The sequence below is a fragment of the Nuphar pumila genome, chromosome 2 (genome assembly GCF_984573655.1).
Source record: "Nuphar pumila chromosome 2, dmNupPumi1.hap1.1, whole genome shotgun sequence".
NCBI classification, from domain to species: Eukaryota; Viridiplantae; Streptophyta; class Magnoliopsida; order Nymphaeales; family Nymphaeaceae; genus Nuphar; species Nuphar pumila.
This window is the reverse complement of record NC_143250.1, coordinates 119,294,130-119,363,338: the sequence shown is the minus strand read 5'-3', so window position 1 is coordinate 119,363,338 and position 69,209 is coordinate 119,294,130. Positions and strand designations below refer to the sequence as shown.

Here is a 69,209-nt window from a genome sequence, read left to right as displayed (position 1 = left end):
GCCCTTCCTAGCTATTGCAGATAATTCTTATTAGAAAACCTCTCATACAATGCACGACCACTTTGGTAATTATCTTATAAATAAAGTTGCATAGTGATATCGATTGATATTCTACAAGATTTCTAGTACCAAGAACTTTGAGAATGAAAATAAAGTAGTTGCATTAATACTCACAAATTTGTTTTCCCTTTACGAAGGAAATCTTGGACTGCCTTGGTTATATCCCTACCTTTTATGTTCCACTAATCTTGATAAAAGAATATGGATGGATCATTAGGCCTGGGGGGATTTATGTCCATCCTTGCTAAACCAGAGGTAGCAACATCTCATTTTTCTCCTTTGAAACCAGGGGTCTTCCTTCGATAGGGAGAACATATTGCCCCTAAGGTCCTCGTGTGTTAGGAGCAGCCGAAAATAATCACTACATAACTTTGAATACAGTCAAACTGTTGTATCAACTCTCTATCCTTCTCGCCCCCAAGGGGTTTGGTGTAATGGAAGGGGCCTTGGCCACTAGACAGGTTTGCATTAATGAGAGTAAGGGATAAGCCCTTGCTTAGCCAAAGCCGGGCGATTTCCTGGGAGCAAGGGGTTGAGCCACGGGTTTTGTTAAGGAATCAGACCAGCAAGGCAACAGGTCCAGACCCGATCCAAGTTCATCTCCAAACGAAGAAAGAGTTGGTGGCGCCAGAGAGATAGATGTTGAGGATTTTGATCCAGATTATAACAAATCAATCAAATGCAAGAAAGTCTTACAAAAATATCTCCAATATTCCTAAATGCAAGGAACAGGATAAGGAAAGGAGAGATTGTGATAGATTTGTGAATTGTACTCAATATATCTGCCATAAAGGAACCTCTCCTCTAAGGTCTACCATTTAGAGAGAGAGAAAGTTTGAGATATGTGGATGCAGGTCAAGAAGACCCAACCACGTTATATCGGTTTGCACCTCTTTCTGTCTTCTTGCCTTTGTTTACTTCTGTTTATGGAGAACATATATGGGCCCTATGCCTTTGCCCATCTTCTCTGTTTTTTTGCTGCATCTTCGTGCAACTGTATTTTGTTCAAGAGATCTACATCAGTTTTTTTTTGCTTATAGACACTTTGTGCAAGAGGTGTAGTTGATATCAGATTCTTATCCTATCCTAACTGTTAGAAATTTTTAACTTAGTGGGTCAAACAACTGAGATTCAACTAGTGAGTTCAGAGGCACTCGTAAATGCACTCTCTTTCAAGTGATAGTTGTCCTACTTGGGATCAAGTTCTCGGTGCAATGGGTATTTATACAACTATGCTCTCAGGATACAATCGAGTTTTCTCCTTCTCGCGAATGATCGGATTATACCCTGCACTAGGTGCTCCCACCAACATTGACACAGACCACCTTGAACAACCTCTTGATTAGGGTTGAATCAACTATGAATTCTAACCCTAACTGTTAGGATCCAACTACAACGGGATATGGCCAGCCATAAAGGCCAAAATGGCTAGCCAGGGAGGGGTACCTAAAAATGAACTAAAAAGACAAGAACAAGACTATCTAAGACAGGATCAGAAGGTTTTAAAGCAAAGTCAAAGTCCATTTAATGAAAATATACTTGAGGATTAAAATTGTCCTAAGTATTAAAAAAAGTCAAAGACCAGAACAAACCGGTCTTGGTTTGAAAACCCAAACCCAAACCCAAATTCAAATTCAAATTCAAATATAAATATAGATATTTATATTATTTGTAATCCAAGAACCAATATTTGTTTAAGCTCAAAATCTAATGTCCTTAAGGGTCATGCCCTCTAAAGGTACCACCCTCCTGTAAGGACAAAGAAAGTTCTTACAACTTTCAATATGGGACTAAAATTTTTGTAAGGAACCCTATACCCACATACTTAGGAAAATTTGGAAAGACAGAAATTATACTTTAGTAGTTTTGAGCCAAAAATCCAACACTCACAAACATGGCTGCTAAGATCTTGTCAACTAGTTCATCAAACAACACTCAATCAAGCATGGGAGTTTCAGCTGTGAATCCTAATTTATCTGTTTTACCAATCCCTACTAATTTGCAATACTTTCTCACAACAAAATTGTTGGAACCATTGCTTAAAAGTTGTGATTTGTTGGGGTTCATCGATGGCACCTACACCAAGTCCAAGAAAGTTACTTTTAGAACCTTAGAAAGAGAATGTTATTAATCCTATCTATATTCAGTGGCATAGACAGGACCTGCTCTTACTGAGCTAGTGGTTGTCTTCTCTCAGTGACATCGTGCACAACCAAATGGTTGGTATGACTACCTCACACGAGGTTTGGACTTTATTAAAGAAAATATATGATGACTTTTCTCGATCACGCATCCAACATCTTAAAGCTCAACTTCAAAATTTAAAGATGGGATGATTCCATATCCATTTACTTTCTCAAGGAGAAGTCTCTTACACCTTATGGCTTCCAAACTATGTAGTCAAAAGCCCTGACTAGGCACTTCCTAGTCCACCTAGTCAGTCAGATGTAAGGAAAATGCCTAGGCTTTGCAATTCTTAGGTGGGTACCTTAAAAGGTATCAATTTTGCCAACTAGACATCGACTAAGGCGCCTAGTCGGCAACTAAGTTGCATCAGCCTAAGCACGACAATAGTTTAGCCATTTATTATTCTTATATACATTTATTTTTTTGTATATATAATTATATATATGTGTATGTGTGTTTGCGTGATTTGTTATGTGAAATCATGAAAACATGCTTAATTATTATATTTATATGTGTGTGTGTTACTTTGGTTTTGGGATTTTTTCTTTGAAACATTGAAAGCATCCATAGTTAATTTTAATTGATTATATTTTTTATATATGTGTGTGTTTGTTTTTGATGATTTTTTCTATAAAATCCCAAAAAAATGTTTAGTATTATGAATTATGCAATATGTTATTTATATATGTATGTGTTATTGTGCTTCTGTGAAAAGTTGAAAGCATATTTTGTTGATTATACTGAATATGTTATGAATAATTGATATATATATATATATATATATATATATATATATATATATATTGTATGTTTATTATTGCGAGTCTATCTGTTGTTGAGTATGGATCGCTTAGGATGTCCCTTAATACCCATGAAAAAACAGATGAACTAAATTGACTTTGTAAAACTCAAGATTTTCTTGATAATTAAAATGAATAAATGATGGATTATTGATGCAATTATGGCTACCATTGTGACTTCTTGATTTTCTTGATTTTTTTTATTTTGATTAATTATAAATTTTTGTCTTAAGCTATGAAGAATATTGCAAGAATAATTGAAAAAAACTTAAAGCATGAAGACTAAATGACTTAGAGTGGTTTTAGATCCTAGACTTCAACTTTGGATCTAATTTAAAATGTTAGTTGGGTCTAATCTCATCGGATTGGACTCATAGGGTCGGACGCTCTGAACAACATCATTATTGTTTCAACAGAAATTTTGGATTGAGTAGTGGCTCACCAATTAAATCGGATTCAACCTTGATGTTTCTTATTTTAAGGGCATCGAAATCGACTATCTGTATGCCAAATTGGTGTTGATTTGAGAGTTTTATCATCGATCGAAGTTCATGCCTAATTATATGTCAAAATTTAATATTTTTTGAAATCGACCAAATTGTTTTGCCAATCCAAGTACTTATGACTAAATTTAAGACCACCACGATGATCTATATTTTGAGGGTTATCAAATTGACTATTTAAATATCCAATTCTGATGAGCCTTTGGGTCTGTAGGCCTTTCGAAAGGTTAGCATATCATTAGAGCCTAAGTCAGAGTAAGAAGTTCAATTTTCTTCTCTACCTTAATTAATTTTAAAATTTAATGAATTAGGACCCATAATTTTACTTTCTTATTTTATTAATAAAAAAAATTAATAAATATTAACCTCTTATATTAGAGATGGAACTCTTACCTAAGTTCATTTATAAATAGAGGCCCTCGTGAGGAGGATTAACAAGGTTAGTTCTCCCTCTCTCTCTCTCTCTCTTTCTCTCTTCTTTTTTCTTTTATGCTTTCTACTTTCTCTCTTCTCCCAAAATATCTAGAAGGTCTAGAGAACTCTTGTGCAGCCATTAAATCTGCACATATCCGATTGGTAGTGGTGGAATAGAAGTCGGGTCACTTATTTTTCCCATTCTACCTTAAAAATTTATCGTTTGACAGGTAAGATTTATGTAGCCGATACTTTTTACATACTTAGAGAACACATAATTAGATTATTTTGTTTTCAACAGCATGTGATCATGTTCTTGATTTGTTTTACATGTTTTCTTGGTTGAAGAAATCATTTTTTGGGTTCAAAAAAGGTAAATCATGATTTTTCCTAAAAATAATTTTGAGAAACAAGCATAATTAAGGTTTCATTGTATTTATATATTAGATTCAGTCATAATGTGATTTTTCTGGTGTTATTTATGTATTAACTCATATGAAGTCTGATCAAATCGAAAATAATGAGATTCTAAAAGTTTTATGATCTTAAAAAAGGGTTTTACAAAAATGTTTTCTGAGAAACCAAAATCTGTGTTGTCTGATATTTTATTCTCGACCAGTTTCAAAAATAAATCAATATGTTTATGAATATCAGTCCAAAAAATCTAAATAAAATCACCACGGTGATCTACACCTCTTGATCTTGAATTTAGAATCTTGTTTCACCAGTTTTGTATATGTATTAATAAAGATATGCCCATTTTAATGGAGTCCTAGTTTCTAGCTCTAATTACAGTATGCTCTTGAGACACAAAGCCCAACTTGGTAAATATGACTCAACATCAATACAACTACAATAATCGTGGAAGTTGTTACTATAGTAACAAGAATCAATAATCAGGGAATAGTGGTCGCTACTACAATGCTGGTAGTAGAAATCAATACGATGGAAATGGTGGTGGTGGTAAGTGTAACACCCCAAAACTTTTAAGTTGGAATAAAAAAATTGTAAATGATAAATGATGATTTAATTCAAATCAAATCGATAGCACAACAAAAAAAATTGGTTGATCTAAGTTAGTAAATCTTGGGCGGGTTACATGTAAACTCACAACTGTAGCTGTTTGGATTTCAAACATATTGGACTTGGGTCCAACCCACAAATCGAGTCTAACAAAGAATCATGAATCCAAATATGATTCATTTCAAACCAAACTCAAACCACAATTGATTTGAAATTATTAAACATCAAAAGTTAACATTCCTAAAACATTGAAATAGTTTAGACATCAAAATAAGACCAAGAACGAAAAAGATAGTGTGGTTCTTGGACTCTGTTGCGCCATCCCGTCATCACCTGTAGCCTCTAGTCATTTCCTAAAAATGGTAAAATAGAAGGGGTCAGACTCATCAAGTATGATAGGTTAACTATAACCGCACATTGTTTATCGACAACTAAAACATACATAACACCATCTCTGTCATAGCATCTACATGTTTATGCAAACACAACATTCACTTACAAGAAAAATCATAGACAGGATATACAATTTCAGTTCCATAAGGATGACACCAATCATTCAGAAGGATATTAATAACATGTAGTATTCTAAAGATGTGCAAATAACAAATTTAAAGTGTTTGCATTATTAGGGCATGTTTTTAATTTAACAGAAAAAAACTGATCTTTGTATAAGGTCTTTGTTTCTCTTTATTACGTGTTACATCAGGTACTCATGGAATTACTCAAGACAGCAAAGACGAACATCGGGTGTTTATTATGTAATGTATTTTTTTGTTCCTGAGTGTCTAACTGAATTGAAAATCAAATGCGGGTAGCCAGTGACCAAAAAGAATCCTCGCATAGGTATCATACAAACTAAGATGCATCCTATACTAACTACAATAGTCGTGGGAATCTACCACCTAAGATAAAATTTGGCAGTTTCAAGCCCCCTATATCCCAAGGACTAGAGACCAAGTAAGTTGTGATTCATTAATATTGTCACTTAACATTTTGACAACGTTGTCACTCAGGGTTATACCGCCTACCTTTTTTAAGGTAGATCATAGATCTAAATGGGTTACTAGAATTTCTTTTTTATAGAGTTTATATGTGTTTAATCCTAATAGGCCACACACATACTATCATTCTAGGTAGATGCATTATTTATTAATTTGGCATGTTCCTAACCCATTTAGTGTACTATGGTGCCTCTAACCATTCGAGCATTTCATGCATGAAGGCGAATCAATTAATTTTATATGTGCATGTATCATTCAGAATGGTGCATTATTCACACTTCTTAGGTTCTCATCAACCCTAGCTCACTCAAGAGGAACATGTATAATTAAATCATATGTCACACATTCATATAACATTAAAGCACTGCATAAGCTCCAATATAAGCAATCAAATAGTGCAAGCATATATTTTGTGCCTTATAGCACTATGAGGCAATGTATAATTTCATTATACAATGTTTTAACATATCATTATAGCATATAAGATCATGCTCAATATCATAGACATGATTCAATTTCAAATCTGCATATAGTCAATATGCTTAATATACATTCATTTCAAGCATGATACTAAAATCAGATATTTTATCTTATATATAGTATAATATTCTTTTCACATGTAAATTTTAGTGCACATGAATATGGCACAATAATCATTCATCGAATTTGATTTTTAAGTGTTCATCCATAGCACATTACTTACCAAAAATCTGATTTCATAATATATCCAAATTTTCAAGAATTTTCTAAAAATTAACATAGGCATGTCTACAATCAATATAGGCATATTTGAACAATTTCTAGAGGCACATCTTGAACATTGACATGCCTACATGTACATTTCCATAATCCATACACATGCATTTCAGAGTATATATATAATTGTTTCAGATTTGAAAGATCATATGTATACGCATTTTCAGATTTTACAAATCTATAGTCATTTCATATTTGAAAGTTCATAAGCATAGGTATTTTCAGATTTTACAAATCTATAATCATTTCAAGTTTGAAAGATCATAAGCATAGGTATTTTCAGATTTTACAAATCATAGACTTGCATATAGTCATTTCATTTTTGAAATATCATAAGCATAAGCATTTTCAGATTTTATAAATCATAGGCATGCATATAGTCATTTCAGTTTTGAAAGATCATAAGCATAGGCATTCTCAGATCTTTTTTTACAAATCATAAGCATGCATTTAGGCATTTTAGTTTCAATATAATCATACTCTAAAAATTATATAAGCCAAACATATGCATAATCGAAATTCAATATGCATATGCATTCATATAGATTTTTCAAACCATAAGCACGCGTATAGGCATTTTAAAATCAACACAATCATACTCTAAAATTGACATAAGCCAAAACCGACATGTACATAATTAATATACATAAGCATTCATATAGGCATTTTAAAATCAACACAATCACACATTAAAATTGACATAAGCCAAAATCTACATGTGCATAATCCATATACATAAGCATGCATATAAGCATTTTAAATTCAACACAATCATACTATAAGCCAAAATCGATATACGCATAATCAATATACATAATCATGCATATAGGTATTTTAAATTCAACATAATCATACTATAAGCCTAAATTGACATGTGCATAATCAATATACATAATCATGCATATAGGCATTTTAAAATCAACATATGCAAAATCCAGTCACTTCATCAACATAGAAATTCATGCATAATTTATATAAAACAAACTATCATGCCTCTAGTTTCTACAACTATTATGGAGTAAAGTGTCACATACATTGTTTGAAGACTATTAAAACCCCCAAAAATGACAAACATCTTTAATAGTAAGCTCTCATACTTGAGAGCTACTTCAAATTTATAGATTTAGAGAGAGCCTAATTAGAGGTCACTCTCAAAATCTTGAGAAAATGAGCTCTTTTACTCTAAAAAAATTGACACCAAGGGAAAGAGAGGGAACTTGAGAGAAAGAGGAAAAATCCTCTTGTATAAAACCCGAGGAAGGGGAGGGAGAGAGAGATATATATAATGAAAAATGAGAGTAAGGAGTGAGGACCTATTTATAACCCCAAGCTAGTGGAAGAGGAATCTTTTAAAACCTTCTAGAAGATTCCTCCCAAAAATTGTGTAAGGGATTTTTCCCACTTACTCACTTGGCCACTTGCTTCCTAAACGTGGCCACTACCCTTCCCACATGACCAACAACTTGGCCACTTGGCCCACTAACAAGAATAATTTTTATTTTTCTTTCTTTATTTTCTTTCCTTTTCCACCTCACCATGGTCGACCCCCACTTGGGTTATCTTTTGGATCCAAACCCACATGGATCCAACAAATTCCAATTTGAGAAAATTTTAACCCCAATTCAAATTATACAATTTGCTAATTAATTTCTAACTATATTTAAATTGTTATCTTAATTAATTACATAATTATATGCTAATTAAAAATACTTAGCAATATAGTTAGCACTAAATGTTAATGAGATCAAATGAATAATTAAATACCTAATTAAATATAATTATTAATTATTAATTAATTACAACTAGCAAGCAAATATCAATTAACGCATAAATGCCAATTAAACTATAATTAGCAAGAAATGGCTAATTAAAATTATAATTTACACTTAATGTTAATTTGCATAAAATAATAATTGAACAATCAAAACTACCATAGTCAGAACCAAAACCAACCATTACAAAATTCATATATGAGTAACATGTTGTGTCAAGCATGTGATCAATAAGGGCATGGAGCTCTCCAATGCCGAGTTTATAAGTTTCACAAGAAGATCTCAAATGCTAAAGCCTATCATGTTGCACTTATTCAGTTCGACGATGGTGTTTGGTACCCCAATTCAAAAGCAACACACCACCTGACCTCTGATCTTAAGAATATCAGGGCAGCGATTAGGATAAAGTGAGAAATGGATCATATCTGAATATAAAGCATATTGGTAGTACTTTTATTACTTTTGATATGAATTTTGTATGCCTAATATTACTAGAAACTTAATGTCAGTACATCAATTCTCAAAGGAAAATGATGTCTTTTTTAATTTCAACCCCCCTTGCTATTATGTTAAGGATCACAAGACAAAGAACATCATTTTATAGGGAACAAGTAATTGAAGTCTTTGTCGGGTGCATATCAATAAAAGTGGGCATGATGATAAAAGTGTATATGTTGGTGAGAGAACATTAGTGGACCAATGGCATCAGAGGATGGGGCATCTGTCTTTTTGCATTGCTCAACATATTATTAATAAGTTTGGATTACCTTTTGTAAAAAGAACTAGAAATAAATTATGTGAAGCATGTAAGGCAAAAGTCACACTTTGCCCTTCGAAACATTAGTATATGAGGTTACTAGCCCTCTAGATCTTATCTTCTCATATGTGTGGGTCCCTATCCCTATCACATCCACAAGAGGTCACCGGTTTTATATTCATTTCATGGATGTTTATTCTCACTACACATGGATCTACATCATTACTCAAAAGTTTGAAGTTTTCTAAGTTTTCCAATATTTTAAAGCTTTGGTAGAAAATATTTTTGGACATCGAATTTAGACCTCTCAAAATGATTGGGGAGGAGAGTATAAGTCTTAATCTGAATTTCTAAAAAATATGGGATCCACCATCGTCTGTCATAAAAAATGGGTCAGTCAAGCATAAGCACAAACTCATTGTAACGCCCCCAAATTTCAACACAAAAATATGCAATTTTTTTTTAATATGAGGTCTCATCTATGACATTGCCTTAATGAATCAACCTCTAAAGAATCAGCCTGTGCAAGCACCCATGTTTAATAGCTACCTAGAACTGGATTTGAGAAAATATATATAATAAAAAATCCTTTTATCAAATAAGTTCAAAATCACAACGGAAACATTATTTTGAAATCGGTTAAACATTATGGGCAAGTTTCAAGTATGTAAAAACATCTTTAACAAATTATAAACAAATCTAAATTATTTATTCTATAAATCAATTGATTATGAGTCTAAATTAAATAAAATAAACAAGCATAAAAAAAAGTCTCCCAAGGATCTATAATTGGTTCTCATGACACCATGCTTCATATCAATTATTCTATATATATTTTAAAATATAAGGGTTAGACTTTCACAGTCTCAGTAGAAAAATACATCAACAACCATACATACATAACACGAAACATACATGCACAAGTAATCAACAATCATAAGCACTCAACTAAATAATTAAAATAGTTACGTTCAAAAAACATGATATCAAAAATAAGTCAGTTAAATAACAACATAATCAAGATTATGATTTTCATAAATATAATCATGATATGAATGCAATATTTGTAAAATGTCCCTACTCAACTAATGCATTGTCTCTTTTTAAAAGCTTTATTGGGTACACAAAGAGCAACTATAACCCAGTTCAGTCCGCCCAGAGTATATTATGCTATGTATTTTAATTTAACAGAGTGATTGACTGAGATAGGATCCCACTGGGAGAGGTCAAAGGATGAGAGAATCTTCCCCAGTGGCAGCAAATAGGATTGATCCTAACACTCTGTGGAGATAGAGACATACCACGTAGGACAAATTGGTAGTCCGCCCCCTAGCTATGTGGACTATGGATCAGTGAGACCTTTCGCCCACAAAGAAAAATAGGGTGAACTCAAGCTATATCACCAGCCCTCTCCAAGGCAGGCATGGAAACTCTGATCACACGAGTTTGGCAACCAATGCCTAAAATCGCTAAATATGAACCATGATCCCGTGATTTTGATAGCCAACGCCCAAAAAACACTAATTTTGGCAGCTGACGCCAAGAAAAAGTGTGGGGTTCTCTTTATTAAAGTCATAGGTCAGTGCAGTTGAGTAGACCACCCACAATGTGTGTCTTCGGTCCATCTTTCAGAACCAATATGCATACATAATATTTTTCATAATTTTATGCACCACATACACGATAAGTTTTATGGTTCTTCTATGCACAATCATGACATGTTGCACTTAATCATTATCACATGTATATTATCAAATTATATGCAAGCATCACATGGCCACATGCTAATTTTCACAACACTTTATGCATGTATAACTTCATATGCACATATATTATATGTCATAGCCCTATATGCATGAACTTGTATCAAATCCATATCATAACCATGTTATTCAATATAAATGCATGCAATATATCAATTAATGTTAATCATCATAACATAACAGCATGCATAACCAACAAAGTGCATATCATAAACAACAATAAGAACTCATACTAATCTCTAACAATTAATAATATTCATTTGGTTTCAGTTTAGAGACTAAACCATGTCTCACTGGTCCACTTTTGAAACTAAGACATCACAATAGTTTCAGGTCAAAACTATAGGGACAAAATTTTAAGTCACTGGAAATTCTGTCATGGCCAAACCACAGTGAGTAAACATCTAAAATTTTTATAGTAAATGCGTGGATGTGTTAGTCAAACATAGTCATACATTTTTTCTCAATCGAAGTTCGGAATAAGAAGATATAAATAATTTACCAAAACTGGTTTTTTGCTCTTAGAGTGACCTATTAGAATCAGTGCCTCCAAAAAACAATCAGTCCAAAATTTTATAAAAATAGAAAAATTATGTAAAAATTATTATAGATATTTGGACATGTCTGGAACAATCTTCTACAGTTATCAGGTCCAAACTCATCCCAGTTGTGAATTAAAATTCATGGGTTGTTCAGATTCTTAGAAAGTTGTGCTCTAGAAATTTTTAGGTTTGGGAGCCATCTTCCATGATTTTTAATTCACATACCGTGATGAATCTGTGCATTAAATTTTTATTAAAAGTTTTTCAACACATATTCTAACACATAAAATTTTCATCCATAACCATGAGCAGATTAAGAGAAATAAAATCTACAAATTAGAATAATCATATACAAAATTTTGGTCATGATAGAAATTTTATTCTGACTTTTGGAGGCCGTATTTTCACATTAAAATTTGAACGAAGCCAAAATTTCTTCAGAGACTTCCTCTCTGTGTCTGAACATCTTTCTAAAATTTAAAAGTTTTTTACCAAACCATTTGGGCATATGATAAAGTTCTTAAGAAGTGTCTTGGCTCATGAAAACAGAACAGCATGTCATTTCGCATAAAAAATCATATTTATTGCAAGTTTTTGATACAATAATCCACATAAACATGATTTAAATTGATTTGGTTTAATATAACATAATCCATAATTAATTAGGGATAAAACAACATAATTTCATGATGCATAAAATTTAATTGCAAGCATAGGATCTTCCTAAAGTACATTGAAATAGTTTTTCTCAAAACAGGCACTCGTACACCGAAATACGTATTGAAAAGATAAAATTTAATTATGATTAACATATGAGTATAAAATTTAATTATGAAAACGAGTATCAGATTTAACAATATTAACAAAATATTGGCTGATTATGAATTAATCAAATATAAAACCATAAATAAAGTCATATAATTTATTTTTCTCGAAAAAGACTCTTATATACCCTAATTGGTACAAACTATAGGATTTTATTTGTGATATTTAAAAATCAGTCATACATAAAATCATGAATCTAACATGAATATGGTTCATATCATACAATATATTAATCTCAACATGAAACATAATAGTCAACAACCTTTAAACCAGATTTTTCAAAAAGAAACCCTAAATCCTCAAAATTGATTTTCAATCTTTAGGGTTTTATTTTATTTTATTTTATTTTTTGAATTTTATTTTGATTAAATACCATAAATATCAATTTTAATATGATTTAAACATGTTGATCACATCAAATACATATTCAACATAATCTAAAATATTGAACATGTTTTAGACAAACTACAAACAAGATTTAGGGTTTTCTCAAAAAACTTTTGGTAAAAAACCTTTTCGAGGTCCCATAGACCTCCAAAACCCTGGATATCAATCCAAGAAAGAATCTAGGACTGATATCTCATCAAATACACATCTAAAACCTTATTTTATCATGTGGATGCACCCTTGGTGACATATATACACACACAAGTTGAAGGTTCTCTACCTAAAAAATCTGTAATGTGGAAAAATTATCCAAAATCGTTAGATGTTGGTGTGCAGCTTCACTACCAATGGATATACAACCCCACCTCCAATCTCTAATGGAGGTTTGGATCTAGAGCTTGAGAAAGAATAGGGTAGAGAAAAAGGAGGGTCAAAAATTTAACGTGGGGTCTTCTCTTCTCCTTTTATAGATTTTCTTATATACTCTCTCCTAAAGAGACTCATACCTTTATAAGAACCCTATTTTTATATGAGTCCTATAGACATGAAGACTCAACCAAATTTGATGTTTAAATAGTCTATTTAATAGTCTTTAAAATATAGATCATCGTAGTAGTCTTAGATTTAATAGTACGTACACAGATCATCCAAGAAAAATAGTCGATGCTGAAAAATACTGATTTATAGCCTGCAATTAAGCATTGATTTCAACTGATGATAAAATATCCAATTCAACGCCAATTTTGGTGTGTCGATAGTCAAATTTGATGCCCTTGAAATGAGGAACATCAAGGTTAACTCTAATTTAATTAATGAGCTATAGATCGGCCAAAATGTTTGTCAAAACAATAATGATGATGTTCAAGGCATCCAACACTTGGGTCTCCACTGGGTCCAAATACCATATTAGACCCAATTAAGTTTCAAATAGGTATTTAAACCTAAATTAAAATTAAATATCAATTTAAAAACCTAATACAATTTCAATTTAAGATCAACTTGACCCTGTTAGCCCAATCGGGTGTTCCAAACAAATATTGGGACTATGCCTTCATTAGTGATGTTTATATCATTAATAAGTTACCATCTGATGTCACCAATGTGTGATCGCCCTTCCAAATTTTGTTTAAAACTACTCATTATATGTTTCTATGTGTTTTTGTTTGTGTGTGCTATCCTTGTTTGAGACCATTCAACGCCCAAAAACTCCAATTCAGAAGCCAAAAATGTGTGTTTTTGAGGTATAGTAACTAGCATAAAGGTTAAAAAAATATTATATCCAAAAATGTGATATTCGATTAAATGAATTTTCTTTTCAAATCGAATTCTCCATGTCCAAATCACTCTTTAATTGCCAATCTTGAACCACACATCATGTTGCCTATTAGTACATCTAAACCCATAGACTCACCTGCGTTGTCCTCAACTTCACCATCCTCTCCCATGCAATCTCTTAGTAATGACTTCTCCCATGCAACTCAACAAGTCCTCACTTAGTGACGCGCCAAAAATTCCATCACCCCCTTCACCAAATCAACAACTGAAGCCTCTTCCTATTGTCCTAATTTAGACCCATACACATGGTGACAAGGTCTCAAACTCGTTCCCTCAAATCCAAAGTTTTCAATTCCATTAAGTATCCCCTACCCATAGCCATCCTCATTGAACTTCATTGAGATGTTGAACCCGCTTGTTTTACCCAGGCCTAGAAGGATCCACATTAGAGACAAACTATGTACACTCAATCTCATCAAAATATCATTGGTTGCAAGTGGATCTTTAAGATTAAGAGATGAGCAGATGGTTCTCTTGAACGTTTTAAGGATCACTTGGTTGCCAAAGGGTGTACTCAAGAAGCATGAATTGATTATTTTGACACTTTGAGCTCAGATGTCAAACCAACCACCATTGACACTGAGTTGACCATCATTGTTAGTTCTGAGAGGATGGTAAAGTAGCTTGATGTCCAAAATGCGTTCATTCATAGGTTTTTGTATGAAGAAGTGTGGATCCCCAAATTTTGAAAACCAAAAAGAGGGTTTTACTCAAAAAATATTTAGATTCGAAGAGTTGGTTCTGAATATAAAATGAGAGACAGTTATGAGGTTTGCTCTTTGTTATCATCGCAAAATTTTTCTCGTCTTCCCTTCCTTGCGAAAGAGAGAGAGGGAAACGCTTTCGCGCTTCAAACTTGACCGGATTTTGGAAATTGTTTTTGAAATACTCGCCTCCGTTTTGAAAATTGTGGGAAAATCCATGGGATGGGGCTCGACCTGTCGGTACGAGGTTCGACCGTTCCTGTCGCCTTTAACAGGGGTAATCGAACCAAGGACCAAAATTGTGCTTGACTTAGTTAAATCATCAAAATCGTGTTCTATCCTATATGCACAGAGAATTCAGGCATGTGCTATGAGATTTGGAAGATGTAAGTTGGAAAACATGATGTATGCTTGGAAAATGCTTTGGGATTGGAAAATATTTCTAAGGAGAAAGATGGAAATTGATTTCTCAGGAAACTCTGATGAAAAGACTTGAAATCTTGAGAAAGTTTATAAAGACTTGGGAAAATCATGAATGGTTGAAAATCCTGGGAAAATAGAAGTGATTCTTGAGAAAAAGGTGAACACTTGAAAGAAAATTGCTTGTCAGGAAAAGCTTCAAGTTTTGAAAAGTTTCTTTGGAAAATGATTGAAATTCATTGGAAAACCCTTGTGGAGAAGAAAAATTGAAACTTGGGAAATTAAAATCCTGGGAATCTTACCCTTGAAATACTTGGAAATCGATTTTGATCTTTGGGGAAGATTGGAAAACTCTTTTTGAAAATCTTAAGAAAATAACATTTTCCAGGGAAAATCGAGGGAAACTTTGATCTTGGAAATCCAACTTAGAAGTTTCTTGAGAGACTGGTTTCCATGGAAAACTGTGAAAACTTGACTTGGGAAAACCGATGTTGACAAATTCTTAGAGTTTCTTGAGAAATTGATTTCTTGAGGATGAAGTTCTTTTTGAGAAAATCATGAGAAACCAATGATTTGATGATGCAAATGACATGAATGAATACACTTTTAAAGATTTTCTAAGAAATTTGTTGGAAAAATGTGTATTAAGTCAGAATAAATCCTTCACATATTCTGACTGTGGCCATGAATATGTTCAGAGTTTAATTGATTTAATGCACAATACTTTGAAAATATTAGAAATATGATGTGCATTTTAAGATAGCCTAAGAGTGTAGGCTCAATGTGACTAGTAGAAAGATGATGGATCTGGGTCTCGTCCATATTCCGACTAGGGCCGTAAATATAGATTCCACCGAGTTCATCAACTCCCTAAGAGTTGGTGCACGTGTCATTCGTGGACATCCATAGTGCTTTTGAAATAGAATGCATGGATCATATAAGCATGATATTGCATGAATTTAAACTATATGATATGCATCCTAGTCTAAGCAGGAAATTAAAATCTTATTCCAAAATTTACATTATTACATCACTAAATAAATGAAATAAAAGCAATTTTCAGACTTCAGCTCCTTCTTTTGAATGTTCTTGCCAAACTTGAAATAAGGTTAGCTCAAATATGTGGGTTTTTCTAAGATTTTCCAATAATATTATGAAATTATTGGATTTAATTGGATATAAACCCTATTATCATGCATCCTTGATATTTGAAATGATGTAAATGCAAGAAATTCAGTGGAAAATAGTTTGAAATTCGAAATGGTGGTCAAAATGACCAAAATACCCCTAATTATAAAGTTATACCTTTAAAATCAGGGTTTTTTGAAGGAAAACTTGGTAAAATTGATATTTAGAAATTCAAATTGAATCAAATGATGATGAAATGCAGTATGAGGCATAATGAAATGCTGATAAACATATTAAGACTATAAAATCAGAATTTGACATTTTGCAATTTATCCAAAATAATGAATTTCGCTTGGATTCGGGTCCCGCGGGGCCCTGTTTTGATGTTATGGCTAAACCGAGCCTCAAATGGATTCCAAATTTCACCAAATTCGGTATGAAGCATATACCTACTCTGATAAACAGTCTAGAATGCTAAAAATCACGAAATGATATGATTTGAATGCTAAAATTTAAAGAAAGTCCTAAAAAGGGTGGATTTTCCCTATGGACCCGAACCAAATGCAAGGCTTAATATGATAATGCAAGATTTACACCATGAAAACTTTTGATATTTTGCAGACTGCTAAAGGACCTAAAATGAAACATTTTCTGTTTTTATAGCCTCGGTATTTGAGCCATGGTGAGTTCGGTAACATGGATTTGGTTCTGATAGAGGTAAAAATCGATCTAATCTAACATAAAATGCTAAATAAATAGAAAACAGCCATGGAAATTTCTAATATTTAACAGATATTCTCACGACACCTATATGAACAATTTTCATGTTCATTACTTCAGCATTTGATCAACATAAACACAGATAAAAATATAACCTTTTCTGCCTAAATCAACAGGACAGACAAATGTGACAAAATAGAGGACTGACAATAAAAATCCGAAAAAGGTATCACAGTTGTTCTACAAATCACAGGCTTCCAGATAAAAACATAGGACATCTCGGACATAACTTTCACTTTTTACAGTTTTGGATTTGGAGCAACACACAAAGAGAACCCATAGCTCTAAGTCGATCCAACATCTCAGATGCCCAAATCAGGCTCTGACACGTGTTCCGAGCTCTCGGATTTTTTTCAGATATTAAAAAAAAATCCGAAAAATCTGAAAAAATCATGTGAAAAACTAGACATCTTCCCAAGTTCATAACATCTTTCGGATCGAAAATAGGATCTCCCATGATGGAGATCTCGATTTTACAATTCAGAAAAGAGTTTTTAAAATGCATCCCGGGTAACAAAACCTGACTTTCCATTTTAAATGTTTTCCGCAGTAAACAAATTCAAATGCTTCCGAATTTTTGGCACATTTCTAGGGACACCTAAGGGCAAATTTCGTGATTTTTTTGGATTTTTTAACGAAAATTACATGCATGAAATGACATGTGGACTGACTGACAAAAACAGAGAACTACTGAAACTGAGCAGAATTGAAATAAATGCTAAATTAATCCTAATTAATTCATGAAACATGCTAAATTAATGAAATAAAATGCAAATTAAACCTAGCTAAATGCATGAATGCTAAAAATCATCAATGAAGCATAATCATGTATTTTTATATATGTCGTTTTATGAGAATAGCTCAATCCATCTCTCGGATGAGCTCTTTCTTCAAAAGACTTTCGAATCGAATTATGAAATTAAATCAAGAGAAAAAGAAGTGCACCTTGTTTCGTTAGGCAGCGTTGAAGCTCTTGAAAGGGACGGCTGCTACGAGCTTCGCTCGTCCTCTGATCCGGGCTTCAGATGATTCACCAAGATCGACCCACTGCACCTTCTTCACTGAGCCAAAGGGGGCGTGAATTCCAAAGTGCAAAATCGGGTTCTCAAGAAGGCTAGGTCGAATTTTCAAGTCCAAAAGGAGTTCTCAAAAATGGTTCTTTTAGGCTGGGCGTGAACCCTTGTTTTTATAGATTTTTTCTAAAAATTTTGAATTTCAAACAGGCTCAATCTGAGCCCTCCATGTGGCGCCATCTCAGGGGTGCTATTTTGATTTTTTGAGAAAATAAAATGGGAAATTTTGTGGATGAGACACCTCAGCAGAATTTGAAAAATTTCAAAATTGGGTTTGCTTGATTTTCTCTGCAGGAAGCTCCCAGATGGCGCCACCTCAGAGGGTGCTACCTGGGGTTTGAAATTCAAAATTTGGCTTTTGTAGGGAGCCCTCAGGTGGCGCCACCTCATGGGGCTATTTTTATTAAAAAAATAAAATAAATAAAAGGAATGAAGCCAAATGGGGCTCTGAATTGGCGCCACCTCAAAAGGTGTTTTGAGGTGTAAAGCTGGAGACAATAAGAGCATGCCATGTGGCACCACCTCTGGAGGCTCTTGACATGTGTCAGAAAGACAGGAGTGGAAGAATCAGACTGTGCCACCTCAGAGGAATTCAAATTCTACTTTTCTGCAGGAAATGAGAGGCTGACATGTGGCGGTTCCTCTGAGTGGCTCCTACAATGCCATGTGGCAGGAGAATAGGACTGGAATAAGCATAATACGCCACCTCAGAGGGGGGGGGTCTACTTTTTCTAATGCAGGGAGGTTTGGACATGTGGCAGACAAGTGTCAGCTGTCTGGAGAGGCCTTCTCAAATGGCGCCACCTCAGAGGGGAATTTGAATTTCAAATGGAGGTTGACTTGGAGGAATGGAGAATGGACATGTGGCATTTCCTCAGAATGGCTCCTATGATGCCATGTGGCAGGAGGGAAAAGCAAGGAACATGTGGCGCCCTCATATTCAAAGTAGAAAAAGGTAGAACTTCAGGATTTTCGCCACCTAGCTCTTGTCTTAAAATTTTTGAATGGCTGCTTTTCTGAAGAAAGCCAAGAGTGACGTGTCATCTACTTTTTCTGAAGGAGGCTGGAGATGACATGTGTCATCTGCCTTTTCTGAAAGAAGCAGAGAATGACATGTGGCAGAGGGAAGAGAAGGAGGTCCAAGCCATGTGGCGCCATCTCAGACAAAATGGAAAAGGTGAAGTTCAGGATTTACGCCACCTCTGGAGAGATTTGAATATTTAAATTCCAGTCTTTCTGAAAGAGAGCAGGAAATGACACATGGCACCTACTTTTTCTGAGAAGAGCAGAGAGTGACACATGGCATTTGCTTTTTCTGAGGAAATGAGAGATTGACATGTGTCCTCTACAGGAGACACACTCCAAATGGCGCCACCTCAAAGGAGACAAGCTCCACTTTTTTTAGACATGACAACCTATGACACTTGGCATCTCCTGGTGATCTTTGAAATGACACATGGCGCATGATAGATATGGTGGATACTGACACATGGCAGATAAATGGGATGACATATGGCGGCTTTCTTAAGGTAGCCCCACACTGACACTTGGCATGGAAATGGGAGGAGAGAGAGAAGACAAGTGGCGCCAATCCAGGGGACAAAGCTCCTATATTTTTGGGTTTTTCAAAATTCAAATTTTTCAAAAGAAAAGCCTATGTGACACCACATCAATGTGGGTCCCACATTGCTTCTTTATTGAAATAAGGACAAGACCACAACCTCTTTTTGGAATTTTCATAAAATCTGGACTAATTGGTAAAATAGAAGTTTTTGGAAAGAGTTGGCCTCTGTAGGGCGATTTTGTAAAAGGAAGACAGTTGAAATGGCTGACAAAAGGCAAAATCTGAGTTGAACTTTATTGAAAATTATCCAGATTGTTTTCTTGAGGAAATATTTTGAAATTCAGAGCCCTGGGGGTAAAATGAGAAGAATTGATAATTTTGAAGACCCAGGGTTTTGAAATCAATTTTGAAAAGAGTTGAAATTCTAATCTGGATTGAAAATTTTAAAATTGAGAGTTCTGGACCTCGAAATGACATGCTGTGCAGTGCAGTGATATGAAATGTTCATGCAATGATATGCAATGTCATGTCTTATGCAATAGAATCTTGAACCAAGACTTGGAGATGCCTGTCTCCTGTCAGGAATAAAATTTTGAACATCTGAGCTAAAAATAGAGAAATTTTTAGAGTTGCAGATGCAATTTAGACTTTTGCAAAATCCGGGCTCAGAAAATGACCATTTTGCCCTCTGGTGATTTTAGAGGCTGGATGCTGATGCTTGGTGGAAATGTTGGAGAGGTGAATGAAAATTTGGGGTGTTTACACTCTTCAAGTTGTGTAAATTTCTTTTTCTATTGAGCAGAGATCAGTCATACTAGGAGCTTGAAATCTTCAACTTGCAAGTGATCATAAGTTTAATGGTTGAGGCACCACTAAGGCTCAAAAAAGCAAGAAACACATACAATATACGAAGGTTAGAAAAATCCACAATTATAAATAAAAGAAACAAATGAAATAAATAATAAGAAAGTTAAATCTCATCTCATGATTAGGTAGCCCTTTTCTAGGATGATGACAGGCACGGTGAAACCTGGGCAGCACTCCGGCTAGGCGTGGGATCCAAATTAATGTGGGTAAGATAGGGGATCTAGGTCCTAGATTAGGCAAAGTGGACTTAGCTAAGCTAGGGTGCTAGGTGTAGATTAGTAGGGATTTTGGTAGAGTATGTATATTTTCAATTGTGGGAGAGATTGAGCCCCTATTTATAAATTTTTTGACAAATTTTGTCATAATTCTTATATATCTAGGATCTCAAGATCCAAATCCATCCAATAGTTTTATTGCGAGATGTGATTGGCTGGAGTCTAGAACGTCTTTTTTTTATTAAACAAAGGTTTTCTAGCCTAGGATCTAGGGAAGGAATAGGTTAGAGGGGTTTTTAAGCTTGTGGGAATGATGGTAGGTACGTTGAATCCTATCGCATGACTTTGTGAGATAGGGATAAGGGTTTCAAAGGCTTATCTCCAAATGACATGCATTTTTGACCAGATAAGCTACTAATGACATATGCTACTAACAACAACACATATATCATTAGAAAGTTTTGATGACACATTAAGGATTCCACTGTATATTAACTATAAATCATGTGTCATTAGTAAATTATTGATGACACATCATGGTTCAAATCAATAGCTAATGACAATTTATGGATATTTACTAACGACACTCATGTCATTAGAAACTTTCAAATTATTTTGGCTATAACTTTTCATTTTAGTATAGAATTGACTTTATTTTTGGCTTATTTGAAAGTTGAGATCTTTTAGTTTAATTCATATTTTTGACAACAACTTTGAGAAATCTATTTTGGAGATAAAAAATGAGATTAAAGTTAGCCTTATTTTGGAATAAATCAAAAATCATGGAATCTTAGTATATGAAATGACTCTATCAAAATTGGGGTATCTACAGATGTCCTTCATTATTGTTTAGTGTGTGAAGATCGATCAATAACAAAGAAAGTAGATCGATTTTGAAAAGAAAAATGATTCTAATATTGTACTTTTTTGAAAAAGTCATGTAAAATGACAAAGACATTGACCGATGATGGTGCATGTGATAGCTAAAGGGGTATACATAGCTCAATACGAGGGTCTCTCTGTGATGCCTGCCTATTTAGGCAAAAAGATCTTGCCAAACGAAATTGGACCAAAGACTAAGCTAGTAACTTGTTTTATACAAGGGTTTTTCCTTGAACTCAGTAACTGTGAGCAGGAAGTCTTTGTCGAATGAGGTCTGACAAAAGATTAAACAAGTGCCTTGTCGCTTGAGATCACACAAAAGATGACTGAAAAATCTGTAAGAGATAAAGACTTCTTTTGAAAGACAAAGATAGCGACAAGCTTTTGGGAAAAGATATCAGAATATGACAGACATTTGAAATGATATTTCTGGTCAAAACATGCTTTGGAGATAAAGGTTAATGAGATAGTTTACGTGCTCGTCAATGAGTTTCAGATTGCTTCATCAATCCATAAGACATCCTATGGACCTATGTTTGAAATATGAATGCTTGTGATTGTACATGGTGAATGGACGAGCTATCTTTTTTTTCTTAGTGAAAGAATTACCCTTCTTTATAAACTTATCCATTTTTGGGATACACATATATGTATAATTTTGAAAACTTTCTTTGCAAACTTGTGATTTGTGTTTGCATACTTATACCCCTAAATGCCTTAATTCAATGTACCTCTAATCAGATGGGTTTCAAATTTTGACTACTTCAACCTTCCTCCTTCTTTCAAAGTTACCTCAAGTCAAGAAGTATTGGCTTGGCATTTACTATCGTCTTACTTATTGACTCTTAATAGGAATAAAGAGACAACTAGTCATAGGGACTCAAAATCAAATATTTGTGGTACGAGACTGTGATATTTGGTCTTTCAAATATTAGTACTCTATATGCCGCCAAACAAGAAAAGCACCCCAAGGATCTTTTATGCCCCTAGGAAAACGAATATTGGAGATAAGTCTAGGTTCACCCTAAGTCAATTCATCTTTCATGGATTTTCCCAAATACTAACCTCCTCATTTTCTCTCTTTATACAAGCATGATTTTTTCCTCTCTCATGTGTGGCCCCTTTTTCGACTATTTATGAGTTTTCATACATGTGCGCCATAACCTACGACCAGGCAATAACTTTACAGAAAACCACCAAGATAGGGGTATGACAAAGATTTTCCTCACTTTGAATAAACAATATTTTTATATACTTGGCTTATTTTAGCCTTATTCATCACTCAATTGTTTGGCTACTAGGTGAGGCCAACCTAAGACTAGTGAATAGGGATCGCTTGAGACCAACCAAAGAAAATTGACAATCAAAGCCAAGAATGAAGCCACTTAAGTTTGATCTTATGCTTGAAGATTTGGTTAACTAAGCAAATTCTATATGGTCTTATATCGAGAACTTGGGATATATGATTATGAATTCCCATGACTCACTTCTGAAAATCCCCAGTCAGGATATAATGACTTGGGCAATTCCGCTTCATCACCATTATCTTCTCCTTAGGATAACTCTTCTATCAAGACATCAGGCTTTCACGATTTCATTTTTAGCTCATCTTCCTAAAAGATGCATTTACGTAAGACGAGAGAAAATACTTATGCATGGTTTTTCAAATAATACCCAATCTAGCAATAAAATCTTTTTAAATACATGACATTAATTTGATCAGGTACTCCATTGGAATTGATTAACCGATATGAATTCTCAGATAGGACTTGTTTGACAACATATAGTTTTTCTCAATTTGGTGTCATTTCCTTATGAGGTGATGCCCTGTATGGTGAATGGATTTTATAACCAAATTGTTGACTTGGAAGGATCTCTCAATCACATGTTTAGCATAACATCGTTCAATCCTTCTCTTGTATTCCTTGTTGTGCTCAACTTCTAGAAGCATCTTCTTATCTAAGAGATCTAATTGAACCAACCTAAGTTCCTATTGGGCTTCTAAAGGCATTTTTAAGGTAAGTGTTATCTTAAGTGAGGACAATTGCACTTGCAAAGGGAAAATGGCATGGGTTTTGTACACTAACTCAAAACGAGTTGCATTGGTGGGTGTATGAATGGTGATGCAGTATGCAAGGAATGCATCACTCAACTTTTCATGCCTATCATGATTATTCTTTATTGTCCTCTATAAAGCAGATGATTGTTTTATTGGTGCCTTTAGCTTGATCATTACCTTAAGGGGGTAATAGGGAGCCAAAAAGTATTGGGTTAGGTCAAATTTGTTATAGGTCTTCTGAACTTTTTCATTTTTGAAATAAGAACCGTTATCATTCACTAGGTCCTTGGACATACCAAATTAGCATATAATATTCATGTAGATGAATGCAACTACATGTTGACCTTCAATTTAGCCAAAGAAACAACTTCAACCCACTTGGTAAAGTACTCAGTGGCACCTAAAATGTAACGATAATTGTTGGGTGCATGAGACCGATAACATTGAATGCCCACATGGAGAACGACCAATGAGATGAAACTGAATGCAATGTTGATCAAGGTACACAAATGGCATCAACATGCTCTTGACATTCCTTACACTTCTTACATAAGAATAACTAACCAATACTATCTTGCTTTTAGGATTTTCTTGACCATCATCTGGACACCAATGTGTTCTCTACAAAAAACACCGGAACTTTTTGGGTCTCCTCCTCATCTAAGCATTTGAGGTTGTTCACTACTATAGCATATTTTGTAGAGGACTCTGCCTAAAAGGTAATATCTTTGGGTCAATCTTCTAATGATTTTTTTGTCTCTAGGATGGGTATTCTCAGAAAAGGTTATATTTTCTAGAAAGTTTTTTATATCATAAAACCAAGGTTTTCAATCTTTTGGAGCCTGGTAGTCAAACTCTCCCAAACTTGCCTTCTCCCTCACATCACATATTAGTTTTTCTAATTTCTTCATTGAGAATAATGTTTGATTTTGCCCCTACTCTATTTTGAAAATGGAAGCAAGGTTTGCTAGGCTGTCAACAAATTGTTTATTGCCTCTTCTAATATGAGAGAATTCCCAGGGTTTGAAAATTTTTATCAATTCCATGACCAAATCTACATAGGAAGCTAATCTTTTCTTTTGTCTTCTATATGCTATTTACATCTTCTTCTTTTTAAACAAACTCGTAGACCTTCAAATTTTTATTTTTTCAAAAGTCGCTGCACACAAACAAACTGAGATTTATCTTTTTTGATAAATTGCAGACCTTCAATTTTTCTTCAAAAATCGGTGCACACAACAAACAAAGATTTATCATTCTTTTTTTGATAAGTTGCAGACCTTCAAATTTTTCTTTTCAAAAATCACTGCAAACAAACAAACTGAGATTTATCATTTTTTTTTATAAGTTGCAGACCTTCAAGTTTTTGTTTTCAAAAATCGCTGCACACAAACAAACTGAGATTTTTCATTTTTTTATAAGTTGCAGACCTTCAAGTTTTTCTTTTCAAAAATAGCTGCACACAAACAAACTGAGATTTATCATTTTTTCTATAAGTTGTAGACCTTCAAGTTTTTTTTTTAAAAATCGCTGCAAACAAACAATCTGAGATTTATCATTATTTTTTTCATAAGTTGCAGACCTTCGAGTTTTTTTTTTGCAAAAATCGCTGCACACAAACAAACTGAGATTTATCATTTTTTTATAAGTTGCAGACCTTCAAGTTTTGCTTTTCAAAAATTGCTGCACACAAACAAACAGAGATTTATCATTTTTTTTTATAAGTTGCAGACCTTAATTAAGTTTTTCTTTTCACAAATCGCTACACATAAACAAACTGAGATTTATTGTTTTTTTTTTTGATAAGTTGCAGATCTTCAAGTTTTTCTTTTCAAAAATTGTTGCACCCTAACAAGGTGCAGTAGCTCGGGTGGGGTGAGCCCACTGAGTATTGTTCAGACCATGGTTTGAACTCACATGGATTCAGACCTTGGTTTGAACGTTTTTAACAGAACACCCAAGAGATAGTGGCTCAGGTGGGGCGAGCCCACTGAGTGCTTGTTCAGACCACGGTTTGAACTCACATGGGTTTAAACCTTGGTACGAACGTGTCAACAGAACACGAGGAACTCATGTGGGGCGAGCCCACTGAGTACGATTCAGACCGAAATTTTGTTTTTTGTTTTTGCAAAACTTAGGTCTACATTAGTTTGACACTATTGTTCTTTTTTTTTTTGCACGGTTGCTAAACTTCTAAGATCATTGAAATTATTCTGTTTTTTTTAAAGAATAGACGAACCTTGGAATTAGGTCTCAACGAGCTTGAAAATAAAACATAGCAGCCCTTGGATAGGTCTCAGACTGGTTTTTATTTTTATTTTAGAAAAGCCAGACCTTGGATTTGTGTCCATGAGTTTCTGAAAAAAAATGCAGACCTTAAATAGGTCTCAAAAGAAAAAGTGAACAAGGCGGACCTTGGACAATCACCACACTTGCGTGACAATGGTCCAGATTTTGAAAACTCCCAAGATTGAAACCCTCATGGGGCATTCACATGCATATGATCCAGATCTCACAAGGCCACTCGCATACTCACACGGTCCAAACTTTGGACAAGCATACACAGTTCATACTTGTATGTAAATGCTGGAAAAAACAACAAGAGCGTCCAGATTCAATATCAACAATACTGGAAAAAGAGAGTTCCAGATTTAAGTACAAGCTGGAAATAAGCTAACCAAGTTCTAATTATTTCTAAAAAGCATAGGTGTAAAACTATGCATGCTATTTCCAATTTTAACCAACATACATGTATAAAAAAAAAATTGAATCATAGTAGCATGGAACTAAAATGACAACATTCTTAAATCAAACCTTTGGATGAATGTTCTAACAAAAACAATCCATAAAAGATGGTGAAGAACCTTACCTTGCCAAAAATGGAAATGCAAAGTGATTGAAACTCTACAAAACAGTGTAGAGAGGAGTCCAAAGAGCTCCCCCTCCTTACACTAGAGTTGATGGAGATATGGCTTCCATAAACTTGTGAAGAGATTTTATAGGGTAGATAAGAGAAGGGAGGAGACACTTCACAAATCGTGAATAGTGTTGTCCCCTTCTTTTCTCAAAACATGATTCATATAAAAAAATGCCGGGGTGGGGGCGGGGGGAGTAGGTGAAGATAGAGGGTTGGGAGAGATTGGTGGTTGATGGAGGGTTGAGCTTGATCAACCTTCAGCCACCTTTCTCCCTCCTCAAGCATGTTTCTCATGCTCCATTTTGAGCTTTCCTAAAAAGAGAACCCCTATGGGCCATACAACTACCCCTCTTGGGATCCTAAACCATAAGAGGAGATGGGGTGAAGTGGGCCCCACTCCATCTTCTCAAAATTCAAAATCCCCTTGGCCTCAACTTTGGATTTTCAATCGGTTTGGTCCCACTTTGGTTGGGCCCAAATCAAAACTGAGGTGGGTCCAAACCCACAAGAATACTCATTTTTTTATGTGAGTTAATTAATTTCATCTTAGGTCAAAATAAAAAAATATATATTTACATTTATAAATCAAAAGTTAGTAATTCACTTGATATATTAAGCACATCATATGCTTGTTAATTAGCAACAAATCACTAATTAATCATTATTAGTGAATAAATGCTTAGTGTCTAACCAATAAATGCTAATAAATCCTAATTAGCAAACATAAATACTAAGTCAGCAATATTATCAGTTAGACATTAATTTAAGTTGCCACTCAAATGAATAATTAATTTTATTTATCCAATACTTAGTATGGTTTTATTGACTAGCATAATTAGTTATGATTTATCAAGGTAATCAGTCACCCAATTAATTAATTCAGTCAAGTAAATTAATAGCTTAATTTAGTTGCTAATTAATCAACTTTCTTAATTTATGTATCAGTTTGCCCCCTAATTGTCATTGTATCAAAGCTAAGCCGAAAACATAGTAGTTTAACACAATCAATCACATAGGTCAATCATTCTCTACTGACTTGTAAAATTACCAACATTGAATCGCCTTGAGCATGGACTCAGCATAAGTGGATCTCCAAGCTCATCGGTTATAACTTTGAGATCCAATATCGTAAGGGCACCAACAATCGGGTGGTGGATGCGCTATCGCATCGTGGACATGAAGAGGAGCATTTATACTTCAACATGACGACAATGATGTTTCCGTTCTTGGATGACCTCCGATGGGAGTATGACACCCACAATTTCCTCTCTACTGTCTGCATGCAAATCGAGCGAGGGGAGGCTCCAAGGTGCAAGATTTGAGGTCATCCTATGATGCATCGCAAGCGGATAGTAATCCCACCCGAGTCATGTCTCACAAGGCTCCTAATTGAGCACTACCATGCTACCCCATCTGCAGACCATGAGGAAGTTCAACGTATGTACTGGTGGTTAAGTTAGGAGTTCATGTGGTTAGGCATGAAGAAGCTGGTGCAGCAACTCGTTGGGCCGTGTGATTTGTGTCAGTGGGTCAAGTACGAGGCTGACTCACCATCAGATTATTGCAGCCCCTACAGGTGTCAGACCGCATATGGGAGGATATATCGATGGACTTCATCGATGGGTTGTCGTCCATCCAGGGAAGGTCTACGATTTTGGTTGCAGTGGACTGACTGACCAAGTATGAAGACTTTCTCATAGTGTCTCATCCCTACACAGCCAAGACCATAGCTGAGTTGTTCATACGGAAGGTGTTTTGTCTGCATGGCATGCCCCACTCTATAGTTAGTGATCGCGAACCTTTGTTCATCAGCACGTTTTGGGTGAATTTTTTATGATTACAAGGGACGAAGCTGGCCATGAGTACCATGTACCATCCACAGAAGGACAAGCAAATGGAGGTGCTAAACCGCTACTTAGAGGATTACTTGTGTGCATTCGTGAGTAATCAACCCTAGTTCTAGGTAAGGCTCCTACCTTGGGCCGAGTGTTCTTATAATATAACCTATTATTCAGCAATATGGGCTACTATGTTTCACATTATGTATGGAAGGTCACCTCCCACTATTGCGGATTATGTTGAAGGCAGAGCATGGGCGGATGTCGTGGAAGCCTTGCTACTTGAACGAGATCAGTTGTTACAATTACTGCAACAAAACATGACTGCCGCCCAGGAGCTAGCGTCTGAGGCGGTCATATGACAAGAAGCACCGGCCATGACAATTCCAAGTTGGCCACAAGGCTTTGTTCGACATGCCCAACACCACAAGCTGGCACTCCGGTTCTATGGACCCTTTCCTATCTTGGAAAGGATCGGTATCGTGGCCTATCGTTTGGATCTACCAGTCGAAGTTCAAGTTCATGCCATGTTATATGTCTCGTGCTTGAAGCCCTACAAGGGAGAGCCACTGGATAAACTGGCGAACATGCCCGACTTGGGGGAGGCTACGCAACCCCTTCCCACGCCCATATTGGGCAAACGATGATGCAAACAGGACGATCACCTGGTCACAGAGGTAATAGTGCAATGGAGTGATAGCGGAGTTGATGAGGCCACGTGGAAATAGGAGAACTGCATCCTGACATGATTCTCAGTGCCTTAGCCTTGAAGAAGATAAAGAGAGTTTAAGAGGGATGGATTGTTATGACCCGTCCTAAGTCCACATCAGAGGAGTCGTCCCACGTTTGGACCTGGATCAGATCCAGGAGAGTTGTCCCACCTTGGGAAAGTCCTTGTTGGAATAGGACGTCTCACCTTGGAGGTGTCCTGTCTAGAGCAGGACTGAGGGGAGCCCTCCTTGTGAGAGTTTCACTATATGTGGGAGTCCTACTTCTCTTGGGATCTTCTCTGGTTTTGGACTCTTAATTCTAATTGCTTTGTAGCACACTCGAAGACACTATAAATATGTGTCCTTATTCTGGTTTGAATTATTGAAGTTTATTTAAGTAATATTTCTTTTTTTGCTCTGAGGGATTGACAATCTCCCTCCACACACCCAGCCTTCTACAAACTCAGGACGTCGGCCAGGAGAGATCGATGTTCTCTCCTTCCCAGTCGATGCCCCTTGTAGGGATCCGCGACCAGCACTCCTTTGCACTCAGGTTTGCCAGAACCGACCCTCCGTAAGATCGGGTTCTGACACCTTCCCCTTCTGGCTTTTGTCCTTCATTTCCTTTGTTCACAGCACTTCCCAGTTTCTTCTGTAGCTCTGCTCTGCGTTCCCTCTTCCACTTTGTTCTCTCTAGATCTTCTTCCTGGTTCTCTCTCTCTGAGTACGATAGGCAACAGATGAAATCGAGCCTACATAGAGTGAAGGAATGGTGGTCTGGTCGGTCTCTCTCTCTCTCTCTCTCAATCAGGTATATTTGTTGTTGCTTCATCCACAATCACCAACATTCCTTTCCCTATTATGTTCTTCATCCTCTCCTTCCTAGTTCCTTCTCTCAGTCACTCTATGTATCCGGCAGACAATGGAGGACGAGATCAAGCTTGCGTCAAACGAAGGAATAGACGGAGGGTTTTAGTGTGCTCAAGTTCTCTCTCTCTCTCTCTCTCTCTCTTCAATATCACTGAGAGTATCTCTCCTGTCTTTCCCATTTTTGTTTTAGTTTATGTGATTTTTATGTTGACTTTTCAAATTTTTTATTATTTTGTGTTTCAATATCACTAAATCGATAGCAGAAGGATAGGGAGGGTTTTGGTTTCGCTAAAGCAGAGCATCAACCACCAGGTCTCTTTCTATCAATCTCTCTCTCTTCAGTGTCACTGAATCAGTCGTGGAGGGTAGAGGGAAGGGTTTCAGTGTGCTCTCTCTTATCTTTCCCATTTTTATTTTAGTTTATGTAATTTTTTTGTTGACTTTCAGGATTTTTTTTTGTGTGTTTCAGTATCACTGAATTGATCGTAAAAGGTTAGGGAGGGTTTTTGTTTAGCTAAAGAAGAGCATCAACCATCAGGTCTCTCTCATTTTTCGTTTTGGGTTCTGTTTTTCTTGTGTCGATGTGTTGATTTTCTCCTCACTGTTGAGTCCCACAGTTAACAGGTTGTACTCAGAGATGGAGGACAGTCAGGTGTTGCAGCGCACTTTTGGTGTCCAATGTGATTGCACTCGATCTGCCCTTGTTAATAGAAATAGGAAAGAATCATTATATATGGGCTAACCATACAATAATTCAATTACCACCGCACATCTTAATTGATAGATATATAGTTTTCATTTTTTTTTATTTTCTGTTAATGTTAGATATTATTAGATAAATTTGCAGTTTTAGATATTTCTAGATGTTAATATTAGATATTATTGAATTTTCAATTACTGCTTTTCTAGATAAATCGCAGTTTTTTTTTAAATCTTGTTTTGGATTTAGATCATAAACACATTGTTTTCAAGTAGAGATGCATGATGGTGATTGAATATAACCAATGCTGGTGAATTTTTTGTTGAAGTTAGGTATTGTTAGATAAATCGCAGTTTAGATATTTTTAAATATTTGTTGAATTTTCAAATATGCAGGAATTATTAGTAGTCAAACTATTGCACTGTACAGAATTGATTACATTCATTATGGACTCTGCAACTTTTTTTATACATTATACATAATTGATTATTTGATTACATTCAATTTTTATTTTGTGAAATGTGATGAAACAGTCAAACAAAAGGAAAATAGGTTTGTGGGCATTGAATGCATATGTGAATATGCTATCAAGAGTCAGTTAGTGAAATATGTTAACGATTTAAGAATGAACATTTAGTCCTAATTAACTTGCAACAGGGTGGTATAATGTTGCAGTTTATGCAGGAAACACAATGGAACTTCAATATTCATTGCATGGACAATTTATGCAAAGAATACAAGGGAACTAATTAAAATCTTCGTTTTAGATTTACATAGTGTAAAAAATTTAACAGGTTTTATACTTTACAAAGTCGAGCCATAACGAGTTGAGTTACTCGATCTCGGCTTGTTACAACCATAACAATGCGACCCTTACTCAATTTCGGCTTGACTCAACTATCACGTGTTTGAAACTCCAGCCGACCCATATCAATCTGAATTACTCTATTTCAGCTCAAACTCGGCTATCACGAGCTGATTCGAACCCAGCTACCACAAGCTGGCCCGAGATCGGCTAGAGCCCAGCTTCAAGTCGAATTCGAACAAGACTGCTTAGGCTCAGCTTCGACCTCAAGCCAAGTCTGAGCAGTATACTTTTCAGCCGAGCGGAGCTTCTTGAGCCTCAGCCCGGCTCATGTGCATATGTGGAAGTGCATAATTTTAAAATTCAATAAACATATTCATTTCACTTTCACAAAGACCAAAAATTAAAAGATATCAATTGTGTATTATAATTCACTGAATCCTAACATTTTTCATTGGGTAGCTAGTAAAACAAAGCCAACACTTGCATCAGAATACAGAACTACATTTGAACAGTTTGATTGGCTTTGGCCAAGGCTACAAACCCAGAGAAACCCTATGGGCCGGTTGGTTGCAAGTGTGGACAAGGCCTAATCGGCCAATCGTTATGGGCACGAGAGAAATGAAAAAAACGATGGCGTTTTTTTTTTATTATCTTTTTTGAAATATACTAAAGGGCACAGCGGCGTTAGGTCTGTTTGGGTGGAAAAGCGACGAAGAAAAACCACATCTGAACAAAATGAGCTGATCCTGCCCGGAATACCACCCCTTATTTTTGGCGGATCCACACAGAGACCAACGTTTCCGTCATAAGTCCGCTCAAACATTAGTGGGGAAGGAATAAATGCCCCCGATGGCCCACCGCGAAAAGAGATTCCAAAAGCAGATTCCGTCGAACCCACAGCTTAGTGGTCGAACAACCTGTAAACGTCCACTCATTACGCTCTTCGAAGTTGGCATTGACAAAGGGTGCGTAGGTTGCAGAGACCTCTTGGCCAAAACTAGGGTCCAACCAAATCTTTTCAGGGTGCAGACTGATACGTGGCATTCAGAGAGAGACAGAGAGAGCCCGCTTGGCGAAAACCAGGGCCCAGCCAATCTTTACAGGGTGCACATTGATACGTGTTACTTTTCTTTTTATCTTCAAGATCACTAAAGACCTAGAGTTGCCTTCTGTGAAGAGTTTTATAACGAAGCCACCTTGACCTCTCCCCTTTTTGGCATGTGACGTGGGAAATCACACATGCATGCTCTTTGCCAAAATCGTTGTCAAAAAACTAATGCTGACGACTTATCACACTCAACCACCTGATCTTGGGGCACCTAATGCCGGATGATTAGTTAATGTGACACACATCCCGTGTACCCAAAGCACAAGGCCTACATCGTCACACGCATCTTCAATTTTTTTTTACCTTGTTCCTCACTCTTCTTTCGTTCGATTTTAGAAGATGCAAATTAGTTTGGCACCCAAGAAGATAGCACTATTTTGACAACATCGCACCACCTTAAAGGCATACCCCAACTGCCTAGATCGAAAATCAAAGTAGGCATTTACCGTTCCCCATCCCTCCCCCTGCAGTCAAAATAAGGATGAACGGCTTTTTTTAAACCGAACATCCCAAGGTTTCAATATGGGGAACCAGCAACCCAAAACATGATGCGCCCACGAAAACAAAAGCACGCGGTTTTCCCAAACTATCTCAATCCAAAAAAGGTATATACCTATGGCATACTTACAAAGAGCAGCGTTCGCGTGGGGTTTTTAAGCTGCCCATATATAAGCCAATGACCTGATGAGGATCATCAACGAAAATCAAAAAGTCAGGCAGGCCCACCGTCTCCCAATCTTTCCTATTTATAGTCCCAGCAAATAACTCCCCAACAGACTCACTGAAAAAGACGAATTAGTGCAACGACGAGAGAGAGAGAGAGAGAGAAGAATGGGCGTGGTGGTTATCGACGGCTCCACGGTGCGCGACTTCGTGGAGAACGAAGAGGCGTTCAGGAAGGGCGTGGAGGAGGCGTTCGATAAGCTGGACGTGAACGGCGACGGCGTGCTGTCGCGGGCGGAGCTGCGCAAGGCCTTCGAGTCGCTGAGGCTGATCGAGACCCACTTCGGCATCGACGTGCAGACGCCGCCGGAGGAGCTGGCCGCCCTCTACAACTCCATCTTCGACAAGTTCGACTACGATCGCAGCGACACCGTCGACCGCAAGGAGTTCCACGACGAGATGAGGCTCATCATGCTCGCCCTCGCCGACGGCCTCGGCAGCTCCCCCATCCAGATGGTCATCGACGACGCCGATAGCCTCCTCCAGAAGGCCGTCGATCTGGAGACCTCCAAGATCGGTGCCTCTCCATAGCTTTCACTCGACAACACCTCGCTAATTCCTACAAAATAATCCACCAAGTGTTTGGGCTTTCTTTTTCTTTTCTTTTTTTTTTGCCTTTTTCCGGTGTGGGATGCTTTACTCGCTGTAACGTATTTCCCAATCAGAATTCTGCCTATGTTTATGGTTTTTCCGGTTCATTCGGTTGCCATCTAGAATTCTTTTATCCAAACGATGTTGTTGCTGCTTCTCTGAAACGGTATTCTGGTTCATTGGATGAATCAAGTTCAGGAATTTGATTGAATTACAGACAGCCGAGGATTGAAGGCATCCAAAAGATCACGAGGTCTCTTTCGGAGGTGGTATTTGAGATGAACTCATGGAAATGGATGTGGAAAACAATCGAGAGAGCTTTTCAAAAGGAAAGCCCCTTTCCAAGTAAGATATGGAATTTGATCCAAAACAGGAAGTTTGATGGAATTGTTCGGTGGGGATTCCCTTCCCGTTTTCATGATTTTGCCAACACCTTTTTCTCAAACAACAGGTGGAAATAGGCAGCCTTAATTCCTCACAATTGCTGCAATTTCCTCCAATTCATCTACTATTCCTCTTCAGACCATCGCAAATGATTCACCAACTGTGAAATAGAAAGTACAGAACAGCATGAATTAGACATAAAAGGGATTTGATTCACCCGAAGTCTCATTGCAAATGAATGTTCTTAATTATAGAGGCAGGAACGCGATCAAACAAGTCAAAAACTAAGGAATGAAAGTTAAACGAGGGAGCATTGGACCAAATAGCAGCAGTCAATGTGTTAAGAGTAGGGAAAGAAACAATAAAAGTGCCACTTACCTCTCCCTTAAAATAAAGTGATTGATTGAAGATACCATTTATTTTGATAAAAAAAAAATTAGAGGGCTCTTCAGAATCCTTTGCATTAAATAAATGATAAACCTCACTGCCTGCCATTGTTTGGTCCTCGGAGACATGAAATACGGGGGGTTTCTATCAAAACTGGAGGATATGGAGGTTCTTAGATCTTGGCAAAGTTCATTTTTTTCCTACATTGAACAACTTTTTCAATAGGATCTTTACATCAATGTTTTACAGTTTACAAATCTTCAAGGAGGCAACATATGACAGTTCAACCTGACGAAGAAATTTATGAGGGCAGGAATAGACAGATGCTCTCTTTGAATATTCGTCCAATCATGTAAATTAGATAGAATAGACAATGAGAAAACATAAAGAATGGGTTCCTGCTATTTAGTTATTTTGGTCGAGTTCTTCAATGTCAGTTGTTGAAGACAATGCTCTGTGCAACGATTGAGGAAATTTTGGGGGAAGGATCATAACAGGCTTGTTGCCAGTCATTTTTTGATAAGACATTCCGAAGGCATATCCTAATGCCCTGGCAACTGGAACTGCAACAGCATTCCCCACTTGGATATACCTGGAGAAACGCACAAAAGTTGAGAGAATATCAATTACACACACATTAATAGATTAACAGCAACAATGAAACATGACCAGTAATAAACCAACTTGAGATTATTGTTATTAGTTGCATTAGTAATTACCAAGTGCTACAATAACGAGAACAAGAATATTAGTTGCCTTAGTAATAGCGAGAACGAGAATACTAGTTGCAGTAGTAATAGCAGTAAAGTAGTAATCATAGGGGCATTTGTTTCATGCCCTTTGCTATAAAGGAGGCCCTCTTTCATAGAAAGAGGACCTCTTTCCTAAGGGTGATGAAACAAACATCTCCACAAGAAATATGTTGTGGGGCTTATATAATAAATGCAAAAGAACACCATTCCTATCATAAAAGTTTCACACCTCCCCTCTGGGGAACAAATTTTCCCACCTGGGCATCCTTTCCAAAGGAAAGTGGCTTCCCTTGCAAAGGCAACCATAAGCTTCTAAAAGGAAAAGTGCTGAGATATCTAAGTTATGCCAAGGATTGTTGTCTCTTTTAAAGCATACTTTGATCGAAATGATTGTAGCTGCCAGTGTTTGTTCGTATAATGGATTGGGATGTCAAAGTCTTGTAATTTTCTTTTCATATGCACATGAAATCATATGAACCAAAAATCATATAAAACCACCGGTTAGTGTTTGATTTACAGTGTGAGAATGTGGAGAATAAACACCGAGTCAATTGAGCTTCGCTAAAGGTTGATCGTTAAACCATTTTTTTCAACCCTTTAGCAAAGATGAGACCATAGGAAATCGAGGGATCTGGACATGGTTAAATGTATCAAAGATGAAACGCAAAGGGTTTTAGTCAAAGATGAAGAGATTAAGAAGAGATAAAAAGATTATTCTGATAAGCTATTTAATGGAAGTAATGCTCAGGATCTTGGAGACTTCTCCATTCTTTTTCATGAAATGAATCGTGACTTTATGTACAAGATTCAAAAGAAAGAAATTGGAGAGGCTTTAAAGAAAATGAAATCAAGAAGGGCAGTTAGCCCAGATGATATACCTATTGAGGCTTGAAAATACTTAAGAGAGAAAGGTTTAGAATGGTTGACAAATCTTTTTAACAAGTTTTGGAGGACAAATAAAATGCCTAATGAGTGAAGGAAGAGTACTTTGATGCCTCTATATAAGAATAAAGATAATATACAAGATTGCGCAAACTATCGTGGTATAAAACTCATGAGTCATACTATGAAACTTTGGGAGAGGGTGATTGAGTCTAGGTTGAGGAAGGTTGTCATGATATCGGAGAATCAATTTGGTTTTATACATGAAAGATCAACTATGAAAGCTATACATCTTTTTAGACAACTTATTGAAAGATATAGAGAGAGGAACAAAGATTTACATATAGTTTTTATTGATTTGAAGAAAGCATACGATAGAGTACCTAGGAACATTCTCTAGTGGACATTGATGAAGAAAGGTGTTTCTCTCAAGTACATTAGTATAATTAAAGATATGTACTAAGAAGTAGTAACCAATGTCCACACTTGTGGAGGAGTGACAACCAAATTTCCTATAATGGTTAGGTTACATCAAGGATATGTTTTAAGCCCTTTCCTATTTACTATAGTGATGGATGAGCTTATGAGATCAATTCAAGAAAATGTGTTGTGGTGTATGCTGTTTGCTGATGATATTGTTTTGATTGATAAGTCTAGAGCTGGGGTTAATGCTAAGTTACAATTATGGAGACAAACATTGGAAGCAAAAAGTTTTAAGTTGAGTAATAATAAAACAATATATGGAATGTCGGCTTAATAAGCAACGAAGTAGTGTTGAGAGTGTAGTGAAGCTTGGTGAGCAAGAAATACCGGTGGATGATTGTTTCAAATATTTGGGATCTATCATTCAAAAGTATCGAGAAATTGATGGAGATGTAAATCATAAGATAAAGGTTGGTGGATGAAATGAAAAAGTGCAACTGAAATGTTGTGTGATCGAAGAATGTCTTTACGGTTGAAGGAAAAGTTTTATAGGACGACTATTAGGCTCGCTTTATTATATGGTATGAAATGTTGGGCTGCAAATAGCCATTATATTCAAAAAATGAGTGTAGCTGAAATGCATATGCTTAGATAGATGTGTGGAAATACAATAAAAGATAAGATTCGAAACAAGGAGATATGTAAGAATGTAGGCGTCGCACCCATTGAAATAAGATGAGAGAGAATCGTTTAAGGTGGTTTGAACATATTCGGCAAAGGCCTAATGATGCTACAGTAAGAAGGATGGAGAAATGAGAAAATATATTAGTTAAAAGAAGTCGGGGTAGGCCTGGAAAGACTTGGATGGAGATGATAGGAAAGGATATGAATGCTTTGAACATCACCGAGGACATGGCATTGAATAGAAATGATTGAGGGAGAAGGATTCATGTGGAAGACCCAAAATGATTTTCTTTTTTGGTTCATATCGCCCGCCCCAATTGTTTCGGAATGAAGGTTATTGTTGTTGTTCTCACCAATGGGGAAAACAAGCTGTGCATAAATTTTTTTGGGGAGGACGTGCAATTCATTCATCTAAAAAACAAATAATAAGAAATCGAATTCTACTGACCAAAAACTATTCATCACGCAAACCACCATCATTGTCAATTAGCGTACCTATACTATATTCAACACTAGTTCCAGACTTTTGTCCTCATTGCCATATGTAATATCTTCAACAGAAATTGCAGACTAGTTTACTAAACTCATTGAACTTTAAGGTCAGCCACTATTCTCTGCAAACTCAAAGTTTGAATAGGATCGACAAGAATTGTTACTCTTCTGTATATGTATACATGTTATATCACTAAGTGAATGGTTATAATTTTACTATTTGAGGATAGAACAACGGTTGTTATTTTATTATTTAAGGACATACATTATTCCTAGAGGGGCATGTATGTAATTTTTCTTATTGTTTTGTGATTGGCCATCACGCTGCTGTATTCCATCTACACGGAAAATTTTGCTCTCTCTCTCTCTCTCTCTCGATCGATCGATCGATCGATCGATTGATCGTCACGGTTTTATATGAGCATTGAAAATTCAAACCAAAGTAAATTAAAATTCTAAAAGAATGGAATACCCAAACAAACAGATTGTTATAACAAACTTGATAATCATGGTATTTTAAAGGCGGTCAAGCCAATACCCACCCATGTTGATTTTGATAACACATGGATTCAAGATTTTAATGCGATGGATTTGATTAACTGATCAGGTCAAACCACAATATCAGAGCAGCACAAGGACCCGTGTCCGGTATAGAAATTTTAAAACTAGGCCCATTCCTGAACCTCGATGATCTCGAAATTTTTTATGTAAGACATAAAAACAAGGATTTTACTACGTTTCGTTTTTGCTATCAGAATCAAGATCAAAGCAGATCCTGCTTAAGCCAGGTCTAGTTCGACCACACCTGGAAACTGCATCTCAACGTCAAACTCAAACGCACCTGAATCCAGCTTAGGCCAGACTGTTGATAGCCCTAACTATTTATAGAAGATGGGATTTACCTTCCTTTAATTGGCCCACAAAGCTTGTAGTAATCTGGAAATCCTTGCAATCTTGCATTCTCACGTACTGACAGTACTCTGTCTTGTTCTGGGTGCAAGATGGCCTAGCAAAATATAAACTGCTTAAGGGATCATAATGGATCTCCATAAGGCCATAATTAAAGGTACGAAAAGGAAAACCTGGTTATGGGGCTCGGCTCTTGTTACTACAGTTGGAACAGTTTCATCCCACCATAACCGAGCAAACGGTCTACATCACAAGAATTTGATGAGAAAAATCTTCGCACAAATATATTGCAACAATTATCTGAAGCTTACTTTGAAGACCGGCCTTTTACAAATGACATAGCATAATCTGGTACCTGTGGCAAGAAATTCGTTTCAAATAAGAAATTTATTGGACGAGGAGAAACTGCAAAAGTAGGAAAAGACATACCAATGGTTTTCCGGAAGGTAGAAAGACTCGTTCAACGTTAGGATCCCACTGAACAATATTGTCGGAACCCACCAATACACCAGGAAGGTCTCTAAAGTTGGCACCCTGGAAAATGCAGAACTCAGAAAATGAATGATCTTTAGAAAACAGTACACCATGCGCATGCTTCTTTCTGCTGGTCCACACCTTTCTCTTGGGAATCTCCTTCACGCGGAGATAATCATCCATATTTAGCTGAAGAGGCCGATGATCAAAGAGCATTCCCTTCGTAGGCATTCCTTTCCCAGTTGGTGCACATCCGGTCAAATCTATGAATGCCAAAATCAACAATAATAAGTCAAATCCCTGCCTGTGTATCCAAAATCAATAACATTATTCTCAAATCTGTTTCTGCCAATACCAAACCATTAAGAGTTTATGTCATGCTTAAACCCAAGCAAGTTTCTTGAAAACAGGCAATTATTCACTAGACTAAGCACTGCATCTTTTGGTCAATAGTCCAATCAGCAAATGTTGAAAAGCTTTTCCTTTTAAGAAATTACAGAAAACCAGCACGATATTGTCAACATTATTGTCCAAACATGAGCAGGACAACAAATTCCAATTTATAAACCAAATATTATTATAGGAAACAAGGACTCACCTTGTCTGCTCATCCTTATGTATCGCTGGAACTCTGTCTTTGGAGCTTTTCCATACGGCATTTCATCACGAGCTTCATTATTACCAACCTGAATATCCGCAGCAATAGAGATATAAACATCACTTATATGGCCCACAAGGACTCTAGTTATCTGGTAGGATCGACACCAAGTTGATGGGATGTCATAAGTTTTGAAACCCACGGGTGGTGCCGCTTGCCGCAAGGTCGAAGTTGGGTGTACTCCCCTGTGGGCAAGGGAGACCTCAAGGGTTTTACCAGCCGGAGGGGGCGGCCAATGTTATGCAGTTGGTGAATAGGGGTATGTTATAAGAAATCAGTCATCTTAGGCGAAAAACAGAAACTTACCGCAGGCAAGTCAGAGATGGCGTCTCCGAGAAGAAGCGCGTTCTCCAATTTCCGAGGTTGATCTTCATCATATGCAACAACATTTTGCTAGAGATGTATTGCAATGACATTAACATGGTGAGATTCTTACCAACAAAATTTCAAATCCGAGACTATAAGATATATGGTGTGTTAACTATGTAAAGCTCATAATGCAAGTGCTCGTGCATTACTGCATGCACAAGGACACAGTGCATGAGTGCTTGTTCACGTTCAGAATATTAAGTGCTCTCTTCGAGTTGAGTTACATGAGGGTGCCATCATTGAAATATGCGTATTGAAACCCCAGAAAAACAAATGGTCATGGGCCAGACATCGTATGGCCTATTATTTAGCATACGAGGTGTATAAAGTCTCTCCGAAAAATACACTCACCGAGATAATAACTGATACATACATACATACATACATATATATACAGAGAGAGAGAGACACTAGAATATGAAAACGATATGTAAACTAGGGGTGTTAATGGGTAGGCTTGGCTCGGACCCAGGTGGAACCAGACCTAAACCTCATTTGAGATTATGGTAGCAGCTTCAAACCGAGGTCTAATTGAACCCACCACAAGAGAAATCATACCCAGATCCAATAAGGATTAAATGAACCAGACCTAGACCATACCCGATAAAATAATATTTGTTATCATTTACATTGAAAATTTCTGGATCTTAATTGAAACTTGGGTCGGGGCTAGGTCTGGTATGAAATTTCACAAGCCAAACCCAGCTCCATAAAATAATCGGAATAGTTGGGTCTGACCCAGATTATAAAAGCCTTTTTATTCATCACTAGACCCTGGCCCTATAGGATTTGGAATAGGTCAGATCCGAGTCAAACCCAGCCCATTGACACCATTATTGTAAACTGGCCATTTCTACCGTTTCTTTTTGCAACACGAATCATACTGACGTGTTCGGCATGGTGAATTTGCTAGGAATCAAAGGTTGGATCGTGTATTTTTTTTTTAAATATGATTTTTGGATGCTTGAATATTTATGAAGATTACGAACTGTTAATTTTGAAGCCTTAAAAAATCTTGTTTATGCGTCATAATAGGATGATTCAACAGCTAGTCCTTATAAAACAAAGCATGTATATTGTATACATATGGTTAGATTTAAGAGAACAAAACCCTGAAATTTGCAATTCGCACGGTAGTTCTCATGTTCTGGTGACTATTCACACATACTTCATAAAATGTATTTACAAAGTTTTTTAAGCTTTTAGGTTTTTTAAACTTGGATAATTTTGGACCTATGTCACGTGAGTATGGGTGCAGGTGTGACGCAAATGTTTTGGGGCTGCAAAAGCACATATTATATACATCAGGCCCATTTGTTTTGCGTTGAAACAGGTCAAAAGGTTCACAAAAAACACCATAAATAAGCAATAACATGCCTAGTTATACCCCCACAAAGATGTTTTCTAATAAGTTAGTATGCATAACAATCATTGAATTTAATTTTGAAAATTCCTTATAAATAATGTAACACCGATATTTCAAAATGTCCAACTTATGTGTGTCGATGCTGGCACTTTTTGGTGCTGGTCTATGTCACAATGGCATGCCATTTAGAGAGGCATGTCATAACTCTTGACATAGTAACAAAACTCTGATATAAACAATCATTATTCTAATATTTTTATATCTTTTTAATATTTTAAATAATATCACAATAAAATACTTTTTAATATCTTGCATTTATGTAACTCATCAGGTTAGACTATTAAATGGGCCAGTTATGTAACTCTTGTTGGATCCGGATATGGTTTTTCATATGAAAAATCCAGTCAGACCTAAATCTGAATCTGACAACCTGCATCATTTAGTTGCATCCAGGTTTGGACCAAGCCATTTTAGTGGACGGACCCATTGACAACCCTAATCCTGAGTGCTGCTCTACACAAATATACTGCATATACATAGGTTATGTTGTATTTCTACATGAATATTTTTTGTTTTTTATACATGTTCTCTATATAACGTTGGAGATCTCGATTTGTAGCAACCAACTGTACTGTCATACTGCAAGCACCTAACACTTATGCGACATAGTTTAAAGGTCTACTTAGACGACAGTATATTGAGTCAATAAACATTGTCTTCTATTTTTACATCAGTCAACGTATTAATGTCACACAACTGCCAAATTAGGAATTCGAACTTACAAATTCAGCCAGATAAGTTTAATGCAAGTGTAGAATAACTGGGCATACCTAATTGTTCTGTGTGGGTGGAAGAGTTATCCTTCCAGATGTTAATAGCCAAGGGCAATCCTTAAACTTTTTACCAAGCAAGGTATGGGAAGTATGAATATTAGGCACAACAGCTTAAAAGGTTAAAGCAAAAAAAAAAGTGCATACACACACATATATATAGATAGAAAGACAGATAGATAGATATAGAGAGAGAGAGGCTTGTCACAATGGTTTCGTCCAAGTCAAACGCGTGCTTGAAAAAGTATCATGAATTGATATATGCGCATGCGCACACGCACACACGCTGTTGATATTTAAGATGATCAAACATCATACCTCGAATTCAGTAGGAACAACTCCTCTGACGACCACATCATGGGTTGGTAGCGGGTAAGGAGGTAGCTTCTGTATAAGCACATTAAATAAAATTGAGAAGATTACATTTTGGTATCCCTTTGAAAAATAGAGCAAATGCACTTGCCTCATTTGGATGAGCACCCCATAAGAAAACACGCATACGAAATTGAGGAAGACCATAGCAACCCGCAGCCATCATGCCGAGCCTTGCTTGGTAACCCATAGAAACTAATCGAGCCAATGCATATCTTCCAAGAAAACCACCAGCAAACTTCATGATGTCCACAACATTCTCCATCAAAACATATTTCGGTTTAAGGTAATCTACAATATCCATGAAGACAACCATCTGGTGATTCTTCTCATCCTCTAACGGTGCCTTTGCATTTCTAAAACGATTGAATCCACTAATTCCTTGGCATGGCGGTCCTCCACAAATGACATCAACATCACCCTAAAATGTAACGAGTTGTAAGGAAAATATCAAAGAAATGGCTTTGCCATGTCTATGTCTAGTCCAACAAAGGGATTCAAAGATTTGAGATAGAAGCAACAAAAAAATCATACAACCATGGAGAATGGAGGATAAAGTAAGATCATCTAAATAAAGCTGATATATTAGAATACTTACAGGGAGAGGCAAGATGCTCTCTTTATACCCTTTTGTTACGAAGACTTTTATACTCTCTTGACAATTACTGCAAAACAAAATCAAGTAGACGGTTCAACTAAATGAAAATGAAATGAATGAAACAAGTACATGAAAAGTTTCATATATTTGAATACCTTAGACCTTCAATGGGTTCCCAAGTATCATCACTGGGACCATATCCTCTCCAACGTACCTGCGTATCCAGTAAAATTTTTAAGAAACAAAGTAATTCACATATAATGATATAATCAATTCCGTTGTCAATGACAATATCTTTTCCAATCGACCTAATCAAATACTATGATTATAAATTCATCAAAATCTCACTATGTTGGTTCAAATTAATGACGGTTTATCATGTAAGCAAGTATGAGTCAATGATTTCAGAAGTTTTATTATGGGTTTGAGCTCCAATCTTTTGAATGAGTATCTTTCTCTGCCAAAGGGAATCTTTTAAAACTAATTGAGTATATGTAAAACAAGATTTCTTCTTGGCATAATAAACAAGAAGAGCTTTTGCCCAGCATTCAGACAAGGAACTACAACTGTTACTTTCAGATAAATGTGGTGGATAACTGAAATGAAACAATAATGCAATGTTACAATGCCAATGAAAGGCTAGACAAGTGCACAAACATCAAATGGTTACCAATGGACCAACAACAATCTCACAAAGGAGATACCTAATATTACTCTCACAAACAGACCAAGGCTCAAAGCCTAATAAAAGAGGTTTTTATATGTTCACAAAAAAAATGCTTCAAAGAGCATACATTACAAGAAGGGGTGAGGCTCTGTTTATAGAGTCTCACTTGCTTACAAAGGGGGGCAGTCCAACGTCTAGTTGGACTGTCAGCCCCCCAACGGTCACAGTAACTTCATTTAATAAAACAGAAAATAAAAAATAAAAAAAGGACTTTTCAGACCCTAATGGACTATGCTAAAGTACAATACATGGAATGACCAAAATGCCCCTGATATATATATATATATATATATATATATATATATATATATCAGCGATTACATACTATTTTTAACACTTCCCCTCAAACTTACGATGAGATTACCAAAAGTTGGTTAAGAAGATACAAGAATCTTGATAAAAGAAGAGCTTCGGTGAAGAAATCTGCAATCTGAAACTCAAACTGAACATAGAGTAAGATAAGTGTTCCCTTCAAATACTCTTCACGAACATAATGACAATCCATTTCAATATATTTTGTTCACTCACGAAAGGTATGATTGTTGGCAATGTATATGGCACTTTTGTTATCGGAGCATAATTATGAAAGCTCTAAAATATCAACTCTCATATATGAAAGTAATGCCCGCATCCACACAACTTCAATGGTTGTTATAACAGTTGCCCAATACTTAACTTGAGTGAAAGATAAAGACACATTTTGTTATTTCTTGCATCGCCACGAAATGAGAGAATCACCTAAAAAGACACAAAAATCAATAGTTGAGTGATGGTTATTTGGATCTCCTCCCAAATCAGAATCAGTATAAGCTATAAGATTTAAAGATATAGCCCTTTAGAAATAGTTTTCTGAATATATCAAACTATTCTCAACACGACACTCATGTGAAATGATATAAGCACGTGTTGAAACTGGCTGGCTTTATGTACAGCTTGTGCAATGTCAGGTCTAAAAATAAAGAGGTACATTAGCAGTACAATAAGTTGCCTATAAGGACTAGGATCAGCTAATAGTACTCCATCTTCAGCTCTCATTTTTGCATATATCAAGTGTGTCTGCACACTTTGTGTCAATGATTCACGAACGTGCAATAATATCTACTGCAAACTTGAATTGAGATAAAATGTATCCCCTTAGCAGGTAAGCTACTTCAATTCCTAGAAAATATCTCAAAAAATCAAAGGCAATCATATCAAATGACCATTTAAGCACAACTTTAATTTCTTCAATTTCCTTTTGATTGCTGTCAATGACAAGCATATCATCAACATATAAAAGAAGAAGAATAAGTGAGGTACATGTAGATCTTAAACAATGTCAATATAACAAAATTTAAAACCAAAGTTCAATATAGTATTACTAAATCGATCATACCATTGCTTTAGAGGCTTGTTTAAGCTCATACAAAGCCTTTTGAAGTCGAAAAACCATACTATTTGCAATAGTCAAACTGGGAGGAGAATCCATGTACACTTCTTTATTTAAATTTTCATTTAAGAATGCATTTTTAACATAGGGAATTTTCTAATGAACGCTACTGCAATTATAGTTATAATTGTGGGCATGTGTGCTACTGGGGCAAACGACTCCTCGTAATCTATTCCATATTCATGGCAGTATCCTTTTGCAACTAATCGTGTTTTATACCTTTCTAGGGACCCATCAATTTTTGTTTTGATTTTAAAAACCCATCTATACCTTATAGTTTTCTTTCCATTTGGAAGAGTTTGAATTGTCGAGGTATGAGCTTTATAAAGTGCATCTAATTCTATCTTCATAGCTTCTACCCATTCGTTTATATTTTTAGCTTCATTGTAGTTAGATGGTTCATGATATGAATAGATAGCTAGAAGGCAAGCCCTATAGTTTAGAGTAAAAGATTCATACGACACAAATCTAGTTGGAGGACAACGGATTCTTTCAAATTTCCTAACACTAATTTCCTCAATATTTGTTGACTAATTATATCTTTCAAAGGCACATGGATGCACCTCATTATCTGATCAAGAATACAACAACAACAACAACAACAACTACGCCTTAATCCCAAAACAATTGGGGTCAGCGATATGAACCAAAAAAGAAATTCATTTTGGGTCTTCCACATGAATCCTTTTCCTCCAATCATTTTTATCCAATGCCATGTCCTCGGTGAGGTTCAAAGCATTCATATATGTTCCTATCATCTCCATCCAAGTCTTCCTAGGCCTACCCCGACCTCTTTTAACTAATATATTTTCCCATTTCTCCAACCTTCTAACTGGAGCATCATTAGGCCTTCGTCGAATATGTCCAAACCACCGTAAACGATTCTCTCGCATCTTATTTTCAATTGGTGCAACACCTACCTTCTTACGTATCTCCTCGTTCTGAATCTTATCTTTTATTGTATTTCCACACATCCATCTAAGCATCCGCATCTCAGCTACACTCATTTTTTGAATCTTATCACTATCTCATCAAGAATAATGTAAGAAATTTTGGGATGGTTCCCTTTCTTCACTAGAATCATTAATAGACTCGAAATTTTCATCTTCATTAACATTTTCATTATTTTATTAGGTAATAAATCAAATAAAAAGGCATACTCGGTTTCGTCCTTGGGTTCTTCAAAATCACATATGTTTTCTTTTTTAAGAAAAGTAACATTTCTAGAAACATAAAGTTTGTCATTTATTTGATCATAACATCAATAGCCTTTTTTTATTCTCAACATATCCAAGAAAGACACATTTTATTGTTTTGAGAGAATTTGTTATATTTTTCAAGAAGCACAAAACACTTACATCCAAATACCCTTTAGTCTTTCCAAGTCAGGAGAAATTTAAAAAAGAATCCAATTGGAGATTTGTTTTCCAAGACTTGAGAAGGCATTCTAATTATTAGGTATATTGCGGTAAGTGAAGCTTCGATCCAAAATTGTTTTGGTATATTCTTTGAGATAAGAAAGGTTCTAACAGTCTCAATAATGTGACGATGCTTTCTTTCAGAAATACCATTTTATTGAAGAGTCCTTGAACAAGATTGTCAGGGTAAAATTCCATGAGTTTTTAGATACGATTGAAATTGATTTGAAATAAACTCTCCCCTGAGTCAGAGCGGAAGACTTTAATATTTGTTTTAAATTGGTTTATGGCAAGATTATAAAAATTTTTAAAACACAAAAAAAAAATCATCTGATTTATGTTTGAGGAAGAAAATCCAAGTATGTCTACTAAAATCATCTATGAATGTGACATAATATAAATATCCTCCCTTTGACATGACAGGAGCGAGAACTTATACATCCGAGTGCATCAATTCAAAGATTTCACTAGATGAAGTTCTTGATCCAAAAGGTATCATTTGCATTTTTCCAAGTATGAAGTCTTCACATACAAAATCTTTATCTTTGCAAAAAAATTCCAAAAATAGAAAATGAGATAGTTTGGATATATTTTGATGTCCTAATCTTTTATGCCAAAGATCTAAATATATACCCTTGACATTATTACAAAAGGAGTTTTTGAGTAGACATAAAAAGTCCACATAATAGAAATCTTCTCTTCTATAGCCTTACCCAATCAACTTTCCTGACCAGAGATTCTGCACCCAACAAGCCTTAAATGAGAAGAAGACTTTACACTCATTATCAAAAATTTGAGAAACTGAAAAAAGGTTTAAATCTAATTTTGGAATAACCCTTACGTTTGGAACAAACAAGTTTTTTGAAGCGTCTTTAAGATTTCCTATACTTTTGACTTTTAAAGAAGTGTCATCAGCAGTAGACACATAAAAAAATATGAATTGGTGCAATCGAATGGTATGGATTAATTATATGTCATATGAAAAGACGCTCCCGGATCCAAAATCCAAGTGGACTTACCTGGAGAAGAAAAGGAAAAGATGGTGGCACCAGATATAGAAGGAGTAACTTTAAGGATGTGTGAAACGGCATCCGCTATTTAAGCAATTGTCAAATCATTGAAATTGTCTTCTTTCTTGAAATTTTGAGTTTCTTCACTTGGAGTGGCTACCTTCTTAAATTTAGAGTAATCTAATCATATGTGTTTTGGTCCCTTAAAAGATGACAAATGATTTTGCCCTTCTATCATCTATAATGTCCTTCCACATTATTTTTTCTCTCAAAATGAGGAGATTTATATGTTTTTTACGAGGTTTTTGGGTCTTGTCATGGCAAGGACCTCATCATTTGACTTGTGCATATTAAGTCTTGTTTCCTCTTAGCAAATTTAAGCAAGAGCATCACTTATACAAGAAATTAAAGACTTATGAAGTAAAGAGGACCCAACTTGTTTAAATTCAAGACGGAAGCCATAAAGGAAAAGAGAAAAGGTTTTCTCTTTCTATTTGAGCTTTTTTCATTTCAATAGCAGAACCTTCTCATTTAGGTTCTAACATGGCTACTTCATCTCAAATAGGGGATAAAAGCCTATAGAAATCACTCACACTTTTGTCTCCTTGTTTTGCATTATGTACCTTGTCTTGGAGATAATATAGTCTAGTCATATCCTTTTCAACAAAGAAATTCTTTAAGAAGATCCATGCATCGCATACCTTCTTGAACTTGATAATGTTAGTAGCAATCTTAAATTCCATAGTATTCATAAACCATGAGAGAATTTGAGCGTTGCTTGCTTCCTAATCTTCCAACTTATCTTGATATTATTGTAAAGTATTTTCCTTTTCTCCTTCATACAACACTTTGACTTGATCTCCTTCTCTTCTAGACAATTTCAGTTGGGATTCATTAGTGGAGCCACTAACAAAGCCCCATAGCTTTTTGCCTTTGATGTGATTCTCCATAGTCATCACCCACAACAAATAATTGTTCTCATTTATCTGGTATGTGATGACGGATGTGGAATATCTTTCTTCCACGATGAATTGCAGAGATTTGAATAGAGAAATGACTAACACAAGCGTCGAGAGCACTGCCACAAAAAGAATCACTAAGGAATCTTTTTCAAAGACCTTAGCGTTGATACCATGAAATGAAACAATACTGCACTATTACAATGCCAATGAAAGGCTACACAAGTGCACAAATATCAAATGGCCACTAATGGAGCAACAACAAACTCACAAAAGAGATACCGAATATCACTCTCACAAATAGACCAAGGCTCAAAGCCTAATAAAAGAGGTTTTTATATATTCACACAAAAAATGCTTCAAAGAGCTTAAATTACAAGACCATTGGGGGCAGTCCAACTTCTTGTTGGACTGTCAGTCCCCAATGGCTACAGTAACTTCATTTAATAACACAGAAAATAAAGAATAAAAAAGGAATTTTCAGTCCCTAATGGATTGTGCTAAAGTACAATACATGGAATGGCCAAAATGCCCCTGATATACATATAATTATAAATATACATATATCAGGGATTACATACTATTTTTAACAATAACCTCCACACACGCACAGACATTCTGGAACTTCCATGGTGACCCAATGCCTTATGGAAATTTGATCTGGAAAACTTGGTTAATGTTATTGATAATGTATTTCCCACCTGTAGAACTCATAAGCAAGGCAGCTGAGCTGATCCTGCCTTGTTCAAGCTTAGTTTTTCCTTCTTTACACATAAGCATAGCCCCATTATAAGCTCGAGCGAGTCCTGAGACAGCTCAGGTGGATCAGAAATCGAGTTCTCAATCCTTTGAAAAATTATATCATTCAAAGAGAGGGGACATGAAGGACTGAGCTCCCAATCGGGTTCACAGAAATTTTCTCCAAAGAATGATAAAACGAAGGAATGAACTAACTTTTTGCATCTATGCCATCCTTAGCAACTATTATTTACATATTATTGCATGACATATCTTAAAAAATATATAGTGATCATTACTTTGAAATATAAAACCTAAAGTGTTTATTCATGAGAAGCAAGAGACGCAGCATTGTTCAAGCTCAGTATATTCGACAGAAGTCACAACAAAGTCACAACAACTTGAACACAAGCTTTTTTAAATGTCTGAATGAGTTAAGGATCAGGGCAAACCAAACAGAGTAATGAATAGCTTATCCACATGAAGAGACATATGCATTCAGTTAACTTTGCATTAGGGAAAATTTTTAGTTTGCACTACACTGACCAAATCATTTTCAACAGCAAAGTTTACAGACAACTTCGACAAAAGAATATACCAAATGCACCTCATTGATGGGCTGTGTAGCTGTGCCACATAGGCATGCATGAATGTACGAAATCAAACAAAAAATCCAAAAAAGGAGGTAAATTTTATATATATATATATATATATATATATATATATATATATATATATATATATATATATAAGGTGGTAGTTGAGTACCACTTTTCTGGCCTACCAGGCTCTTGAAGTGTTTTTCCATGTTTTCCTTGAAACTGACCATAAAAATGTGTTCTACATGCTTGATTTTATAGGAATTGACTCTTAGATTGTCTGATTCCAACTCACAAGTAGGTTTTTATAACATTTAAAAATCAACAGTGTAAATTTTTGATGAATATTCAAGGCTTAAAAAATCATGTTTTTATCAAACAAAAGACATGATCCAAGTGCTGTTCCTAGCAAATCAACCATCTCATACACCATTTTTATATTTTCAGGGAGAAACCAGACCTAGTTGTGCTGGCTATGCCAGATGGACATACGACCACTCTCCTCGCAGCGTAAAACTCCATGTGCTTACCCCTTGCCCCAATGAATCATCATACTTTGGCTTGTAAAAGGGGTAACGCCCATGAGGTTTGAACCAAGACCACTTTCCTAGAAGCCTAGGTCCCATCCCACTACATCAAAATCCTTTGGGGCATGCCATACACATCTGCAAGGTCGGATTTGTGAAAAAACAACATAAAAACACTAGCTCACTAGCAATAGGCCAAAAAGGTGGTAGGCAGTTATTACTTTTCTTTTATGTATATATATATATATATATATATATATATATATATATATATATATATCATAGTTGGCAAACCCGGCAAGCCGACAGGGCAATCACCCAAGTAGTCATGAAAAAGGCATGAATCCTAATGTACTCTGGAGTGGTTATGAAGGACCAAAAAAATACAATGTATCTAAATACAAATTCACAATAGAAATAACAATAGAATACAAGACTTAACAAAAATAATTTTATTATGAACGAAATTCAAATCAAACAAAAGAAATACAAAATTACAAGGAATCTGAATACAAATATCAAAACCTAAGAAACTACCCATCACTCTCTCATATTACAAAGGCACTCACTCACTCACTCACTCACACACACAAAAAAAAGGGGGGAGAACAGAGGGAGATTAAAGGAGAGAAAGAGCAACCTTCTAGCCGTTAGAGCTAGTCCAACAGCTAGAATTCTGGTTGTTGGACTAGCCTCCAACGGCTAGAACTTAGTCAACCTAGATTTACCAAGGGCTTAGTCATATACATACTATATAATATACATGCAGATATATACTGTAATAGTATATACAAATGTATATATACACACACACACACACAACAAAGAATACATTTCATTTTAATAGAGTTGACCCGGATCAAACCCCAACTGGGTCACCGATTTAGGACTGCCAGTCCACATGCCTCTTATGTGTTTTTTACATGCATTTTGTGATTTGAATGCATAATTTCAATAAAAGAATATTTGTTATAAAGAATTATACATTTTTAAATCATAAATATTAACAATTATGTATAGTAGAATACTTATATAGCTTAGTCATTGATGTGATGTGCTAAATTTAATGATTATACAATCTGAATTTTGATTTTTTTTTATATCTTAACTCTAGAAAATGCGTAGTCCTAACTCGTAGGAGATAACGAGTTGACCTACTAAATCGTGAGTCAAGGGTTGAACAATTTGACTCCGAGTCACGAGTTTGCCAACTATGACATAAGTGTAGGGACAAAATCTCACAATTATTTTACATTTATAAAATGCCTTAGTATGATGTCATTGACTATTAATCATGAACTAAAAGTCTTACTCGTGTAAACTATTGTAGCAAACTAACAATCTTGATCAACAAATACCAACATAACATTGGTCAATGTTGATGTCCCGTGTTCAACACCCAATAAAATTGAGAAAAATGGACCTAATTAATCCCAAAACCATTTGACATATACCTAGAAATAGCACTACCAGTAACAGCTTAGATTGAAAATTTGTGGGTCTTAATCAGAACAAAAGCAAGATCTCGGCCTAGTATAAAATTTCACAAACTATACACGGGTCCATGAATTAATCGGACCTTCGGGTCTGAATCCGGGTCTTAATCAAGTCTTCATATTTATCACCATATATAGACCCTATAGGGTTTGGTTCTGGTCTGGTCCGAGTAAACCCGACCTGACGACACCCTTAAATGTGACAGAAAAAATGGAGTGTTGCAAGATCACCAGTAAAAGGTAGAAGACTTTGAAAAACATGTGTTTGCCAAAAATTATGCATTCTTGCACGCCTTGCTCTACTAATTGCTTTTCCAAAACTAAGGATATTGTGGTGGCACATGAGTACCAAGCCCAACAAAATATAGCTACAATTACAAGCAAACTATAAAACCAAAGAAGGGAAAACCAACTCAATGCTAAAGTATAACAAAATTTGGAAGGAATACTGTAAATCAAAGATATATCATGTCACAAAAAACAAAACCAGAGTTACCTTAAACTTAAGTCCATGTGTTCCACTTTCAGTAGGATCTCCATAGCAAATACCAACAAGTTTTCCTACCTCAAACTCGCCTGGGGAAAGTTTTTCATCCTTCATAGCATCTTCCAAATCTTCGATCTCATTTATGATTGAGTCATTCATTTGGGACTTGGCAGTCCCCAACAAATGGTACTGGTTACAAAGCATTTCCCATTCCTTAATCAACAACAAGAAATCTTCTGCTGACTCATTCCTCACCTGAAATAAGATCATAAGTACAAATACACACACGATGCATGTTCATGTACAAGGTTGTAAGTATCATATTGTTACTTGTATTGGTCGGACCCACAATAAGATATGTATCGTATTATAAAAATATATTTTTAAATAAAAAAATCTGAAATTTTTAAACAGAAAACACAAAAAAAATTAAAAATAGCAAAATTTCTAAAAAAATCATAGCACATGAAACAATGATGAATTGCACAAAATACAACCTTAAATCGCATATGAAGCATTTATGTCTCTATAAGTTGCATAAGACATCATCAAACATCAACTATCTTACAAGAACAATGCAAAATGTTAAATATCTTGCAAATAAGAACATGCCATAAGACGCATACTTTCATATTACATAAACAAAAATATTATGGCAATAGTTGCACTAGATTTTCAATCGGTTTTCACTCATTACTTGATTGTCTCATTGTCAGGCCGGATCATCTCATGTCATCTTTATTGGAGTGTGGAGCAACATTTCTACCATGAAATAAATCCTTAATTTTTGTGGATACAACTTCACAGTAAATTGATGGGTGGTTGCAATGTGGCAGAGCACTTTTGAAGGGTAGTTGTGTAATTTTATTCATAATAGATATGTTTTCCCTTAACCACTTTCTTAGTAAAAAAAATAGTGGAAATGCACTTTTACTTAAGCAACCCACAAAAGCCCTATCCTTTGCACATGGATCTGCGCTCAAATCGCCCTCACGACTCTTAGGATGTGTGAATACCCCTCTAAGAGCCTCTACACAAATGAAGTAGTTGGCCTTCAAGAGGTCTTCAAAACCCAAAAAAAAAATTTGATTTGGTCTTTTTAAGGTGAGTCAAAGGTGTATCATACATATGATACAATACAAGGTTATATCACATGATACACACAATACAGGTATGATACACACTTATATCATGATATGAGTGTGTATCATATCGTTTTTACCCATAGTAATGACATGTATTGTATTATATCGTACGATATGGTATGATGCATGCAATATGGCTCATGCGCAAAACATAAACAAGGCACCAAAAAAGGTTATAAAATTATAAATGAGAATGATTTATAGAAAACATAAATCAACTTATTCGCTTATTAAAACTTAATATTAAACAAAAACACAGATGTATTGGTAGGTGGGCTATGGCTTGCATGACATTTGTTTTCAAAAAGAATGATGCAAGAGTTGTGCATACCGTTGACGCATATGCATAACTGAATACTGCAAATAAAGACCTCTACTAAAATATAAAGAATTAAGTATAAAAATAATCATGAAAGCATATAAGAGACTGTTAACATATGTGTACCATATATATCATACATATATATTTTTCCATTTACCCTTTGTAATGCCCACTAGGGTAAATTTAGTCTTTTTCTTTCCATGTAAAATATGCATGACGAAAAAGGTCTTTTTTAGTTTCTTTTCTTTTTCTTTTTCTTGTTTTCTTTTTTATTTTAAATAAGTAAAAGGGGCCCCCACTAGAGCCATTGGGATACTCTCCAACAGTCCGCTCGTGAGTCCCTTTTGTGTGTATAAATAAGGGGCTTTCCCAATCTCTCTCCAATGCTTTTTCAACAACAACAACTACGCCTTCATCCCAAAACAATTGGGTCGGCGATATGAACCAACAAAGAAAATCATTCTGGGTCTTCCACATGAATCTTTCTCATCCAATCATTTTTATCAAATGACATGTCCTCAGTGAGATTCAAAGCTTTCATATCCTTTCCTATCATCTCCATCCAAGTCTTCCAAGGCCTACCCCGACCTCTTTTAACTAATATATTTTCCCATTTCTCCATCCTTATAACTGGAGCATCATTACGCCTTCGCCGAATATTTCCAAACCACCCTAAACGATTCTCTCAAATCTTATTTTCAATGGGTGAAATGCCTACCTTCTTACGTATCCCCTCGTTCTGAATCTTATCTTTTATTGTATTTCCACACATCCATCTAAGCATACGCATCTCAGCTACACTCATTTTTTTAATATGATGTCTCTTGGCAGCCCAACATTTTGTACCCTATAATAAAGCGGGTCTAATAGTCATCCAATAAAACTTTCCCTTCAACCGCAATGGCATTCTACGATCCCACAACACTCCAGTTGCACTTTTCCATTTCATCCACCCAACATTTATCCTATGACTTACATCTCCATCAATTTCTCCATACTTTTGAATGATAGATCCCAAATATTTGAAACAGTCATCCACCGGTATTTCTTGCTCACCAAGCTTCACTACACCCCCATCACTACTTTGTTGCTTACTAAACTGATATTCCATATATTGTCTTACTCTTACTCAACTTAAAACCTCTTGCTTCCAATGTCTGTCTCCATAATTCTAACTTAGCATTAACCCCAGCTCTAGACTCATCAATCAAAACAATATCATCAACAAACAACATACACCACGTGTAAAAACCCACACTTAAAAAAATTTGTATCAGACCCGGGCCGGGCGAGGACTCGGGCCCGTCATCGATAGGGTTTTAAAACCCGACATAGGAGAAAGGGTTTTGAGAAAACCCTTTCCCCTGTGCGCCGCGACCCCCCCCCCCCCCCCCGCCCGCCGCCGCCTGCGACCCAATAAGGGAAGCCAATCGAGGCTTCCCCGATTTTTCACCCCTCGAGCTCTTTAAGAGCACTGTAGGGAGGGCGAGGGGAGGCACGCCTCCCTCTCAAAGCCCTTCGCTCCCAACGCGCCGACCTCCTCCTTTCCTGCGCACGCCACCAGCACCGATCACCGCCGTCGCAGCGACCGACGCCGATCTCCTCCCAGGTACGCCGTCTCCACCCTCTTCTCCTCCCTCTTTTCCCCCTTCTTAGGGGTCTGCCGGGAGGTCAACAGGCGGCGCACGGCCCCTGCCGCGCCCTCCCGCTCCCTCTGTGACCATCGGAGGGTCGACAAGGAGCCCTCAGGCCCCTGTCATCTTTCCCCCCTCCCTCTTGGGGTTGTCAAAGAGCCGATAGGGGTCCAGTCACCCCTGCGGCACCCTCTTTTTTTCTTTTTTTTGGTGTCGTCGTGACTCTGTCAGGCTGGGGCTGAGACCCCTGTCATTCGTCGATTCTTCAGGCAAGGGGCTGAGGCCCCTACCCTCCCTTATTTCGTGAGGCAGGGGTTGAGGCCCCTGCCATTCCCTATTTAAATGAGCAGGGGCCAAGGCCCATGCCGTTTATAATTGTGCCAGGCAGGGGCCGAGACCCCTGCCATTTCTTGTTCGCCATGCAAGGGGCCAAAGCCCTTGCCGTTCTATGTTCCGCCTGGTAGGGGCCGAAGCCCCCTGCTTTTATTAATTTGTTTGGCAGGGGCCGAGACCCCTGCCATTTAGTGTTGGCAAGCAGGGGGTGGAGGCCCCTGCCATACGTTGCTTTGTCTAGCAGGGGCCGAGGCCCCTGCCATTCGCTATTTTTGTTAGGCAGGGGCTGAGGCCCCTGCCATTCACTATTTTGTCAAGCAGGGGCCGAAGCCCCTGCCATTCACTATTTCATCAGGCAGGGGTTGAGGCCCCTGCCATTTGTTGTTCAGTTAGGAAGGGGTCGAAATCTTCGATCACCTAATCCTACCCTTGCCTCTGTCACACCATTAAATTAAAATTATCATAATTGAATACTCACACTTTTGCAGACTTCACACTGAACCCCGCTCTGGCTCCGCGGCCTGAGCCTCGTGTCATCTACACTCGTAAACGCACGCAGCTGCACGACATCCCGAGGTAGGGAAAAGTAACGCGAGAATTTTGGATGAATGAAATAAATAAGACTTCTGAGATAGAATAGTTATTTTACATACCTGCTTATCTGAAGAAGTATTTAACTTGTGATTGTTTGTTCTGCATGCTTATTGCATACTTAAAGTAAACTTTGTAAATAGACTCATTTCTAGAGAGAAACTCACCGCAATTGCTATTGTAACCGGACCTTAAGACAGATACGGTATAAGTTTTACAAGAGATAACAAAGTACCCTAAAGTGGGAAATCAACACCTTATAGATATTAATGAGATAATGTCGGCCTTCACAGGCCAATCGCTCAAAGAGCAATGCATGTCATGTATGAACCAAAAGAATCATAAAACATTAATTATTACCCTCTCATCGTAGTCGTACCTCTAAAAAGGTAGGATCGTACTTTTTGGACAAGTACGTCTCATGTGTGTTGCAATGGTTGGATGATGAGATTGTAGCAACCTCGATGCGTGCATTTAGCACAACGGTGAGATCACATAAATGATGACAACTCGCATTTACAGGCAAGATGCTCGAGTGGGTCTAATAGAGCAGAGCATGTAGGATGGGGCAGCGGTTAATAAACCCACATCGTACCCATTCGACCTTTATGGTTCATCAAGGGAAAGAATGAATGGTACAAAAACTCTGATGGATAGGTTGTTAACAACCACCCCACGGGCAAAAGACTCGGCTTCCCTAGTCACCAGAGTTAGGGGAATTGGGATTACCATAAATTATCCTAGGTGGTAACTCCGAGGTACTTCCGCAGAAGTTAGATGGATCCATAGGCCACGAATGCCTTTGAGGATTTACTCTCTTGGTCACTAACAGTCCCCTTAGGAGCTGACTCAACCAGTCGGGTTAATGAAAACATCTGACATAATATACCCTTGGATCGGTCTCAGATGTTTCTATGTTTCGCGTCTGTGCGTACCCACGAGCCAGTTAATATCAAAACTTAAAGATTATCTTTTTGAATAGTTGAGACTTACACTGCTTGAAATGCTTCAAACAATAGCTCTTTGCACATGTTACACTTGTTAGAATAGATTACAATTGTATCGTTTGTTTTAATATAATAATTATTTATCTCATGAATGTCCGGCTTTATTTTTATTCTATTTATCTATTCGGGCACCTACTCGTTTGTTATGAAACTTACCCATTTCATTGGCAGGTGAAGAGTAGAACTTCACAGGCGGCCGATGGCGTGGTGCAATATGGCTCAAGATTTCTCTTCTTTCTCCTGGCGGCTTGGCTCGGAGTCTTTTTCAGTTTTTCTTTAGATTATTGAATTTTGGAAAAATGCTCAATTTGTAATAAACTACAGATTTTTAATCTATTGCCTTATTTCCTCAATTCCTTTAAGTTGTTGTTCATGTGAGTGATGGTTTTTCAGCTAACGTACCCAAGATTGTTGACTTGTGCTCCTTTCTAAATGTCTTCCGTTGTCAATTTTAAAAGTAAAAACTTTAAATCTTTGAAAGGTTTTCGATAATATTTTCGAAATCACAGGTCGAAATTTTGGGGCGTTACACCACGACACATTTTCTTGAATTGATCTCGTAAGCTCATCCATCACTATAGCAAATAGGAAAGGGCTTAATGCAGATCATTGATGTAATCCAACCGTTATAGGAAAATTGGTTGTCACTCCTTCACAAGGGCGGACATTGGTTATTACTCCTTCGTAAATATCTTTAATTATACTAATGTACTTGAGAGAAACACTGTTCTTCATCATTGTCCATCAGAGAACATCCCTAGGTACTCTATCATATGCCTTCTCCAAATCAATAAAAATCATGTGCAAATCTTTATTCCTCTATCTATATCTCTCAATAAGTTGTCTAAGAAGATGTATGGCTTCCATAGTTGATCTTCCAGGCATAAAGCCAAATTGATTCTCCGATATCATGACAACCTTCCTCAACCTATACTCAATCACCCTCTCCCAAAGTTTCATAGTATGACTCATGAGTTTTATACCACGATAGTTTTTGCAATCTTGTATATGACCCTTATTCTTATATAGAGGCACTAAAGTACTCTTCCTCCACTCATTAGGCATCTTATTTGTCCGCCAAATCTTGTTAAAAAGGTTTGTCAACCATTCTAAACCTTTCTCACCCAAGCATTTCCAAGCCTCGATAGGTATACCATCTGGGCCAACTGCCTTTTTTTATTTCATTTTCTTCAAAGCCTCTGAAATTTCTTTCTTTTGAATCTTACGCATGAAGTCATGATTCATCTCATGAAAAGGAATGGAGAAGTCTCCAAGATCCTGAGCATGACTTCCATTAAATAGCTTATCAAAATAATCTTTCCATCTCTCCTTAATCTCCTCATCTTTGACTAAAACCCTTTGCGTATCATCTTTAATACATCTAACCATACCCAAATCCCTCAATTACCTATCTCGCATCTTTGAAACCCTATAAATATCCTTCTCGCCCTCTTTGGTATCCAACTTGTCATAAACCTCCTTATAAACCTTATCTCTCGCGTTTCGAACTACTTTTTTAGCTTCCTTCTTTGCTATCATATACTTCTCCAAATTCTCATTATCACGACTCTTACTTAAATTTCAAGCATTTCATAATATATTGTGACTTATATTTTTAAGTTCTCTCTTCTCATTTTATGTGTGTTTGGTGTTTGATCTTTGTGGCACATTGTATTTGGTCCATTAGTGACATCTTGCTTATGTAATTGTGCCTTCTTGTAGACACTTTGTGGCATTGTTCTTTTATCACTTGTATTTCATTCCAGAGACCCTATATAGTATACAAAGTGCATGTGTAAGGCAGCACCTAAAAGCATCTTTAGGCACCAGCATTGACGCATGTAGGTATGTCCACTATGCATTTTGAAGAACCCATATTAGACAGATATTTAACCAACCATAAACTAGACTTTTGACTCCATAACTTGAAAGAAAGAAAAAAACAACTGAAAAGAACAAAATGAACCTTTCAACTCCAAAAGCCATGCCAAACAAAAAAGTGCATGACTCAAGTGCACCTAGAAGGGGATTTGAGCCACCCTAATTTCTCAAGGCATTGAATGTGCAAGTCACCTTGTGATGCATGCTTCAAGCTTCAAAATGCAATTTCCAACGGCAAAGCAAGAAACCTTTTTAACATGTCAAATGCCACAACTTAATAATGATGAGTGTAAATACAATCTTACCCGTGTCTCTGGATGATTTAATTGAAGGCTTTCACAAGCATATTGATTAAGATCCAGTGCCCACCTCTACAAGAAAAAACAAATAAACTAATTTAGTTAAGAAAAAGTTAAATTAGGTATCAAACAAAACCACACTTCAACATTTACATGAAAACACTAAAATACCGTGACAACGTTCATGCCAGATAGTCGAGCACCAAGACAAAGTCCAGTTGACATTCCTCCACAACCAGAATATAAGTCTAACAAAGCTAACTCAGACTTTTCAGTCTTGGAATCAACTGATGCTTCATCAGAATCTGACTTACCTTCAACATTAGCAGAATCCTCACAAGATATAGTTGAACATGAACCACTCTTCAAACCTGAATTCTCTGGGAAGAAAATAATGCAAGACATTAGATGTGAAAATAATGAACACAGTAAGATGTATTGTGTTAAGTTGTACATGTATATCTATGTATTTTCACACATATATTTTTGGTTCATATTGTACATATAGACGTATATATATTTATATATTTGAATATATATTTTATTTATAAATGATGTCATAGGTTAATACCCATTAGGGATATTTTGGTCATTTCAGTTGGTGTAATAGGTTGTGCCCATTAGGGGCAAACTAGTACTTTATTTTATTCTTTTCTGTTTATTTTTTTCAGTTTTTATAGGGATTATTTGCTCAAACACCGAATATAACTGTTAGGTTCTTTTTTGAATGGTCAACATATAATTGACTAGTCAATAGAGCTGTTGGCAGAGTCCAACAATGTCAACAGCTATATTGAGGTCTCCTCTCTCTTGTATGTGTATAAATAGGGTCTTTTATCCCCTTTCATTTTTCAAAGCTTCTCTTAAGCAATTATGCTCAATAAAGTTAAACATTTTAATGTTTTGCGTTTTTCTATTTACTTCTTTAATGTTTAATATGCACTTAGTGCTTTTGTTGTTACCCTTTGTTGGTTATTATATTGTCCCATAGTGGACTTGTGATTGTGTACGTTGTGATTGTCATATTGTAAGCCCTTAGTGGCATTGGTTTGTGATTGTGCACTTTTGTAATTGTGATCTTGTAAGCCCTCAATAGCATTGTTTTTGCATTTTCCGCTATTCCATTACATATTGTGCACATCTTAAGAAAAATGACAATAAAATTGAACATCAAGAATTATAGAAAAGAAAAAAGCAAATTGAGTTTTACAAGGATGAGATCTTTACCAGGTAATATTTTTGAAAATGTAGAATATGGTAAGGAATAAGACATATCATAAAAAAAGTCGCATTGAGGAATCTTCCACTCTTGAAAATCCACCTGCCAACAGTTTTAAGGGGGAAAAAAGGAAAAACCAAGGCTAACGGATTACTAAAAGACCAACAAAAATAACAAAAAGAAGAGGGCAGCAAGTGCAAACAAATAAAGGTGCTATTTTTTCCCATTACTTCCAATTAATAAACGTACATTTGGGGCCACTGGTACAATTTTGACTTTGGATACAATGCAATCAAGCAAATTTTCATCCTTGATTTCAGAAAGGAAAACTCTTTTCTTATTAATAAGGTTCGCGTGGTCTTTTATAACCTGACAAAAGAGAAACACAAAAAGTTTAGGCATACAAGATAAACAAAAGAGAATATATCAGAACGCTAGAACTGTAAATAGTCTCACAGTATCCTGAGCTCTATAAAACCATTGTGCAGTGAAATATTGTTCTCCATCCATTACTTCAAAGAACTCAATTATTCTTCCAATAAAGTCAGGCTCATTATCAGATCCCTGTGAAGGAAAATAGATGAGCAATATGATTTTTGGTAATAAAAAGATTTCTGGCACTAATTGGATATTAGCTTCAACCTCAAAAGGATAGATAGATCGATGAACTATAGATGGATAAAATAAGTTCATTTTAAAATGTTGATTGGCTAAGAAAAAGGCAAAACCAATGCAAAGCAAATAATAATGAAACAACTACTAACTTAGAACATTAAACATAGTTATATGTTACCTAGACACTGACACGAATTTAAATGTTGGACATGATTACAAAGTATCAGATACATTGAACGTTCAAAAAATAGATATGCAACACAACCACACAAACACACGTGTGCATAAGTACTAAATGCAAAAAAACAAGTTACAAACCCTTCTTTTATAGACAAAAAGAGACAAAAGAGAGGGATAAAGTGTGAGAAGAGGACAGGTCAGACAAAGAAAGTCGTCATTTCTCAGTTAGAGACTGACAATTCCACTTGTCATAACATGAAGTGATGCATGAGAACAACGTTGTGAAAAGCCTTGAAGTGTAGCGTAGCGCGCCACCAAAAACTAAAGCAAGGTATAGGCCACAAGGCGTAAAGCATAAGCCTAAAAAAAACAAAAAACTTCTTTAAAAATATCTATAAAAAACATGCCTTTGAGTTTTTATAGAAACTTTCTAGAAACAAATAAAATTCAGAAATTAATAATTATGCATATATCAACAAAACTAACAATATTTCATGTTTTTACAGAAAAAAATAATCAAAAAATTTAACTATACATGCTTTCACAGAAAATTAAAAAATCAACAAATAAAAAATCAGAAAAATAAAAAGAGGAATAAGAACAAGAATGGACGAAGAACAGGAGAGAAGAAGACAAGGAACAAAGGAGAAGAGGCGGAGGAGAAAACAATGTCAAGGAGGCATAGGACATGTGGAAACTATTAGTGTTTGGAGTTTTTTCTGTAAAGTATTGACTATCCATAATTGATCCCCCCCCCCAAAATTGACTCAGCCTCTGTGCACAGAAAGAAAAAGAAAACAATGAATTCTCTGCAAATAATTGTCCTTTTCAACTAAGACACATAAAGGAGAAATCTAATATTCTAGCAGAATTTGTGCTTGTTCCAGCACTTTTATGCTGTTTTAAAAACTTTTTCCAGTTTTAGATACGCCTACCATTTTTAGCTGCTCGTTATGAATGAAAATGAAAATTAAATCTCAGGTTCAAGCAAATTCAACTTATATAACCAAAGTTGTTCTTTATAGAGTTTGATAACATATCGAATTTAGTCCATCGTGTATTCAATGTGGATCATTTGCATGATACCACATATAACATACATTCACAAGCTCCATTAACGTCAGACAACTAGATGCAGCTGATTACGGCCATCAATATTTCATGACAAGATATACGCAGAGCAAGCTGTCATTGCAGCATTTATTTTTCTCGCATTCATTTAAACTTAGTTTATCAACTCATTCTTGCCCTGAATTAGCAATCTTGTTCACTCTGAAAATAGCAAACGCACCCTTACAAAAACATCATCGTAAAGATTGGTGACGACTCCATCAACCTCACAATGAGAATAATGGTGCCTGGCATGGAAAATTCTCTCGTCCCCATTGCTACTGCATGCATTTTGAGAAACAGAAGAAGAAAGTTCAGCTGGAGTACATATGATCAAGGCAGATTAAGGCATGCATACACATTTCTACAAATAAATTTGTCCATATAACTCATTCTTACCTTGCTTGTTTCGATTTTTGGCCCCTCCCTGGATTCTGCACAGTGAATGAGAAATATGAAACTTAACAAGCGAGGAACATAGCGGACGGAGAAATGAACACCAGAATATTCAAATCACCTTGCCGGTGTATCTTTGGGGCCATCTCCGATGAGCCTCTTCCTCCGGAATCGGATCCCCAATCAAGTAGCTTCCAGAAGGTCCAGCCTTCTTGTCTGTCTGCTTTTTTGGACTGGAGTCTTTCTGCTTCAGCTCCACCCTCTGCATCTTCACCGGATGCTCCGCCTCCGCCTCCTCCTCCACCACCTCCTCTAGATCGATAACTACCAACGCAGAATCGGGACACTCCTCCACCTGATCATCCACCGTCGGCACATGCTCTACACCTCTGCGCCGCTTGCGTGCTGATGACAACGAAGACGGCGTCTCGTGGGCGGTCTTCTCTGCAAAATCCGAGCCACGAGGAACCCGGACATGGACTCCGCGCGGCATCCTCGGCTAGGTTGCCTGAGAGCGCGACAATTCCGTCCGGCGGGTGATAGGAAGAGGAGAGTGTCGCCGGACAAATTGTGGGGGGAGAGAAAGAGAGCGCGCCAAGAAAATGGGACAAGAAAAACGAACAGATGGAAAGAGCGTTAAATATGGGGCGCATTCGAAATGGGAAAAACGGGCGGGAAAATGAAATTTGAGGAGCGCAGGTTTTGGAGCCCAGCTCTTCGGGTGTCCAAAGAGGCTTTTAAACCTTGAGTTGGACCCTGGCTCAAGAGGACCAAGGTCCACTTCCCTGGCTAATACCTTCCATTTCTAGTCTTCCACTTAGGGATAGGGATGGGCATCGGGCCGGCCCTGGCCCGTTTACAGCGTGGTCCATTGGGTTTTAAGTGTGGCCCGGCCTAGAAATGGCCTGGCCCGTTTACTAACGGGTTCATGTTTGAAGAGCAGCTCATGATTGGTCCGATAGGCCAATGTGAAGCAGTCTAGGTCGGGCCCGGGCTGGGCTTAAACTTATTTGTATGTTATTTTTTAATAAAATTAATAAATTAATTTTTAGAATACTAATAAAATTAAATTAAATAAATAAAAACATAAAAATCAAAATTTTTACATTTGATAATGTTCAAAGTATACAAATAAAAATGTTCATAACAATATTTTGTCCATGACATATCATTTGAAATAATAAATAACATCAATTTTCCAAAATAACATAAAGCACAATCTTGAATTCTAGTCCTATACAGCACAACATTGTTTTTTCAATCCATTGATATGGTTTAACCCATTACTTATCATAACATAAAAAAAACAAAACAAAGCAAACATTTTTGAACCCTAAAGGTGATGGAATAAAAAATTCAAAAAAACTAATTCCTAAATAAACTCAGTCTCATAAAGTTATCTTTCTCTTTTTCTAAAATTAGTGCAAATAATTATGTAAATTGTAAATAATTAACAAGTTCTCATGTATCCAACTAATTATCTTTCTCGAGTTCATAAAATTAATGTAACTAATTAGGTAAATAACAATAGTTATCAAGCTATTATGCAACTAATTAATTAATTTTTTATTATTATTAAAAAATTAATAAATGGGTCATGCCCATCCATCAGGCTGACCCAAACCCAGCCCATGTGCGTATATAAAGTACTGGATTTCGACCCGATAGCTAACCGGTTTAAGCCTAAAACCTTGACCCAAACCTGGCCCATGGTGGGCCGGGTGGTGTTAGCCCATTGGGCCGCCCGGCTCGCTCTCACCCCTACTTAGGGATGTAAAACTGTTCGGATCCGGGTTGGATGTGGACTGTATCAGATCCGATTAATCAGGTGTTGGCTAAAGGGATACAGATTTGGATGCGGATAGTAAAAAGCTTGTACCAACTCCAGTTTTATAAGTGTAATCAGATTCGGACTTCCCTCAAATTTAATAGCCAAAAAACAAAACCATATCCATGTCCAACTATAATCATTTGGCTTGCCAAAACCGACTAGATGAAGTTGGATTCAATCGGATATCAGATAAAATCCAATCCATTTACCTCTTTGCTGGTTATTCAAATCCACAACCCTAGTTTGGCCGAGGCTGGTTGGGATGCAAGGGGCGACGAGTTGCCTGACCATCTTATGGCAGGCCCAAGCGCATCTCTGGCCAGCCTTTTCAACCCGTTGACAAGCCACGGCCCAGTCAATGGACCCATGGCTGGGGAGGGTAATAGGGTTTAGTATACCTGACCTAGGCCGCATCCTGTACCTAGTATATCTGACCCAACCCAAATTTAGTAGACACATGGATTTATGTCTGATCCAAAATATAGACTCATAATGAAACAGGTCAGGTCTTGTTGATATAAATGAAGACATGACCCGTTTTGACCTGACCAGCTTTTTACACCCGATCCAAATCCTTCTACATAATGTAAAACCAAACCAACTCGAACCTTACCAGCTTATGTACCTGAACACGTTTTATTCTTGAACCGAACCAAATCCAAACCTGTTTCGCAACAGAACCCGAACGAATTATGTACCCAAAAGCTCAATGTATATGTGATTGGACTCGAACCAAACCCGATGAAACTAACCCACTATTAGATCCGGAACCCATTTTTAAAAGTTTCGGATTTTAGAAATTATACTGTAAAAGGAAACCTTGGTCAATTGAGATTCCCTGAAAGCTTGCTGTCTCATTTGTTTCCCCAAAAATGATTTGCCTTCTATTTCATCTCGAGATCTGAGCTGTAACACGAACCCATAAAGACCCGAACCCTTTAACATATATGAGTCTGTTTTTCAGCGATACCTAGACCCGAATCAAAATGGATATGGTCTGGGTCTAATTCTTACACCTGATTAAACAAAAAAGGTTTATTGAAGACCTACCTGATTATTATCGAACACGTTAACCTATATGGGTCCACAATTTTCAGTCATACTCGAACCAGAACCCCACTTGGTTACACTTGGCTGGTGGGCCGACTGAGTTGCAGGCTGCCTGGTGGTGGTGATGGTTTGAAGCAAGCAGGATAAGAGGTTCAATGCGCTCTTCTTAGAAAAATAAGAATTAAAACGAAAATGTTCTCCCCTTATTTGTATTTTTTTAGTGGACTTATTTTTTAACAAAATGTTAAATATGCATTTGGGTTTCTTATAAATAGTTTTTTGCTATTTATATTTATTTTAAATAGCATGTTTTCATTTTTGTTTGTAGAGAAATATCAAGCAAAACAAACACACAAAAACCGTTTACATGGTTCGGTTCTTGAATAGAACCTACGTTCACCGGAAAAACTCTCTCACACTCTTGTTGTTGATATTATGAAGAACACAATTGAGATACACATGATGGAGCATATATAAAACATGATTCATGATTTTAATTTTTCTATCATGGATCGCTCATCCTTATCCACTAATTCAAGAATGGTTGTTCGTTATGATTGCGCTGATGGTGTGGATTCTTTCCTTCAATGCCAAGATTATCCTCAACTGCTGATGTGGTGTTATTCGACGAAGGCCTAATGATACTCCGGTTAGAAGGATGGAGAAATGAAAAAATATATTAGCTAAAAGAGGTCGGGGTAGGCCTAAGAAGACCTGGATGAAGATGATAAGAAAGGATATGAAGGCTTTGAACCTCACCGAGGACATGACATTGGATAGAAATGATTGGAGGAGAAGGATTCATGTGGAGGACCCAAAATGATTTTCTTTTTGGTTCATATCGCCGACCCCAATTGTTTGGGATGAAGGTGTTGTTGTTGTTGCTGATGTGGTGTTGTTATCTAGCTGGCAGATGACGTATGGATCTTCAATAGGCCCCCTCAAACATGGTCGCTGAAGGAGGCCAAGTTTGTTGCGGAGTAGTAAATTGATCCTTGGAGAGAGGTTTGGTGAAGATATTGACTAGCTGAAGTCTTGATGGAACGTACCGAGTCTCCATTTTGTTGTGAGCAACTTGTTCTCTTACGTAACGATAATCAATCTGAATGTGCTTGGTCTTGTTGTGAAAGACTGGATTGATGGTGAGACGAAGCGCACTAATGTTATCACAGTATAGAGTCGGTTGTTGAGTGAAAGTGATTCCAAGATCACAGAGAATATAGGTGAGCCAAGTGAGTTCGGCAGCAGTTGACTCCATGGCTCTATATTATGTTTTAGTGTAAGAGTGTGAAATTTTGCGTTGCTTCTTAGCACCAGAGCCGGACCTGTAAAGAGGCCAATGAGGCTTGGGCCTCAGGGCCCCTGGGCCCAAAAAAAAATTAGGGGCCCATTTTTAAGGCCCGAGCTCCCCTATTTTTATTTAATATAATATAAATATTTGTAATATTATATTTGTTTAATGTGAATGCAAATTTTATTGTTATTTTGATTCTTTAAAAGAAAAATCGGAGGCGCTGTCCCCCTCCTACTATTAATAGGGAGCCCATTTTTCCCCTCCGCCTCAGGCCCCATAAAACACAGGTACGACTCTGCTTAGCACTCCAAGAGACAGTTATTTCCAAAGAAGGTACAATAACCAGTAGTTGATCGACGAGTGGAGGGGCATCTTGCACAGTCGACATCAGAGAAGGCATATAGATGTGGCTTGCCATAGCTAAAAAGATGGAGTCCAAGTTCAATGGTCCCTTTGACATAACGGACTATCTGCTTGACCAGTTGAAAATGTCCAAGTGTGGGAGCATGCATGAATTGACTAACGATGTTCACACTATAAGATATCTCAGGGCAAGTAATGGTCAGGTACTCAAGGCCGCCAACGATGCTTCTAGAGAGTTACGTCTCGGAGTGGCTCGGAGTTGGCTTTTACAAAAAAACATACTTTTGTTGGCTTAAAAACATGCCATTAAAGTCTCGAACAACTTGAATCACAAGGGAATAATGAAGGGTGGTCATATCTTTAATGGCAAATTGTGTGCAAAGAAAAAAACAAAATATTAAAGTAGAGAAGAATCACTCTCAGTAAGGATTAAATCATCTACATATATAAGAAGGACCATAGTCTTCCTATCATGTTGCCAAATAAACATGAAGCAGTCTGAAATGTTGCAGAAAAATCCATTAGATATTAAAAAGGAGCCGAACCGATCAAACCATGCTTGAGATGCTTGGCGAAGTCTATAAAGGGCTTTCTTGAGCGGACAGACTTTCTTTGGATAATCCAAGTTCTTGTAGTCAGGAGGTTGAGTCATAAAAACCTCTTCATGAAGAATGCCGTGAAGGAAATCGTTTTTTTACGTCAAGCTGATGGATATCCCATTTTGCCATGAGAGCAACACTGAGAACAAGATGAATAGTCTAAGGCCATATTACCAAGGCAAAAGTTTCACGAAAGTTTTGTCCTTCAATTTGAGTAAACCCTCAAACAACGAGTCGTGCCTTGAGACGCTCGAGTGAGCCATCAACATGCAATTTGGTTTTGAAGAC

At 36.5% G+C, this 69,209-nt stretch overlaps 2 protein-coding genes across 2 annotated transcripts; one reads left to right on the top strand and one right to left on the bottom strand.

The window, feature by feature from the left end:
* The first annotated feature begins 33,543 nt into the window (after positions 1-33,543).
* Positions 33,544-34,266, top strand: LOC149846916 (uncharacterized). The gene has a single exon (XM_089998202.1). The coding sequence runs from the start codon at positions 33,600-33,602 to the stop codon at positions 34,020-34,022; it is 423 nt and encodes a 140-aa protein (XP_089854328.1). The 5' UTR covers positions 33,544-33,599; the 3' UTR covers positions 34,023-34,266.
* Positions 34,267-35,026: 760 nt separating this feature from the next.
* LOC149846915 (DNA (cytosine-5)-methyltransferase CMT3-like) lies at positions 35,027-64,277 on the bottom strand. Its single transcript, XM_089992902.1, has 21 exons — positions 63,906-64,277; positions 63,788-63,822; positions 63,570-63,669; positions 61,940-62,047; positions 61,733-61,852; positions 61,492-61,585; positions 60,436-60,644; positions 60,271-60,336; positions 53,062-53,307; positions 43,818-43,876; positions 43,663-43,729; positions 43,156-43,485; positions 43,011-43,079; positions 40,434-40,520; positions 40,068-40,155; positions 39,611-39,732; positions 39,425-39,529; positions 39,307-39,350; positions 39,169-39,238; positions 38,989-39,092; positions 35,027-35,445 (listed from the first exon to the last, which is right to left on the bottom strand). Exons 1-21 carry the CDS (start codon positions 64,275-64,277, stop codon positions 35,259-35,261), a joined length of 2,682 nt encoding a protein of 893 aa, XP_089849028.1. The 3' UTR covers positions 35,027-35,258.
* Positions 64,278-69,209: the final 4,932 nt, after the last annotated feature.

What these genes read in the sequence shown, in the direction of transcription:
- LOC149846916 (XM_089998202.1), top strand. Translation starts at nt 33,600, where the DNA reads ATGGGCGTGGTGGTTATCGACGGCTCCACGGTGCGCGACTTCGTGGAG.
- LOC149846915 (XM_089992902.1), bottom strand. Translation starts at nt 64,277, where the DNA reads ATGCCGCGCGGAGTCCATGTCCGGGTTCCTCGTGGCTCGGATTTTGCA. An exon ending in CTGGCATGAACGTTGTCACG is followed by an intron (nt 60,337 to 60,435) that starts GTATTTTAGTGT and finishes TTTTTCTTGTAG; the next exon opens with AGGTGGGCACTGGATCTTAA. An exon ending in TTGTTCCTACTGAATTCGAG is followed by an intron (nt 40,521 to 43,010) that starts GTATGATGTTTG and finishes ATACATCTCTAG; the next exon opens with CAAAATGTTGTTGCATATGA.